Genomic DNA, 61,563 nt, shown 5'->3' with positions numbered 1-61,563 from the left:
GAGGCTCACCGCAAAACCGGCCCTTTTGGTTTGCCTCAAACGGTGTCATTCTTAAGTCTGAATTCCAGTTTTGTTTCTACCCTTAAGATGAAACAATGCTCCGATTTAGGAAGGCTGTTCGGACCCCCTGCGCCTCAGGGGTGGCTTCTGGAGCGCGGGACTGCAGGTGCAGCAGCGAGGGCTTGTTCCCGAGGGCGAGGTGAGGTGTCCTGGCCTCAGTGGTACCTGCCAGTCACCTGCCTGCAAGCTCGGGGACCCGCCACAGCTCCAGGCCGAAAGTCAGGTGCTTAGAGAAGCGCCTTGTTGATCTGTACTAAGAGCTTTAGCAAAGCATCAAAACAGCATTTAAACCGAGCTGCCTGGCCCACATCATCCAGCTGGGAGCGTGGGTGGAGTGAGCTGTATTCATGTCTTCCGAGTGGGAGGATTGTGTCATGCCAGCCTGCAATACGAAAAGGCATGGCACTGGCTGAGCTCCTATCTATAACAAGGTTGTACCTTTTGAAACAGGATTTGCAGCTTTGAGTGTGTCTGGAGGTGCACCATACCGTTTAGGATCGCGGTGAGAATCTTCTGAGTTAATAACCTAATAAACTGTGCTAAGGAAGTAATAAAATGATAATGCTAAACAATGATCTGACAGCAGTAAATTGTACCACTTCTTCCTAAGATACAGACTGAGTTTGCAGAATGTATGTTTTGTCTTTTTTCAGTAGTCACATTTTACTTCTTTTTAATTTTGTAGTGACATACTTTTTCACATTCTAGCAGGTGTTCATGGCCATATTGGCCAGAAGAAAGCTCTAGAAAAAAATTTCAGGAAGGGAGAGTTAAAAGTGACGGCATTCTTTGAGACGTGATCAGAGATCCGGTCTAAAGGCTGCAGGAGTTTCTCCCCTTCAGGAGAGCAAATGTTTGATTTCATCCCTCACCAGGACTATAGGTAAGCATATTCTTAGCCTTAGATATTAATTTCATGACTCTTGAAATAGGATGTGTGCTCCTGTGGTCTTTCAAAAAGTGTTTCCACGCTCTTGGGGTCTCACACGTGTATTTTTAGGTTGCATATAAAATTAACCTTTTTAGTGCAATTTCTTTTCCCTTAAAACTTGTTGGCGAGATTTAGAAGGAGACTGGTTAGTTCTGGCATATTTATATTTAAATAAACTTCCTTAAGTATTATCTAAAATACATGTGAATGGTGCCAATATTTAGAAGAGGAAAATTGTTGTGATTCTTACCTGTTGTCACAGTGGAGAGAGGGACCAGCTAAGACTTCTATTTCTCAACACACTCATAAATGATCTAGGTCTCTGAATAAGGGGGTGATGAGTCTCCAGATGATACAGAATGATTGACAAGATTAATGGGAAAGAGCTAGTATGCATTTCTTGCAATGCAGGCCATGTGGTATTAAACGAATGGGCAATAAGTACAACACAACTGAAGTCATACATTGCAACAAATGGCTTCATTATGGACCATGTCGCCATGGTGGAGGCAACAAGAACAGATAGATCTGAACAGCTGCCGTAGCTGTTTGTGGAGAAAATGATGAAAGCAGGCATGAATGCTGACATCTTTCAGAAATTGCCCTAAAGGACCCTGTGCTGTGATTGCAGTCACTCCTAAGCCAGAGCTGTGAGAAGACTTTATGCATTTAATCAATGCAATAAATGTTGGGCATTGACAAATTATTCTATTGCATTCAGCATCAATGATACACAAACCAAATACAAGATGTATATTGACCATATATGAGATACGTGTTGACAGTCATGTAATGCCTACCCATCTGACGTGTATAGATATACATTGCTGAGGCAAACAAATGTAGTCAGAACATGTAGTGGACTTGCCGCTTTTGTGATACAAAGACACAAGCCTGTTGTAAGCTACAGGATATGATAAATAAGGTTCTGTAATTGTTGCATTTATCTTGTGTGGAAACAATAATGCTTGTGTGGTCAGAGCTAAATGTGTTAGTCATCCTAATGAGTGATACAATACTTAAACATACTTCTTCAATGTTTTCATAATTCAACTGTTAATGGCCAAAGATAAACCATAAATAGCACAGCCTTACTGCGGTCAGATATAAACACAGATCTATTTAGTGGCGTAGATGGGATCCATGCAGACCTAAAGAACAGCAGACATAGATCAGTTAGAGTATGAATGCAGAGGAGTGGATATCTGCATTTTAGTGCATGAAGACAGTGTGGGTTCCATAAACAAATACTGCATCTGACATTGCTTACCATGCCATAGGTGATCTTTAAGGTTATTCTGACCTTTTGGAGGATTTTTCACAAGTGAAACCTCAGTCTTGATAAAAATCAGAACAAAACTACCAGACATTATTTCACCCTTGAGTAGCAATCAGGTGAAGAGTTTGCTGAATGTGATGTTGAAACATTGAGAAGATATAAGCAAAAACCAAAAGAGCACTTTTTTTGTTTTAGCTGGTGAAAGTTTAATCGAAAAAGAGGTATTCTTAGTAGTTGTCATGTGTGAGTACACACATCAGGATTACTGGAGTGCAGATTGCTCTGGTCAGTCCTGTTTGAAAGACTTTCTTACCCTGCAAAACATAATCCTGGTACCCCTGGATGTTAAGAAATCCTGGGAAATCAGCCCTGGTTTGCTCTCTTGACTTTGTGTCATTGACTTACAGGGCTTTTCTAAGTAGATCAGTCTGCTTTACTGTCTTTGTAGCATGGCAAAACTTGCATAGAAATACCAGGGAGCCCTACAACTGGAGTCAGAGGAATAATTTTAGCAATAGTAACACCTTCATGTGCCTAATGACAATGCTAGGGTGTACTTCTAGATGTAAGCAGCTTTTGATCAAAACAGGTAAACGATATACCCTGCATATTTACTGTAAAAAAGATGATCAACTGATAGAAGATTGGCCATGGTTGGTAGTCATGGAGCCTATTGTCATTTGCCTCAAGTAGAAATATCTCTTTGTTAACCTGTAGGGAATGTATTACTTCAACACCTGAAGCACCACCTGGCTGAAGTTGATATGTCAGTGTTCTTTTGGAACAGCATCTGCTAGGGACATACGATGTTTTGGTAGTCTGATAAGAAAGGCATTACAAGAAAGGCAGGCCAGTATCAGCTGCAAACTCTCCTCTATGACATCCCGCCAGGCATCTGTTCAAGTCACTGGAATAGTTAGTATTGGACAGGAAGGAAGCATACCTGAAAACCGTGGTTCCCAAAATTTCTGTGACTATGATTCCCTCTCTTTACAGGCCACACTGATTGTTCTTTCTAGTCCGTGTCCACAGTAGGTAATGTATCAGAGGCAAGACAGAACCACAGTGGCACTCCTTGAAAGCTGTTATGGCCTGTTGCAGTTTTTATCTGTTCACAGTGTATACACACCTGCCTGAAAGATGACTGCTGTATAGCCACACCTGTGCAGGAAGAGGCTGTTTATACCTGATTTAACCCTTCCATATAAGCCGCTACAGATAGGCAGAGGTCAGTGCTGTGTTTGCTTGTCCTTGCAGTGAAAAAATAAATGGGTCATAATTCCAGTTCTCTCAGACAATTGCAAAACATTGCCTAAGAAATTAGTAGAATGACCTCAAGGATCGAGAGCCCAGGTAGACACACACTTCATCTTCTCATTTCCCTAGGAGACCAGGAGTATCTTCATTGTTTCAAGTGAATGTCTTATGCTTGCAGGTGTCAATTTGAGATTCATTAAATTAAAGGGACCTTTGCTCTTGAGTTTCTCCTGTGTCACCAGCATCCCTTTCTTCTCAGTTGGATTTCATTCTTCCAAATGAACAGAGAGTTTTGTACATTAAGTGTCCTGCAACTTTTCCTGACGTATAGGGTATTTCATCATAAAGAAGTGCTTGTAGTTATTTGGTATAAATTAATCAGCTGTTATTTACTGGACCTTACAAATGAGTGAAACTACCTTCTGTTTCTGCATGTTTATTTGAATTATTTGCAATACCTTCACACTTCTGGATAAGTATCTCTTCTGGCTTCAAAATGGACATGACTGCAGCAGGCTGGCTATTGGTAAGAGGGATAAAAGTGAGAAGGGCAGAGGAATGACACACAGAAGCTCTGTTTAGTCAGTGGGTGACAGAGCTAATTCTTAAAGGAATTATTGTGCCGAGGAATTTTGTGTAGTCCCATCACAAAATAGTTATTCAGCTCATAGTGTTGGATGCATGGCTATTCATACTGGAATTTGACAAACATGTACATTTCAGACAAACCACATTTCAGTGGTTCTTCTGAAATAATAAAAGAAAATCAATGATTGTGAAGGGGGTGTAATAAGCTTTGCCAACTTTCTGACTGGAAAATAGGAAGCTGTATTATGAATTGCCTGGAGAAATAAAGAATTTCCTTTCTTCTTCACATCATGATTAAGTGCATCACCTTCATACAGGGCAGAGACACAATACAGAGATACAGATTTACTTTTATACCAATCCTGAGTGCTTTGGAGTGAAGAAGTAGATCTGCTTTGACCACCATATCTCAGTTGTTTCCATGCTCATGATCCCAAGAGCAGAAAGATGCAGAAGCTTTGCCAGCCGATTCTGGCAGAAAATTAACCAAAACTGAACTCCTTGGTCATGATTGGACCAATTCCAGTACTCAAGCTCATTCTTCAGTGCTTTTGGGGACAATTTTTCATTGCATTAGAATTTTTATTCCATACTGTTAATAGGTAGACATAGTGGCTCTTCTTGATTTTGGTGTTGTCCCCAGTTTGGTTTTTTTTTTGTGTTTGGGTTTTTTTTGTTGTTGTTGTTGTTGTTGGGTTTTTTTTAACCCTCCAAACCATGTGACATTAAAGGTTTGCAATAGAACAGTAAGAACACTGAAATGTTTTGCATGATTTCAGGAGGTACAAAGCAGATAAAGCAAAGAGTGAAGATAAGAAGAGAGTTGGCCATACACATCTTGTAGTGCCTTTAGGCTAGATAGTTTGACCACCTCAGCAGAGAGGCTACTAGCACCTCTTCATCTTCTTTCACTTCATGTGGGAATGCCATCCCTATGGCCTCCTCTTTCATAGCCCTGCAAGGGGTTGGGACTCCCAGGTTGACCCATGAATTCCAGGTGATGCTTTCACTGCAGTGGGTTGTTGAAGTGTTGCGTGTCCAGGAGCAAACTGAGTGGAATGGGTTGCTGTGTGGCACATGTGACGTGTTGGGTGAAAAGAAATAGACTGCCAAAGCCTCTCTGTTTTATTTGTTCCCCCTCCAAACCTGTTCTGCTTTTTTTTTTTTTTTTTTAATATGTCTGTGATAGCTGTCTCAGTAGCCCTCAGAAAGCCTTCTATGTGTTGGACTGAGTGGTTTGCCAGGGAAAATTATAGCTAACAAAGGGCTGCAGTCCCATCATTCAGCATGATGGAGGGGTGAGCATGGGAGGGGTTTGCTTGCTCTCTGGTTTTTTTTAAAGGTGGCAGGGAAAAATTACAGTGTCTGTGCTTCTGGTGTGGCGGGGAATATGACTTTGTAAGGGTTAGACAGGCAGTGCAAATGATAAGGTCTCACAGGATGGAAAACAATTCTCCCCCATTCCAGAGAGGAAACCTCTTCTTCCTCCCCCCAGGGTAGGGAAGTCTGTCTTTGCCTCTCTCCTTTTAAGAAATAATCCTTCTTTTGTTTGCCTAGGCTTATTGCTGAGGCATCCCATGAAAAGTCACCACACCTTCCTGTTACTTCCTGGTGTGCTATCAATACTTCATTTCGTCCACCTTTCCTGCCTCAAATCAGGTCCCAGAAACTACCTCCACCTTCCCGCCCACAAAGTTTTTAGCACCCAGACGACACACGTGCCAATCCACTGTGCCGAGGCTGAAGGTAGCTATTCAGAGATGCGCTGCATTGTGCCAGAGGATCAACGCCTGCTCATCCAGCTCTCTACTGTATGCCACCCTAGGGAATGTGTATTAGCAGGGAAAGCCACTCAAGGGAGAGACCAGAAATGAGAACATAAGGAATGGTAGCTATACAGAAGTGGGTGGGCAAAGCTGCTTTACAACCAATGAAACATTGTTCCCGGAGAAGCCTAGAACCAAGAGCATTTTGGTGAGGCAGGTGAGAAATAGTGGGTAATGGTGTGCCTCGCAGCAGCAGTGTAATGGGGGAGTGAGGGGCTTGAGGTTGCCATTGAGAGAAAGAAAATTGGGAAGGCAGAAACAATTAAAAAACAAACAAACAAGGTTTTGTAGAAGATACAGAAGGCTCAGAAAGAGGTCAACAAGGAGAGAGAAGGTAAAGCAGGTAAATAATGAAAAGATGCAAAAGAAAAGTTAGATTGCTGAAGAAGATGTGGTGTAGTTACAGAGACCTGAGGGATGGCATGCAGCAGCAAATCTGAAGATACAAAAGCTACTTGACTCATATAGCACAAGAAGCGTGTCATGGTATCGCATGAGCTTGTAATATGTCAAGAGCCTCCTTGTTGGTGGCCCGGTGTGTGGTATAAACTAGAGGACTTAGTGGTGGTGCAGTCCACTGATATCTGTGCTTCTGTTACTAACTGGAGAGTATTGGGTGCAGTTTCTACAGAGGATCTTTGGGTCTGCTTTCATTTCTAAGGAATCCAGTTTGCGTGTACTGAGGCTGCTCCACAACACAAACCAAACAACAGTACATGGGGATGGGGATATTTTAGAAGGACAGCCTCAGCTTTAGATGAACACACTAATGTAAGCATGTGCAAAGGAAAGATCTTTCATGACCAGCATATTACTGTCTTGGAAGTTATGCCCTAAGTGCTCATTCCACCAATGTTAGTTAATTTATTCTGTGATAAGGTTGTAAATGAGCAGCTGTTGGGCTCCTTTTAGGTTGTTTCTTCTGTGATGCATACAAAAAGGCAGGAGAAGGGTTGGTGCAAGGGGCCGAACTAGGTCTTTCCTAAAAAATACTGAATTAAATTATTGGCATTTGATAGGATAGAAGGAGAAACCTGCTTATCTATTGTATTTAAATTCTGTAGTTGAATAGATGCAAAGGTAGGTGACTTGTTATTTCATCACAGTGCATTTTGTAACCCTGTAATACAGTTTGGCTAATTTCTTGTAGAGCAGTGGAGGGAGCAGGTTTTATTGTATTGTCAATTCCTGCCTGCTGAAATTTGCATCTCCATTTCACAGGTGTTATTAAAAAATAAAATAAAATAAAATAAAAAAGTCTGACTTGCACCTCAAGCTTCACTTTGGTTCCCTTGGTCAAATACCAAAACAAGACAGTCATTTCACCATCCAGTAGAAACTCTAAGTCAGTCACTAATTTGAGGAAGTGTCAGTTGGAGAAGTGCTTCATGTGTATTAAATGAGTTTTAGAAGAGAAGATTTTAGGCAGTCTGAAAACCATACCTACTTGGTATTGTATTGTAGTTTATTGGTGGGATGCCTTGTGAAAACTAGTTGACATATTGACAAGTTTCCTTATTGGCAGCATCTTATTACCTAACATATTATTACTTATCACGTTTTTTCTTTCTTCCCCCATGTATTATATCTGGTGAGTAAATGCTCATCCATTAAAAGGAAGTGGGTGGAGTTAGGGTGGGACAAGGGGTAGAAATGACATTATCATTGAGAGCATCTATGGTATCAGGCTTCAGAGGGCAGCAGCCTTCTCCTGGAGACAGCTTTGGCTCTTAGAATGTATAATTTTTATTTGCCTCTGTCTCTTGAAGCTTGCTGGACTCTCCACTACAGATGAGCTTATATTCTCAGAAATACAGCAGGTTGCCATTTTGAAGGAGCAAGAATGGAAGAAGATAGAGAGGGCTACGGCCTTGCAGGGGGCAAGATTTTGTCTGTCTGGACGATTTTGTTTGTGGTATTAGTTTTGCTGCCTTCGATGATTAGAGTGCCATTGGGGATTTCTCATTTCTATGTGAGAATTGTAATAAAAATGTTAGAGGTAAGTTGAGAATTGAGTTAAAAAGGTATGTGTTTACTACAGGACAGGTTTAATAAAAAAATAAAAATCTGTACATTTGATATAGATATCATAAAAGTCAGCAGAAAGAATTCTATTAACTTGGATGTGTTGTCTGCAACTTTAATTTACATGACAGTTCTTTTGAATGGTGTCTTTAGTGATATCTAGTTATGTGCTGGGTTATGATCTGGTATTGGTTTGAGGTTTTCTTGTGTTAAAGTAGAGATTCCATGATATATTGCTTCTAGTTCAAGCTGGTTAAAATACTTCATAGTATACTCATGACAAGTCAAATAAAAAGATGTATTAGTTTATGGGAGTTGGTAGGTACATCTAAAATACCTGTTCTTGTTACTTAAGTTTCAATGGTTTTATTTGGATTATTTTAATTACATGGTATTAATAAGTACTGTTCTAGGTAAGAATACTGACTGTGTGTGTTTGCTTCTTCCAGTTATAAATCTGGGGGATCCAGCAGTCATAAGTTCTGCTGTACAAGACTTGAGGAATCTGTGCAACCTTCTAAAAGTGTAATTTTTCTAGAGATGAACAGGTCATGGCTAAGATCCTGATTCTGCTGATATCAGTAAAAGTTTTCTGGGGCTTTTAATAAGCCAGAATTGCATTTAATTTTTCAAGTCTGACTTTTCACATCTGTCAGTGGCCAAAAGTAGGTGCTGTGAATTCATCATATTGAACAGTGAAGCATTTCTGTTTTCCAGTAAACTAACTTTGTCTTTCTGGCATAAACCTGCTTTTCATGAATATACTTTCTACTTGTGGCAGAAAATTTATTACTAGTATTGTTTCTGTTATTAAGCTGTTAGAGCCATCTATTTGTGCAATAGAATGTGTCTGTAATAATGTGATACAGTTAATACCATGACCATCTTGCCTTGCCAATTCTTATTTTTGTCTTATAATTTTTATGTCTCTTGTAAATACTGATTAAGAGCTCTTGGACAGGGACTCTCTTCAGCTGTATGAACATTGTTTAGCATAGTGCATGTGACTGCAAACTTTAGGGGTTCCTTGTTTTTTCAGATACTGATGTCAATGGGAAGTGACTGCCTGCAGTGGCTATATGTAATATTGGCTTTCATATGTGATACTTTTTTCATCAGCCAGTTGTATGCTAATTAAATTCTTATTGGTACCCTAAGTAAGAGGCTTGTGGTACTTGGAATTGATTTCATCAGGCTCTCTCATATCAAACACAAACCCGAGGAGGTCTTTGGACAGCTTTGCTGCTGTAGTTGGCAGACATTAAAGTAATTTCTGTATTCCTCCCCCCCACCCTCCCCCCAAGTCATTTCACAACTCTGAAGGGCATTTGACTCACTCAGTGGGTGCTTTACATAGGAAGGCACTTCTCTTTGGAAAACCATGTTAAATGTTTTTCTTTCCACTGTTTTTGTAACAGGTTATGAGCATGATAACTTTGTGTTCACAATGAGGAGGATTAATTTATCAAAAAAGAAGTAATTAAGTTAATAGTTATGTGATCAGACATAGCTTTTTATGTCTAGTTCCCCATTGCCGCAGCAGCTAATAACAGGAAGAGCACAGCTCCATGTGCTGAAGCCCAGGCTGAGTTGTTTTGTTCTTTAGTTGAAAGTTGTTCCTTAATTGTCCTGTGGGCAAAACCGGAGTTTCCTCTGTCTTCATCTTACGATCAATTTCAGCTGTTTTCTTTGAAGTATTGTTCAAATGCTTCTCATCCTGCCAAAAGAGTAACTAAGAGCTATCTTGGTGGGAAATGGGAGGGAGGGAGGGTGGAGGGAATGTTAGGTCCTCTTTGCTTGTGCTGTGGCCCATTTGGCTCTTTGGAAGTAGGGGTAGGCCAGGAAATGCTCGGTTAAAGCTTGTACATACAATTGCTGGGCCCATTCTTGGACTACTGGGGCTCATTCACCAGAATATGGCTGAAACTGCTGCTTGGGATACGGTTAGCTTTAAAACAGGCTTATATGCACCCTTTGTTCAAGAAATGAACAACTTGGCGCTTCACTAGGCTGTCAGTGTCAACTTTTTTCTAGCTGTGCCATTATCTACCTGAGATCTTGGTAACGGGGTAATGCACAAAGGCTATCCTTTGTTCCAGTTGTTAGCCTGAATGGTGAAATAGGATGCCTTACGAGATAGCTATGCTGAAAATGCGAAGAGCAGGTTCTTAGTCCTGTGTTAGCACACCACTGACTATTTTGCAGGAATATCAGTGCTCTAGGAAGTACCAACCAACTGGTTGATGTTTCACCAAAAATCCAACATCGAGCACTATGACTGGATTCTCCACTGTGTTATATTTGATTTAGTCTGTTATGTAGACCAGCAAAATTAATAGAAAACTTACCACCTAAGAACACTTCATATTTGCTTCTTACAGGTGTAAATGACTACGCAAATTGGGAGGCAGAGGGAAAATGCTTTATTTTTTGCCATGTTTTGTCAATTTGAGAAAAATAAGAGTAGAGACTGAAATCAAGGACTTTAAGGTCAAAAGATACTTTTTCAAAGTTGTGTTTTCAAAGAAAGCATATCTGTAGCCCTTACTGAATTACTGGGAGCTCTAGGTGTTTTAGGATAAAGCCCAAGCTCGCAGATCTATTACTAAGCAATGAGTAATGGTGGCATATGATGAGATAAGTGACTTTGATTTCCTGACTTTACTGAAGTGTTTTAGCAGTGTGAACAGTGACTGGTACAAACGGGCTAGATGTAATATATGTATGGAAAGAATTCATACCCTTTGCTGCTTCTCCATCACAGAATCTAGGTACTTGGTTTTTAGAAACAAAAGAAACCTTTTTACAAAAGCAAGATTCAAGGTTTGAAAATTTGGGGGGGCGTGATTGTGTGTGGGTTTGGGCTTTTTGGTGGTGTGTTTCCTTTTGTTTTGTCTTTTTTGGGGACATACAGAGAGTATAATAGTTAAAGATCTCCAAGACAGTAATTTCTCAATTGCATACTACGTAATTACTATTATTACCATTCATTTAGCCTTAAAATATTTCTGGAAATAATAAAGATTAACTTGGTTTGGTTTCCAATAGGGTTATTCTTTCCCGTATGCTTGTAAGCTTTTATTTGTGAAATAATGTGTTTTCTCTAAGCTTTGTATTTGCCTGTCTGTAATGGGGTTTGGTGGTTATGACGATACTAGCAAAGTTGTGCTAGGGTCAGTATTCCAGCTCTTTAGTGCTGCAGCTGCAAAAGAAAATGCATTTGCTAGAAAGAAATCTACACCATACTCTCGCAGTCCTGTGGAGAGTCAAAAAACCCATGATAAACAGCTGTAGCTCCATTTGCCAAGAATCTTCTGGAATTTTATGAGATCTGAACTTCTGTATGAAATTGGAGTATCATTGTTTCTTGAGAAATACTGACGTGTAGGAAAGACATCAGCCAGGTAATAATTGTGGATATTGTTTGAACTGATAGCTCACTTGTACATTGAGGTAGCTAATATGCTGTAAACTCTCACTGGATTATGGGCAGATGTTGCAGATGCTTAAACTAGTGGAAGCAGCTCACTGCTGTGCTTTCAAATACATGGTTATCCTGACTAGCCACTGCATCAAAAACCAAAGAAATGATACTTGTGCTTTTATCTCAAACATTTGTTTTGGACCCTTCTCAACCTATTTCATCTGCCCTCACTAGAGCAGCCAGGAGATTTGTGAGTGCTTTTCACTGTCTGATTGTGGACAGTTACTGCTTACACATTCTCTCAGACCTGCTATGTAATATGCAGATAATTTGATCTGGGTTCTTGTTTGGGATGTGAAAGGGGAAATGAGGTCAGAGAGAAAGGACAATTGGATGAAAAGGTCATAAGTGCTTGATCTTAGATGGTGATTTTTAGCTTGCACTAAAAACCTACTGACATTCTCTTTGTAATTATATTGGAAGACTTTACATGGAGTAATTGCCCCAAGGCCTTTGTCACACATGAGAACAAAGCCAAGAAGAGGACTGAAAAAAGCCAGTGTAATGAGTGATTAGAAAAAGCTTCTGTGAGTACATGGAAGAGGTAGTAAAATATGGGAAGAGGGAGAGAGGCCAAAACCAAATTCTTACACAGTACAAAAAAATGGAATACTGAACAACACACTGAACTGTACTTAAAAGGAAAAAGGGAGGGGAAAAAAACACAAGAAGTGAGATTTTTAAAAATGAACATTCCATATTGTATAGCTTTTCATGTCATGTACTATGAAGAAAGTAATTAATGTAATTAAGTATTAGGCACTCTTATTTTGTTCAGAATGTAATTATAGGAAGCCTCAAACAAATGGGCTGTTGGAATTAAACTGTCAAGTCTTCAGTATTCCAGCTGGGATCACCTGCTGGATGTTTGGCTTCCTTGTGTCCTCATCACTTCAGAAATGGGAGGGAGGAAAGCACAGCACCTGAGTTCTCATTCAGTCAGCAAACTTGGGAATGAAGTTGCTCCATTTAACACTTAAATTCTGTGTTAGTTGCAACATCTGCATTTTTGTAAGGCATTTAAAACATCCTTTCATTAGTGTTTTGCAACAAAGACCGGCATGACAGCTCTGTCTCAATACTGTGCAAAACAAAGGCAATCACAAAGCCTTATTTCATATTTTAAAAACAAATTAAATGTACAGATGCCACCGAATGCAGAACAACATAGAAACTACTCTGCTGGGTCAGTCCAGAGTCTGACCCAGACAGATCGCCTGGCTTTGACAGGCATCAACTCAATTGCTTGATGGAAAGCCTAAGAGCTGGGTGATTGTTTGGCCGTATTGCCAGGAATACCCTCCCAGCTACTTGTTGCTTCAGCCTCCTGTGCCGATTCATTAATTCGAATTAGGAGAGTTTTGTGTCCCATGATGATTTTCATCCATGTTTTTATGTAACTGCTCCCATTTCAGATGATCTCTGGCAATATGTGCTGGACAATGAACTCAACAACTTAACTGTGTTTTGTGGAAATATATTACCTTTTTATTGCTCACACACTCTGCCCGACACTTTCATATGATGCTCCCTAGTTCTTGTACTAGGAAAGAACAGATAACTGTTCCTTATGCACCTGCTCTGTGCCAGTCCAGACTTTGTAAACCTCTGTCATATGCCGTCTCAGCCAGCTCTTTTTCCAAGCTAACAAGCCCTGGGTAACCGTTCACCTATTGAAAACTCTTCCTTATCTGCCTTGTTCTCTGCCTTTGTAGCCTTGACTGACTATTAATTGCAGGCTACCACTTTTGTTCCACTGTTTCTCTGTGCTATGAGGCAGACTTTATACTTTACTAGTAAACTTGATAATTTTTTGTTGGTTTTGACTTGTCTTGCTCATTTGAATTAACATGTTTTTGTGAGTCAGCTTGGTCAGTGATTATCACCCTTTTTCCGCCTGGGGTTCAAAAGCCAGCCTCCTTGAGGTATTCCAAATCCTTCAGGACAGTATGAGCAAGCTCATTTCTGGCAGTGCTTGCCAACTGGCAGGTGCCTGTTCACATAGGAGGACTGTGATGGGCAAGATAAGGGAGGAGACAGGAGATAAGATAGGAGACAGGAAAGCAGAGAGTAAGGCAAAGAGATTTATTTGCCAAGCTAGGCAATTTTTATTTTTTGCCTCCCTCATGCCATACAGCTATCCTGAAGAATATTGGGGGAGGGATGAGGACCAGCAGTACGTTATAAAGAGGTTAAGTTTGCAACACGTCTGCCTTTACTCTCTTTTGCAACATTCTTGTTCCTGTGCCATGTATTCATTCACTTCTCAGTGCATAGGCTGCTGTTTTCATGACAGCCCCTGGCTCCCCAACTCTGAATGACTCTCCATGTGTTGCAAAAGATTGAGACAGGTGATGTACCAGTTGACCTTTCCTATGGAATAATTGGAAAGTATAGATAAGGTGAAGGTTTTTGTTGTGTTTGTGGGGTTTTTTTTTTCTTAAATGGTGTTATAATCGATGGTTTGCATGGAGTTTAAAAATAGCACATCACTGCATATTCTACTTTCTCTTTTTTCTTTTCTTAAGATGGCTGGTAAAAAAAAAGTCAACTAAGGGTAACTAAAGTATCCTAATTATGCCATGATAAAGTGTCCCGTTTTTGTTATTGACTTAAACTTCAATAGCTACAGAAGGAGCTGGTAGAGAGCACACAGAACTTAAGGATGGCAAAAAACTAGTAATTGTTGGCACATGCAACATGTTGTAACGTGGTGAAGACTATTTGAGATCAAGCTTTGTGGTGATTTAAATGGCTGCACATGTCAGTAAGAGGGAAATAAACTGCTTAGCAAGAGTTTATCCTGAAGCAGAAAGATATATCCTTATCTGTTGTAGGTGGAAAGCCTTAATAGCAGTGAGAACGTAAGCTGAGTGGGTCATTGGTTCCTTAATAATGAGCAGAGCCTACATGCAAGCATCCTGTGTCCTTTATTAGGGCAGATATCTTGACGTAAACACGGGAAGATCTAATACTCACAAGAGCTACTGTTTATATGTCTACATATGTATGATGAAAACATTCAAAGCTATGAAAACTTCAAAAAGTAGGCATATTAGTATATTTGATTTTTGCTCATGGAGGAGTATTATGCCGCTCTGTGTGGGGAGGAGAAACTCAAAAAGGTAAAGAGAGGAAAGGGTGAAAGCTCATTACCAAACCTACTACTCCAGAAATACTCATGGATACAAAATAGTCCCTCTTGTTTTCTGTTAACAGAAATTGCATGAATGCCCTAAAACTGAGGTAATCTCTTTTATTCTTTAAAACCTATTTTTAGATCTATTTTTCCAGCACGTCTCTAATGCCAGTGATAGTATTTTGCAACATTCTATTGCCTGAAGCTAAATGGGGAAGAGTGAGTTTTGGACCCGTGGACCTCACACAGTCTCTTAGGTAGCTCAGTAATTTGTGGGGCCCCAGGAAAAAAACAGCTGCCTGTGTCCTGAAAAGAAGTATGAGCCAAACAATTTTTCCTGAAAATGGCAAAAGGTAGTCTATGTAACAAATGAAACAGGAGGCATGCAGGACAGCCTTCAGGCTGAATTTGAAAAATGAAAATCTAAGACCTGGCTTCAATAAAAGAGGCTCAGGCAATTCACCTAAGGTAATTGCAGAATGCCTGGAAATGATGAAATGAAACCCATCAACATCTACTTTTCTTGTTTTGGGAACAGTGGGCCACCCTGCAGATTGAGGAGGGAGTAAAAAAGCAGAAGGCGCTGGCACTTGAAAATTTAATCTCCACTGGTAAGATCTCTGAATGAAGGTGACACAGCACTATTTGTCTTGTAAAAAAGCAAGTATTTTAATATCTTACCTAGAAAAGAGTAAATGGAAACATAAATTGTATCTGATATTAAGTAAGGAAACTGGAATGGCCAAAATGGAGGTTGATGGGCAAATAACTGTTGAAGTTACAAACCTACAAAAGAGATCTTAAGCATGTTATAAGCAAGATAATCTGTGAATGATTGAGTCTTCTGAATAAAAGGTGTTGAGAGACTAGTGTGAGTATAGAAGGACATTGCTCATAAGCATTTGGGAAGCTGTCCCCATTTTCGTGAGTATTTTGTACTTTCTGATTCAGTCAGCTCTCTCTTCACAAGTTTAAGAGGAATGAGTATTCTTTGCCCTTGATACTGCTCTGTATGGATTCTCTCACTTCTTCTAACTCCTAGCACGCAAAAAGCCAGGGTCTCTCAAGCAAAGGAGCTACACCATCCCACAGATTACAGTTACAACTTGCACTCTTCTCTGGGCATGGGGATAAAATCTGAGAGAGTAATTTTTTATTTTTTTTCTCTTCCCAGCTATTTTTCCTTTCTTCTTTGACTGAAGGGGACTGGGTTAAGTTCTCATAATAATCCTTTTACTTGTAGTGCCATTTTCAGTCATCAGTCATGTAGACTGCTTGGTTTGTCAGTTAATGAATTTCAGGTCTGATTTCCTGGGTGTTGAAGATTTGACTGAAGTGCAGATGAAGGAGAGTTTTGTGATTCTGATCTTCTGATCAGGGGGTAGTATGTTGATTAAGATAAATGAAATGTATTTTGTATAATGCATATTTAATGTCATCCAATACCACGCCACCCCCACCCCAGGAAAAAAAAGGGGGGGGGACGACACACGACAAAAAAGCCATGTGTTAGCTGGTATGAATCAATACCATCTTAGTCACTGTAACGAGCCAGATAAGAATCTGGTCTCAGAGTGACCTCAGCAAACATCACAGACTTGCTGTGTGGCCGTTCTATGAGGCCTAATTACAGATATGGAGCATGAATGTGTTGTCATTCTTCCTGCACAATGCTTCTGTGTTACACTATGTATATCTTGGGGGGAAAAATCTAGACAGTTTGAAGTCTCTTGGTAACGAAGTGACTCTTAAAGGAGAAAGGATGGGGGAAGAGAGAAGACTTGGGGGGGGGGGGGGAGGAAAGTGTTTGTTACAGCTGGGAAAAGGTAAAACTAATCAACAGCAGGAAGAACAATAACTATACAAACACTGCCTGAATTTGAGTCAAGGCACTAGGATGGGTCTGCAGTCTTGGTAGTGCACTGTTGACATTTGTAGGTGTGTGTCATGTGGTGTTTGGTAAATGACAATGGAGTAGGTGTTGTGCTCAAGGTTTTATTTGCAGCTTGCTCTGAATGCTTTTCTCCTTTCCTAAAAAATTTAGTGGTGTTATATGGCATAGGATTAGAGAAGTAACTTGTGGAACTAAATGCCAGTATGTAAATGAGGCATAACAATGCAATTATGGTGCTTGGAGTAGGAGGAGAGCTATTTCTAAAAAGCATGTGTATTTTACTTTTTTTGTAATCCATATTGTCCATTCCTCTGTGTGGAAAGCATACTCATTTCCTCATGTAGGGATTATCCAGAGAGAGGAAACCTCCATGGAACAGGAGATTGCTGTCCAGCGCCGAGGATGCTTTGACCTTGCTGATGTTATGTACTTCTCCAAGAAGGGGTGTGAGGCAGTTGCAGAAGACGAAGTCACCCAACGGTTCTCCTCTGAGGAGCTGGTGTCCTGGAATCTCCTCAGCAGAACCGATGCCAACTTGCACCATGTCAGCTGGCAACTAACGGTTGTGTGGGTCATTGGGATCTTAATTCGGTATTGCCTCCTGCTGCCTTTTCGGTGAGCCAGATGTAATTTGCTGGGATCTGTTTTTCTTGTTACTTTTTACAAAAGATGTGAAATAATATGCTATTGACTAGTGCAGAAAGGAGAACCTGGCATGACTTTGTTCTCTAAGATGCCATCGAAACTTAAATATCCCTAAAAGAAAAAAAAAAAGAAAAGGTGCTGAAGATGTATGTTTCTCATGTTCTGCATGTTTTATTAGTAACTGATTAGTTCTTAAAATCCAGAGAAACTTTACAGAAATGATCTGGAGATCTTTTTGTTATGTAAAGTAACAACTGTTTCAACTGAAAGGATCAGGCTCTACCTGTCTAAGAGACAGGGAGACTGTATGCTGAACACCTGAGACTTGAAGCAAAGCCAATGTTCAGGGAGGACAGGGCATCATGGAAAAAAGAGACATCTACTTGGAATGCATTAAATTTTCAGACTTTTAAAATTTTCTTTTAAGCAAAACCAGCCTTTATCATATTGACCAGTTACAAATATTCATGCATTCTTGTAAAGAGCAAGAGCTTTTAAAATTTCTTATTCCTTTGATGGGGAGACAGTATATTTAAAAGATAGCTGCACTGCATAGAGGGATTTCATACCGCTCAGTCATATAGCAGAGTACATATGCCTGTGTGTAAACTTAGATATGCAGCTTAAGGAGACGACACTTATGTAGAAATGGCTTCAAGATTGGTTTTGCTCAGCCATTAATAACCAATGACATTTAATTTTCATGGTTATATAGTAGTTTACTACTGTACTGAAATTTCTGGATAGGTTTTTAAAAATGAAATTATGAGTCCCTTTTGGTACTGAGAAATCTTACCTGCATTAAAGAACGCTAGCCACTACTTGCTGTCCTCTTTGAACACACAGCTGCTTTACTGCGTGATAGCTTCAGATCAGGGTGTGGTGCTTTTTAGAAGCTAAGCTCCAGGCATCATGAGGCTTTGTACTCAGTGCAGGATTAATTGAGTGAAAACATGTGCTCCTGTTGGCCTTAACTGCTGTATTGCTAGTTTAGATGCTATTGATGGTGGAGGGAAGCATTGTGAAATGGATAAAGGGTTAAATAAAATATTTTCTTGCTTGCTTTTCCAGTTTTGCTTCTTAGCATTTAATTAAGAATTTTTACTTCATAGTGTCTGCTTGGCTGTTTTCAGCATCCTCTTGCTGCTCTTGGCCACTACGGTAGTAGGACAGTTTCCAAATGGCAGGTAGGTGTTTGCTGAGCACTCTTCCCATTTCTTTTTTATTTCTTTAATGATTTGAAGTAGTGTGTTGGAATATAAATCTGCTTGAGTCTGGAGGATTAATGTGGACTATCATGGGGTGACTTTTTCTCTGCTGTGAACTCATAGAGCACTATGAGAAAGAGTATGGCAATGGTATCTGAAAGTGGACATGCAGTCATGCAGTGTAAGCCAGATAGATACTGCTGGAAGCATGTTTTAGAGTGGAAAATAGAGTATGCTCTACTTGAGTCAGAATAGGGCAAGTTAATCATCTGTCCTGAGCAATTCCATATTAATACTGTGAGATTGTTATGTCCTGTCAGTGCAAAAAAACCCTCAAATGTGATTCACCAGCTAAATATTTTTATATTAAATTAATGTTAATGCATGGGTTGATAACAGTTGCTTCCAGAGAAAATGTATAAAACAAAACCCTGACTATTACCTTCTCTGCTTTGAATCTAGGGGGTTTAGAATAGATTACAGTAGAAAAATGGAACAGGACTATCTTTGATACCTGATAAGCTCCTCCTGCATGGCATTGTTAGTGCAAAGAATCCTCTTAGTATGGTCTTTGTAATAACAGCTTTGGGGAATAATTTGGAGAGTTTACATTACATTGTTCTGTGAGTGACTACATAGAACTGGAAATGTATATATGGCTTCATTTCTTTTAGAGTTAAATGCTGGCTGAGCAACCAGGTTCAGATGATATGTGCCACATTAGGTCTCCGATGTCTGGGTGGTATTGTTCATTTCCACAACAGGTGAGTGGTGCCACCCTGCTCTTGCTGGTTTGGTATTGATTTCTTACAGTACTCAATGTCTCAAGTTTCAGAGTGGGATTCTTATTCCATTACTGCACAGATACTATGATGGTGCAATTTGATCCAAGAAGCTGTTTGGATCACCTAGACTCCATCATGATGTTTGCATGCCCTACTGTGTTTTCTGTTGTGTATTGGCAGGGTATGCAACAATGTAGTAGTACTGTATTCTTGGTTAAATATACAGGTAGACATTTTTCTCAATGTTTGCCATGAATGCGTTATAATCATGTGCAAGAACATCGCCATAAAATGTTCAGCTGTTCTATTAGCTGATTTGCTTGGTAACTAATTCTTCATGCTCTTTCCTAAAGCAAGTTATGGATGGTATTTCAGTAAGTTTTTGTAATATCTTGCTTGGTTAGTGGTGGAGTTTTATGTAATGGAGGCTTCTGAAATATTTTTTTGTTTGTCCTTTAGAAAACAAGCAAAATCATGCTCTAGTGTCTTTGCTTTTAGAATTTTAGTGTCCAAATGCTCTTTGATATATGCTTCTATGAATGGTAATGTATGCAGCTAAAATGCCTACTCCAATGAAGTCTCGTATTCTCAGCTAAAAAGAAACTGGTTTTGGTGAAATGCCAAAACTACTGAAATGTGAAGGGACTCTTGAAAGCATGAGGAAAGATGACTTATTTGCTGTAACGTACTGCCAGAAGTTTTAACGTATATTATAGTAATATTAGTATTTTAAAATGTTTTGTGTTCTTCCACTTCCTATGGATCTGTAGATAAGCTGTGTGCCTGAAATGCTTTTGTCACAGAGAGTCTCGATTGTGGATGTATGCTCACTGGGTGGGTCACCTGATCGGGCCCGTAGTCTGGAGAATAAGCATTAAGTAATTACTTTTATGGTTTTCATTGCAGGGAAAACAGACCGCGGGAAGGAGGCATCTGTGTAGCCAACCACACGTCTCCACTAGATGTTCTAATCCTGGCCAGTGATGGATGCTATTCCTTGGTATGTACAAGAGAGTTGGTAAATATTGGTAATGTTGAGATGCCCATAGATGTAGTGTTGGGTAAGAGGATAAACTTACTGGTAGAAAGAGTGGGATTTGATAGCATTCAAACTCACGTTCAGGACTGCAAAATAATAGGCACGGGCAGGTGTATGTGCACTTTTGACCAAGAGGATTGGTATAATTTGTGAACAAGCTTAGAAACTGATGCATCTGTGTTCAGAATTTTATCATTTAAGTGTGTGTGAGTTTGCATAGTAACCAGTTTCTTTTGGGCTTGCAGGTTGGCCAGGCACACAGAGGGATTCTGGGACTTATTCAAAAAACTTGCATGCAAACCACTCAGCATGTTTTTTTTGAACGCTCAGAAATGAAAGACCGTCATCTGGTGAGGAAAAAGTAAGGTAGTGAGGTGTTTGCTTTTGTCCCATCAGGTCTAGTAATTGTGAGGTCCAAGCGTGAGTTGAGACTGTCCTCACCCTGCATCTCTCTTTGGTGGGCAGCTCTAGGTTGTCATCAGTGTAAGGTTTGGAACTGCTCCATCAATGAAGGTGCAGGGTGGAGCAATCATCTGCTGAACTTTTGATCATTTTCCCTGTAACCTCTGGGAATTTCCACCTTGCCACAATCGCCCTGCCTGTCACAGGCGGGGACCCTGTTCATTCTGTTTTGAGGCTGATGATTTGGGATATCAGGCCAGAAATCAGAGTTCTGTCAGCACATCTGCTTCCCAGATCATGCCTTGCCCTGGTATGTTTTTCATCAGCTCTGAGCATCGAAGCTGGTTATGTCTGCTGTGACTACTGGATAAAGGGAGGCTGTTTGTAGAAAGAAAAAAAAAAAAAAAAAAAGTAATTAAAAAAAGACCAAGGTACCACCTAGCTGCTAGAAGCTGGACGAGCATACTGGAGAAGTGTCATAATATGTTTGCTTAATGCCTATACTGCTCTCCAGGCCTGCAGTATTGATTCCTGGCAGAGACAGCATGTTGGACTTTAAGGACATGAACAGGATTGACTGAGTATGGCAGCTCGTATATTCTCGGGTGTTTACAGTGACTGTTCTTAGTCATTCTGAACCTTCATGAAATGGGGTGTGATGAAGCTCATGTTAAGTAAGTGTCTATGACAGTTTGTCCTTAGAAAAATGGAGAAGGTTCTCCCATGCTGGATCATTCTCTCCTTTTTTGATATCTGATGTTTTGGTTTTGTTCTTTAATGTGGATGGGAGAGGAACTGCATGCTCTTGAGTCATAGGAAAGACAAGTGTCTCGGAAAACAACAGATTTTGTGTGTCAGTAATCTGCTTAGTGGTAATACATTTGTTTAAGTGATGCAGCAAATGTAGTAAAATAGTGGCCTATCTCTTAAGTAGATGCAGAGGATCATTAGATACATATAAAACTGATGTTATGAACCTAGAAAGCATGAAAACTTGAAATACAGACTATACTTCAGTCAAAAGAAAAGTTTGACTGTGTTCATAGCTGGAACCTGCCAAAGATAAATGAGAAGTGATTTTTACACGCTTCAGATACCACCATTCTCTGCCTTTGTGTTAATTGGGTTAAAATGGTGAAATAAAACTGCATACAGTTTTATAGAAAACCTACTTTTGCAATTAGTAAGAGATAACCTCTGAGATAAAGGCCTGAAACTAGCACACATCCCGGCTGAGGCTGCTGACTGGGAAAGGGCAATTGGGCAAGGGCTTTTCTTGTCCTATGTAAGAGGTAACGAATGTTTAGATTCTTGGCCAAATACAAATATGAAGTATACACTGAAATCTTATTTTCTCTCCACAGAATTAGAGAACACATTGCAGATAAGGCCAAATTACCCATTTTAATTTTCCCAGAAGGTAGGACACAACTATATTGATTTTATTGCTCTTCTCACTTGTTGCTGATGAGTACAGTTTATTATACACAGTCTTTCCAAGTGAGGTGTTTGTTTTCAGTCTGTAGAATTAATTAGCTCTTGTGAGATATCAAAAGTCAGATTCTAGTGTTTACAACAGTTTTATGACAGTCTATTTGCTTTGGTGTATAGCATAACAGAAGAGAGAACAGGTTCTGGGATTATGCTTCAGAATCAAAACTTACTTTCTCCTTTAGCAACTTAAGTCTCCTTAAGACAGTTTAGGATTCATTTACTTTTCTTAGAGTGGATTAAACTCTTCATCTGTATTAATTCTGGCCAGGTACCTGCATAAACAACACATCAGTAATGATGTTCAAGAAGGGTAGCTTTGAGGTAGGAGGGACCATCCATCCAGTAGCAATCAAGGTAATGTATCTGCAGTTTTCCAAACGTGGGAAGATTATTTGCAGAAGCTTCTCATGTCAGAGAAGCTGTTCATGTGTAAACCTTAAAAGGGGGTTTGTTCTGTGTGAATAAGGTACTGAATAAGCCCTGAGAAAACAGAATCTTTTCATGGTGTGAAATGTCTTGCAGTTCAGTGCAGTATGGGAAATGTTTCACCGAGTATCTTTACAGCTGGTTAGGAGCAACCTGAAAAGCACCGGTGCAATTGCTGTGCTGCGTGTTCAGTTCTGCCTGCCTTTTCAGGCTCTTTTCTTGGCACTTTCAAGGCTTTCTGAGTAGCTCTAGCCAAGTCATCCTAGCCCTAGATACATTAGTTAGTTTCAGAAAAAGTATAATGTTGCCTAATCTTATGGATTTTTAAAACTGGTGTGAGTGTTTTCAAGGAAACCTTTGTAGTCAGCATATCCATAGATGACAAGCCTTTACATTTTGGGTAGGTCTGTCTTGTTATAGTTGAGATGTGTTTCAATGGGTCTGTCACAGTTTGGATTCCTGCATTGCTGATGAAGGTTAACTGTTATAAATTTGTAATAAACATTGCAATGTGGAGCTTTACTCTGAATTTACTGCTGCTTTTAGGAGGTGTGATTAGATTTGCTCTGGATTTAACAGTTTGAACTGTGACTTTGTGGCCAAAAAAGAGCTGCTTATGTGATTTAAACTAAGGTAGCAGATCATGCCCTTTCACTTGTTCTTCTTGTCTTCTAGTATGACCCCCGCTTTGGGGATGCGTTCTGGAACAGCACAAAGTATTCCATCATGACACATGTTTTTAACGTGATGACCAGCTGGGCGATTGTCTGTAATGTGTGGTACCTGCCACCAATGGTCAAAGAGGTACTCACGCTTTCGTATGTTTTGAAAATGCTCATAAAATGTTGTCTGGGAGGAAGCCTGCGTTACTACGCACGGGGTGTTGGCATTATGTTTGTGAATCTTTATTGACAACTTAATGGACAAAGGCCAGAAAGTAACACTGTAGTCTTAAAATTAAGTGAGCACAGATTTAAGTGGGTTCGTTACCTTCAGGTAAAAACAATTCTTGCAGATATTCAGACATTTCTGTGCCATGCTCCCTATTGCTCCCAAACAGCTGCTTTACTTGGGTGCAGCTGCCTTGCTTTCCTCTGCTGCCAGATACTAGAAGAGATGTTAAAATGTGGTTTTATGGTGCAGGAGTCCTGCCCCTCAGCCTGGCACAGACCTTCCTTTTTTACACAGAAGTCATTTGGGCTGTCTCTTCACTCCATGCACTTCTGCCTTCTGTGTCCCCCCGCTCTACCTCCAGCTGCACAGCTTCCTCCTACCTCTTTGTTTCTCAGCCCTGCAGAATATCCAGCTAATCCTTTGCCCAGCAGCTTTATCCCACAACCTGGCACAGCCTCTCACCCAGCTGCCCCTAGATATCGACCTAATGCTGACAAAGTGGTCAAGGCCTTTGCTCCAGCAATGCTCCGGTTTGGTACTGCCTGCCCTGGTTTTTGCTCAGCCCTAGTCTTGGCAGGGAAGCTGCTGTAATGCATGTATTTTCAGTCCTCTGCAGTTCAGGCAAACAGACTCCTGCAAACTTACAATAATTCACTGATCCTGAATGCGCCAGGCCCCAATGCTGTTTAAGGTGCCCCATCCCCTCCAAGGGTGATCCTTTCAGTGTGTTCCCAACTTCAGACTGGTACCGAAGTACTGGGAGCAGATGCATCCCTGCTCTGGCCAGACCTGTGACCTCACGCTATGTGTTGTTTGAGATTTGCCCCAAAAACCACAGAGCCTCCCACTCAGTTCTTTTCGGAACTGAATGGTGGGAAACCAGGCAGCATTCCCCAGGACCAGCTGGAACTGCCCTGCAGGTCGCATTTGGCTTGTGGACCTGGCATAAACCCAATTGCCTGCTGTCTGACAAAAAGTATCTCTTTAAGTGATACATGAAGAAAATATTTAAGTTGCAAAGCAAATCATTCATATATTTTTTTCAGGAAGGAGAAGATGCTGTTCACTTTGCCAACAGAGTCAAGGCTGTCATTGCTGCTCAGGGAGGAATGTCTGTGCTTCCTTGGTAAGAAGCAATGCCTTTGAGGTTGGATTTAAGGCATATCTAGGTGTTCTGTATTCTGAAACATTAGCCTGGAATCTTTTAAAACTTCTTCCAGATTTGCTTTGCTTGGTCTGTAGTCCATCACCCTTATTGATTCTGAGTCAGAAAATATTATTTTATTCCCTGAATAGTTCCACTAGAATAAATAGACTAATGTAGTATAAAAAAAGAAACAGCTGACAGGTGGATCTAGCCAGCAGGTAGTATCTGGTAAAAATAAATTATTCACCTGTGAAATGCTGCATTAAAGGAAAGGCATTGTTTGTGTTGTGTGGTAAGTCTTGGCAGTACAGATCATTTAGCATTGTATTGCAAAAGCCAACATTTAGGGTGAAAACTGCTTTGACTACATAGTCTAAACACTGTAACATTTTTCTGCCTTGACCCTGAAGTGAGCTCAAGGCTGTTTCTTCTCTGTATCTTTCAGGGATGGGGGACTGAAAAGGAAAAATGTCGAAGATTCTTTCAAGGAAGAGCAACAGAAAAAATATTGCCAGATAGTTATAGGAAGTGGATCTGTGGGAAACAGAAATGTTTGTTAAATGGTATTTATTTTATCTCATTTTTCCATGACTTATCTCCACCAGAAAATGGGCTATTTTTTATATTAAAACCAACGTATTTTCCTTCTGTCCCAGTAAGATGTTTTGCATATGACACAGCAGGTATTATTTTGTATTAAATAAGGATATAATTTTATAAATAGAAAGATTTACAATATACTAGTAAAATTCTCTCCAACGTTGAGAGAACTTAAGTTCATTAAAACACTATTTTTTTTTTTTTTAAATCTTTGTGTTACCCTGAAGACTTAAATGGTAATTTCCTAACTTGTAACATCTCTGTACTCCTAGCCTCTATCAAAGACTTGGACTAGCAGTTTCCCTGTGAGCCACAGTTACTGTGTGGCTGTAGAGATATATCTCCTGATGTCAGAAGACATTAAGCAGTTCACCAAAATACATTTTCTGAATTGCAAGTTGGAGAGGAGGTGTTGGATGTCAGAGGGAAAGAGGCAGTCTCTGACTTTCCCCTCCATGTCACAAGGCCAGGGATGGCAACATAGGAAGTTTTCCAGGGTCCCACTGACAAACAGCAGAACAGTGTCCAGGGCAGTGCATCCCTGATGCTGGGATAAGTTAGTCACAGCCAAGGACAATATTGTAGAAAAATATATTTTTAAATTATATTGTGTCTTCTGATTTTGCAATATCCCTTTCTGTGTCTGTTTGTATGGATTACACAAATTAAAGAAAACCTATGATGTGACCTGCTTGTGTTACTGCTTGATGTGAAGGCTACTGATTTCCTCTCTGACAAGACCACCCTCCAGAAATAAATAGAGCAAGTGCACTTACAGAAACCGAGATGGGAATATTTTTGTCACCTAGAGCATTTCTTTGTATAAAATATTTGCTCTCCTGTTAAGTAGCTCCCACATGGAAGAATCTGGCTTCTTTAATGATCTGAATGTTACTAATGAAGCACACACGAATAGGTGTTATTTTGCCCAAGTTGCTTTAAGACAGATGAGTTGGTAAGGACAGTTTACATGACAGCAGCCCCTTGACTGAGGTATCAGCAGAGATGGAGGACCTGTCATGGTGAGCACAAATACACCCTGCAGAAAGACAGGTGCACAGATAGAACACTACCCAGTCCTGGAGAGTCTAGAAAACTAATATTCAGGGGAGGGGCTAACAGAGCTGATATGCAGGTGAGGCTGCATGGCACAGAACTGAGCTCTCCTCTTCCATGGCCAAGGCCTGGTGTATCATCCCTGGGTTAGAATCATAGAATTGTTTTGGTTGGAAAAGACCTTTAAGATCATCCAGTCCAACCATTAACCTAACACTACCAAGTCCACCACTAAACTAATTAGGGGTAGAGTAATAATTTCGTTTCCTGGCTTGGTGGCTGGATTATTTACAATGAAAGTAAAACTAGAATAGAATCATTAAGGTTGGAAAGGACCTCCAAGATCATCAGTCCAACCATCAACCCAACACCACCATGCCTACTAAACCATGTCCCAAAGTGCCACGTCTACACGTTTTTTGAACACCTCCAAGGATGGTGACTCCACAATCTCTCTGGGCAGCCTGTTCCAATGCTTGACCACTCTTTCTGTGAAGAAATTTTCCTAATAGCCAATCTAAACCTCCCCTGATGCAGCTTGAGGCCATTTCCTCTCATCCTATCGCAAGTTTCTTGGGAGAAGAGACTGACACCCACCTCACTACAACCTCCTTTCAGGTAGTTGTAGAGAGCAATAAGGTCTCCCCTCAGCCTCCTCTTCTCCAGGCTGAACAACCCCAGTTCCCTCAGCTGCTCCTCATAAGGCCTGTGCTCCAGACCCTTCACCAGCTTTGTTGCCCTTCTCTGGACATGCTCCAGCACCTCGATGTCCTTCTTGTACTGAGGGGCCCAAAACTGGACACAGTATTCGAGGTGCGGCCTCATCAGTGCTAAGTACAGGGGGACAATCACCTCCCTGCTCCTGCTGGCCACACTATTCCAGATACAAGCCAGGATACTGTTGGCCTTCTTGGCTACAGTGCTGGCTCGTGTTCAGCCGGCTGTCAACCAACACCCCAGGTCCTTTTTGGCCAGGCAGTGTTCCAGCACTCTTCCCCAAGGCTGTAGCATTGCATGGGGTTGTTGTGACTGAAGTGCAGGACCTGGCACTTGGTCTTGTTAAACCTCTACAGTTGGCCTCAGCCCATCGATCCAGCCTGTCCTGATCCCTCTGCAGGGCCATCCTACCCTTGAGCAGATCGACACTCCCACGCAGTTTGGTGTCATCTACAAACTTACTGAGGACGCACTCAATGCCCTCATCCAGATTGTTGATAAAGATATTAAACAAGACTGGCCCCGAAACTGAGCCCTGGGGAACACCGCTTGTGACCGGTCGCCAACTGGATTTAACTCCATTCACCACAACTCTCCGGGCTCAGCCACCCAGCCAGTTTTTTACCCAGCGAAGAGTACGGTTCAGTTTCTACAGGTATGTGAATTCTCTTGGTGGATCAGTCAGTCCAAATTTTGGTGTCATAGGTAAGCAGTGGGAGAATCTACCCTTTTAAAAAGCTCTTAGCCACCCAGGCAGGGAGAGTGCTCACAGTGTCTACAGAGGAAAATTGTTTCAGGCTCTCCTATTGTGAAAGAGGTCTGCTTGCTCCTGACTGTGGTTAGCTGTGCCTTCATGTCTGTTGAAGCTCTTGATTTAGTTTAAAGTTTAAGTATAGTTAAGTATAAGTATTAAGTTTTAGTTTAAGTATAAAAATCTAAAGAAATGTCACAGACTATCCTGATAACTGTTAAATCTCTTCAGTGTGCCAGAGTTTAAAATTGGGAGCTTTCCTTCTGTGTGACTGATGTCTGAGAGTCACTAATAGAGACTGCACTTGTATGCAAGGGGTTAAGACAAGTGTGGGAGCATCCTTCCCACACTACTGTGTGCCTTCTTCCTGCTCAGAGGTAAAAGAGGAGACAGAACAGGCATTTAACAGAAATTGTACACTGCCCTTAGAGTGCTGAGGTTGTGGAGGAACTGATTGTTTTCCAAAAGGACACCACAGATAAGTGTGTCTTCCTCCTCCAGCAGGAGGGCATGGTAACAGTGAAAAGAATACTTTCTCATGATAACACGAGTGGGAAGCTGATAAACTGCAGCTTATTTTTCACAATCAAAGAACTCACACTTGTGTTACTCCTCCTCTTTGCTTACCTTCCACTGGTCTTGCAGGAACCAGGCTTCTAAACTGTTTGAGCTCCTTTTTTACTCTGTACCTTTGCGGGATGAAATGTAGCAGTCTTGTGCTAATTTGTGCCAAGTGATAGAATTAGATGGAAAAGAATGAATATTTCAGTGGATCAGGCACTCACAACCCTCTGCCCCCCAAACCAACCAGCCCCACCCCCCTAAACCTCCCCAACTTTCCTCCCCCCCAAAAAACCCCCAAATTTAAAAAAAAATCTGTCAGTGTAAGTAGGGGTTTTTTTATTTATTTGCTAGCTGTACAAGCTACATAGGCAAGATGTATTATCATCTTGGAGAAGCCTGTGGCTCTGTCTTCCTCAAGAGCACAAACTTCCTTTGTTTACCATTTAGTATATTTGCCCTTCAGCTCCTTACCCAATGAGCCTTGCACTTTTAATTGACTGGATGGCCTCTTCTGGAAATAAAATATGAGGGCCTTCCGATACAGCTAATTGGTGTAGGGAAGACCTACACTGTAAAACATAGCCTTGCTTTGTAATTTGGCACTGCTGGCTAATACGTATGAAGCATCTAAGTGATGCTAACTGTTGTTGTGGCACTAATGCATCAGGTTGATGAAACTGAAACAAACCAAAGCAGTCCTAGGTGCATGCATCCCAAACTTCTGAGATGCCTAAGACAGTGGGCCATGGGTTGAAAATAAAGGTATGTTGGAATGAGTGAATAAAATCAGGCCTTTTTGCTATGTGGGTGAGTCAGAGAGAGGGAGTCAAAATAGCTGCTTTCTGCTAACTTTTGAAGACATCACTGTTTGATCAGCTGTATGGATGGAAAACCAGGTATATTTAATAAACTCCCCCTTTAGGTCCTTAATAAAACTCACACAGCATGCCCAAGGTGCAGTGCAGAATCTTTGTATTCAGCAGGGTCCTGGGCAGTCCAGCATCTTAAGTCACTTGGGTGTTATCTTGCTTCTGCACTGGGCTGAAGGCTGGAGCCAATGCTCCCTCTATTTAGCGTCCTGAAGCCTTGAATAAGTAATGGCAACTCAGAATCCCATAAAGGCTGGGTTACTGTGTCTAATGTGCCTCTCCTTCCTCAGGCAGGCTTCCAAAACTGGAGCTTGAGAAGTCCTCTGAAAGCATCTTTTTGGATGTTTGTGTTACTGTTACCTAAGTTGGGAGCAGAACTTGTAAAGATGATTTATGCTTTGATCCCTTTAAACTAAATGTGTAGACTGGAAGAGCTTCAACATCTGGCTCATATTTCTGGGGTTTCATGCCTGGACTAAGAAAAGGTTATTTGGACATCGCCATTATTCATGTTTAAAGTATATTGTGCTGTCCTGCTACAAGGGTAAAGTAACCTGAAACAGGTTGTAACTATGCAGCTTTAAAGCACTGTAAGGTGAGTTTCTGTGTAAATGACCATCATTGCCCTGATGTATTTGAGCCAGTTTTTTAGACAGGTTCTTTAAATTTCCTGGGTCTCCAAGAAAGTATGTGACTCAAATATTACATAGGACCAGAAGTTCTGAGGTCACTTTTTATATATATAAATATACACTTTTTTTTTCTGTGTGGGTGTGTATATATATATGCGTTTTGTATGTATATAAAGGGACGCCCAAATGCCTACTAGGACCATAGTGCGGACATGAGAAACATGAGTTAATTATAACAATACAAGATGTAGTGATAAGCAACTATTGACCTCTTGTACCCTGTGAGAACTGAATCAGTGTGCTAAAACATCTAATAATCTTTCACTGTGATGCACCTGCATATTAGGACTGATTGAGGTAGCTGGAGTCCTTTATTTTCTTGACTCCCAATGTCTTTTTCTACAGCTGCGTCTTATCTTTGGGAATGTCTGAAATGCTCTCTCTCCGACTTCTGCTGACCTACTCTGCGTAATTGGGAGACACCTCTTTTTCCTGACTCGCTGTTTCAAGATGCGTTTCAGTAATTGTTCCTCCATGTAGTATCAGAAATGTGCAAAGGTTGCCACCTAGTGGCAACTAGTTAGTGGTAGCTAACTCTCCCTTGCACAACTTTCTCAACGTTTCATTCAAGGCAGAGTTGCCCTAAATTCCGATGAATGAGCTGTTATTTCTCCTACATTTCCAGGAAACCATGAAAACGGAGAAGTAACTCTGCATACCCCAAACACCGGATCTTTGATTATCAGTCATGGTGTACTACCAGCAACGTTTGCGCTTGTTCTAAATTTCAGCAGCCTGTGTTGTGTGGGGTTTCCCCAGGCTGTCTCTTCCCTGTGACAAACCAAAATCAGAAATACTTCCGTCCTTTAGTTGCTTCAAAATCAGGTATGGCTCTAACCCCTGAGCTTCTACCTGTATTTTAAAATTCACTAGAGGCAGCAAGCCTGGGATGTTCCTGGAGGCAGTACAACACTTGCATTTGCTGTGATGAGTACCTTGATGCTGTTTTGCTCCCAGTCTGGGACTGGGGACACTTTCAGAAAAAAAACATGTTTTCAGGGTAATAAGGGAGATGTTCTGAACTTATTTTCTAACAGCAGATGTTTTCTTGAGCTGTAGTGAGAACAGCAAACAGTGCCAAATTTGACATCCCAGCGTTTTACTCAAACTCTTCCTTGTGCAGCCTGCCCTGAATGAAAGCGAGGAAAGCAGCCTGGGCAGCTCTTCACCTGGTGTTTGGTTTTAGCCTCAAGGCACTCCAAGGAACATATTTTGGTAATGTGTGCAGTCTGAGGCCTGATTTCAAGTAGGCCAATGGAGATAGGTCACAGATGCATTACGGATGGGACGTCTGGGTTTTCCAGCCTCTCTGTGGGATTTGCTTTTGGAAATGTTTGTGCTGAGGTGAAATACCCATTGCTCAGGCTCTTTTGAGCATGTTTCCCAGCTGTGGTGCAGATTGTGGAGATGACCTGCGAAGGGTTCACACGTTCATTTGGTTTTGGAAAAGTAGGCTTAGAAGTTAGTGGACATACAGTAGAGACAGAGGCTTTCCTGGCTCTTTGCTTTTTTATTGTTGTTGTTGTTGTACAGACAGGAAGGACCTTAGCTTTGCAGCCATTTCTCCTCTCCCCTCCTCCTCCTCCTCTATTTATTATTCTGTTTAATGATAGCTCCTCAATTAGTATACCAGACTCCTTTGTGAGCAGAGTTCATCGTGATCAATTGTCATCAAGGCTAGCATTTAGTACATCCAATCAATGATGTTCTACATAATGGCCGTGGTATTGACTGATTTCTAATTTTACAGTATGTTGAGCCCTGTTGAACTCTTTTAATATGATAATTGCTTTACTAATCAGTAGTCATGATTTGTGTGCAATTGCGGATTATTGACATCAGTTGATATCCCTTGGTATTTGTATTTGACTATACAGAAGATGCATGTGGTGAAAGACATTTAATATCTACATGGTGGATATTAAATAGAGTAATATTGGGGAGAATACTATATCCTAGCATATCAGACTTTTAAGAAATAGGTTACTAGATAATCTAGAAAGGTATATTTCTTCTTTTTATACGGAATAGCTATTAAATACTACCTTTTAAGTTTATATGGACATCTATTAAACAGCTTATTTTGTAACTATGTCATATGCATTAGTTTTTTTGTACATTAAATGCTGTGTTTATCAATTATATAATAGATTTTTCAAAAAAAATGCTCATCATATATGACTATGGGCAGTCTCCTTTACTCATATAATTTATAACTTTACATAAGATGTAAGTATGTACACACATTCAATGAAATAGCCGTACATTATACTTCAAATAAGTGCTCCATTTGTCTTGTGTTTTATTAATACCATTTTATTAATACCATTTTATAAAATACACCTACAAGGGCTTATAAGGAGAGATATTCATATAAAAAATACATTTATGTTAGATCTGAGCTGAGGCTGATTTCTATCCAGACGCTGCCTTACACATTTGGGCTTTTAAGCTATTCTTTGCATGTTGCACCCTCACCCTTTGCATTGTACATGTGACACGGGGCTCTGGTGGGTGCATCAAGCGCATACATGGCGTTGCACAGCCTGCTTCACGTGTCAAACGGGCACGGGTTGCTCTTGCTGTGGGACCAGGAGGTGGCAGCGCTGTATGCGTGTCTAACACCGCCATGACGACTAGAACCTTATTAATGCTCTTTTGAGAGGTACAAGCCTTAATATCACTTAAGGAAAAAAAAAAAAAAGATGAAAAGGTAAGCTAATTTACTGGACATCAGCATGTTTTGTCCTTCCTTAGAATACTGGCATGAACGGAAAAGTACAGTATCGTTTTAAGTGGTAATTTTGTTATATTGGCAGCTTAAGTCATGAGAGAGATCATGAAGTTCTGGAGTAATACGTATATATGTTTTCTTCACCGTTTCTCCTCTCCAAGTGCAGTAGAAAGCCAGGCTGCCAGGCCTCAGGTCATGGTGGACAGTAAAAGGAGGTGCCATCCTTGTGGCGTGCTCCTTGTGTTGATGCTGCAAATTCTCGCATGTCTGCTGGGTTGTCTGTTTGTAGCATTTTTGCTCTGAAGATGGTGTCTGCCTCTCCTCCTGTGCTTGATGCACAGAACTGCTGAGATATTCACAACCCCCTTCCACGTTAACACAGTGGTGAAGGTTTCTAGGTGGTCAGTTGAGTGCAGATGCTTTTAAGGTCATGAGGGGAAGCCCATTGCTGAATTGCCTTCTGATGCTCCTCTACTGCTACAGAACCAAGCTTTAAGTATGCACTTAAATATTTTGTTGTATAAAGGCCAGCATATTTAGCAACTTGCAGGAACAAGCACCGAGACATCTCACTGAAACATGTGCAAGTGTATTGCTTGCTAGAAAGGTCTCAAGGTCCTGTTTTCAAGACTAACAAGGAGTCTCAGCTGTTATGCTCCAAGTGATAAAATCCTGCTGTAGATGAGAGGCCGAATGACCACAAAGCCTGTGCTTAGGGTATCCAAATGAAAAGTGCTGGATGCTGAACACCTGGGAACATTTACCTCTGGGATTTATCCCTCTCCTCCTTCTTCCCCCTCCAGCATTAAAGACTCAGTTTCCAACCAAGTCACCTCAGCATAGGCACCTCTGAGACACTCAAGGCTCTGTGGGATGCGTGTGCAGTTTCTGTGGCCTGCAGTTGTCTCCACCGCAGTTTCCTGTTAGCTGTTCTAGCTAGAATCCCCTCTGTTTCTGCTTTCTTCTATTCATGTCCTTCTTGTGTGTTCACACTTTCCCACTCGCTGTAAGGAGAAAGCAAGCTTGGGGCTTTTAATGGCGTTTTATTGCAGCTGGATTGCTGAACTCCTAGAAACTTAAATTTCTAAACTATGGAAGTTAAATTTTTTGAGGTGGGGCACGCCTGGGCGCTATGTTTATGAAGCACACAGTGCTTATGAGCCCTCATCCTTGCTGGAGACAACACCCAAGGCTGCAACTCCGTCAATACACGCTGCTAGGCTTACAGGGTACGTAGAAGCCAGGCTAGTTGTATTTATTTTCAGTGTAATAAGAATTGGAGGTCCATGACAGCAGAAGGTAAAATTCCACTTAGGTTCCCGGATACAAAGTGAAGCTGAAAACATCTGACTCCCTGTATAAAAGGTATCAATTTTTACAGTGAATTATAGCAAATACAGTGGTGGAGAGAAAGCATGACCTGTCTGCAAGCCAGAAGACAGACGAGAGAGTGCAGAATTCCCCCGAGTGGTTTGCTGGCTACCTGCCATTCCTCAACAGCAGAAGATAAAAAGGAGTACTAGGATAACTACCCTGACCCTATTTATTTCCAATAAAATACAGGTATTTACATGAGATGAAACTGTTTGATATTCTGAAGCTGCCTGGCTCCAGTGACAGGAGACAAATGGAAAGCTACTTTTTATTAGATCTGACCTACCAGAAGCCAATAATGTGTGCAATAACTTAGAAAGGGGAGAGTGTGACTGCCACGAGGTGACACAGTCCAGGCTCCAGGCTCTCTTCCTGAGCCGGTTCAACGTGATTTCCCTCATCCTGGAAACAAAGTTTGCAGCCATGCTCCACATGGCCAAAACTTGATAGGCTCTAATAATTAAGTGGGATAAAATAAGTACAGCCAAAGGAATGTAAAAATAAATCATTCAGAAAAGCAGTGTGGTAAGACTGATGAGAATTTTACACATGCTTTTTTTCAGTGTTTGATTCAGTCCAACCCCCTGTTAAAATCATGCATTACATTACATAGCCATGCATATTAAGGCAATAAATGTGAATGTATTCTTACTACAGACATAAAAATACAGTATTGCTAGTGTTTATAGAACAAATATTAAGAATCTTGGTAACTTCTCACAAAGTTAAAAAACAACCCAAAACTTTCTGGATCCATTTGGAGCACCTGGTTTAGATAAACTTGAAGCATATAATTTCAACTTAAGCTTTTTTTGTATGTACTGTACTTTGTGAAATAAATTGAAAAACAGGGATATATGAAAACGTTTTCTTCCAAATTTATCAACTCTGATATATTATCATGGGATGTTTCTTTCTCATGGTTTGCACTTTTTACTGGAAAATACTCTACTAGAAAGCATGACTACATGTAGCCTTTGTACATAAAACAGGCCTTAAAAAAATGAAAACATGGAAAATTGTTAAAACTAGCACTCTTTCTGTGTCTTCAGTGGAATCGTGCTGTCTTAACTGTGCTGAAAGTATGGTCCTAGTGCTTGAAAGAAAAAAGTCCTCCTCTCTTAGGAAAACAGGCTCACTGGTAAAAGCGATGCATAGAAATTGTATATTGTCACAGGCTACAGCGCAAACAAATAAAATGTAATGATGGAATTAATTTGAAACTAATTTATCAGTAGATAAGTCATCAGTGGTTTATAACAGCTATATCTTTTTAAAAGACAAAGGCCACTTGGCAAAGAGAGAAAGCTGTTTGGTTTTTTTTTAATAAGTCAACAGTTTTTGCAGTTAACAGCCAGCTATTCTTTGATGGGAGTGCAAGATATGTGCAAAGTATGAACTTCAGCACATTCATGATAGGACTTTGCCAGCAGCTCTGTCACCAGGAGGCGGCTGTCAGGTTATCAGGCATGTTTCCTCCCTGCTGTCCCAGGCAGAGAAGGTGGTTCTTCAAGCAACTCAAGAACACAAATGATTTTTTTCCAATTTAACATTAATGGCTTTGTGAATTATTCATGCAAGCGTGGAGGGGAAACCTGGATGCAATAAAATGAGTTTCTGTTTACATTCTATGTGAGTCTTGCCTCTGTCCTCCTTCTGTTCGGCTTCGGGAATGGCTGTCCGTGCCTATAACTGCTTCCTGTCAAAATACCTTTTTGCCAGCATTTTTCCCCCACCGGTGTGTAATGACAGCCGGGATCAAACCAGTCACCTTCTCCTGCTCTGAAGCACAAATGTTGGTAGAGACTGCTCATTTCCTACTATTTGGTTATGAAGCCTGCAGACAGTGGCAGTAGGTCCAATAGGCAAGCTGTTGCAGCAGAAAAACGATGCCTTAATTCCACATGGTGAATGCCACACGTAGAGGTCTCCAGAATTTTCTTTTGATGCTTCAGGGACACTGATGGATTTCAGCCCTCTGAGACTCAGGAATTTGCCATATGCCACCAAATTTGCCATACACTGTGCTGAGTCAAGACTTTTTTGCATTTTACTGAAACAGAGGTTTAACAAGCAGGTGGACTAAGTCAAACAAATTCTTTATTTTCAGTTTTCAAGGTTTTGTCAACAAACACAAAAAGCTTTGCCTTGTACAGGATTATCTGTATTGTAATTCTTGCTTCAGATGGCAATTTTAGATGTTACGATCTAAATGAAGATATTGAAATGTATTGGAGATGAAATCTGTACAACACGTTACTGTGAACACCATATTGTTTTCCTCAGGAGCTAGACGGTGTCCACTGTTGCTACCTGGGCTACATCTGTCCTTTGGATGGAGACTTCTGCTCCTTTAATGCCAGGTAAAAACAAACAAATGAACCAAGCCTCTGGCCTCTACCATTTGCACCCCGGATGAAAATTCATGAACAAGTACTAAATGCCCTGTATCACTTTCTGCCTGTGAAGCAATGGACAAAATCTGAATTTAAAATAAGCTACCCACGGGTGTATGTGTTGTGAATATCACCCAGTTTGGAATGTAATGTTATTTTGATTTCTTTCTGTTCCAGACTTTGGGCACTCTTAATTGACTTGGATCCACACACTGCTGTAACGTTTGAAAACCACTTGTAGTACAGGTCTTTGGAGTAGGGACTCTTGCATTAATGTGTGTATGGCACCAACGGGTTACTGCCTTCAGTCCGAACTGGGCCTTTCAGGCATGATCACAACTAAACACTTCGAAGGATGAAAACACTGAAGTGCTGGTTGACAATCTCAGACCTAGCTGGACGATTGTTTCTGCGGTGGTTGTGCACAGAGGCTTCATCAGGGATCATCCTGTCTCTGCCTCAGAACTTATCTAACTAGATGAGTCAAAGAATGGGAGGAGAGGTGAGATGCTGAGAGCAGAGGAGACTTGTCCAAGATGGTGCAGTGCCAGAGCCAAAAATAGGAGCCAGAATCCAACGCCCTCGCCCACATGACTCTTCTGGAAATAGTTCTTAAGGCATTGGAGTCTAATTCAGGTTTTTTCCTTGGATCCTAAGCACTTGGCTCTTAGATACATTTCTGACCTCTTGAATATGGAGGGGGAAATCAGATGTCCCTTTTCTAGGAAACGCCTATGAAAGATGCATGCGGACTTTAGGTTGAAAGCCTTTATCCTAGAGGAAAGTGTTCTTCCCTACCCTCAGGATGCTTTGGCAAGGCTGCCATCCCTGTTCTACTTCAGCCTCTTTCTGCTAACATCGCTTTCTTGGCATAGATTTTGTCAGGCCACGTGCTATATGATTGCCATGCACAGGCCAGGGCAGGCAAACCCTCCTCTAGCCATTTTCCACAAAGTTTTGTTTCTCTTGGCATGTGCCTAGTGCCTGGTCGGGTACCCTCGAGACTGGTCCCTCAGTGAATCCCTCTTCCCAGCTCAAGGCGTGAGACACAACATGGACCAGGTGTTCTGCTGGCTGAAGCACAGACCTTGTCCCTTTTCACTTTTTTAGCTGTCTTTATCTACTTTAGTCTTCATAGATCCAGGAGCTTTCCCCAATTTTCCTTTTCTCTTTTCCTTCCCAAGCTGCTGTTTTCACTCTTCCCATGGCTTTCCTGGCGATGCACCTGCCATGAAGCAACGCGGTACGCTGTGGCAGTACTGCCGCCCTCCCGTCCAGCTGCGTAGGAGCCGTTTTTCCTACACGAGTTTTTAGTGAGGATGTTGCCTGTTTTTAGCCGATTCCCATTCCCCAAACATCACCTCCCAAGGCGAAGCCCCGTCTCCCTAGCCCTGTGCTTCCCGAAGGATGTGTGCGGTAAGGAGCACCCTCTGCTCCCCTTCACAAGAAGACACTCGCTGTAGAAACATCTACTTAAATAAAATGCCTACAGCCCCCTTCAACTTCACGCAGCAGCTGGGGCGGTGCGGCCACCCTCGCCGCTGCCCTTGCCTGGCCCCGGGCGGGCGGAGCGGGGCGGGCCGAGGGCGGGCCGGGGGCGGCCGAGGGACTTTAGGGCGGCGGGTGGCAGGGCCCGCCCTCCCACTGGCGGCGGCGGCGGCGGCGGCGGCGGCGCGCTGGCCGCGATGGAGGACCTGGGGTCGGTGGCGGCGCGGGTGGGCGCGGTGTGGCTGGCGCTGGTGCTCGCCCTCATCGTGGTGCCCTCGGCGCTGGGCGTCTCGCTGGGCATCTCCGAGGCCTACATGTGGGTCCTGGTGAAGACGCTGGAGGTAGGCGGGGGACGCCGTCCCCTCAGCCCCGCGCCCTTCCTCAGGCGCCGGGCCGCACCGCGCGGGCGACTCCAAAATGGCGCCCCGGTGAGGTGTCCCCCGGGGCCGGCGTGAGGCGGCGGGCACCCCGGGGAGGGCTAGGCCCGTTCCCCCGGGCTGCGCCTCTCCGGCAGCGCCCAGAGGCGCCGGCGCATTTGTGCCCCGTCCTGAGGAGCGCTGGCGCCCTGCCGGCCGGGCATGGCTCCCTCCGGCTGGAGAAAGCGTAGCTGCTCCGCCGCCTCCAGCCGCGCCCTGGGCGCCGGCGGCCCCGCGGGTGGGTGTGAGGGGAGGGGGACGGCTTTTCCTGTCCCTGAGGCCGTGCCCGGGACTGGGAAGCTAAGGCTGTACCGTGTCCTGGGCGCGGTTGTGTCTGCTTGGTGACAGCTGTTCGCCACCTGAGAGAAGTGGTGCGGGGTCATGTTCTTGGCGGGTGTAAATGTCTGGCAGCGTGCCCAGCGCCTGCGACGGCAAGTGCCAGGAGTGCTGATGCTGAGAGATGCACACTCCCATCTGAGTCGAGCGTGTCCGGCATCTCAGTCGCCATCTGCCTGGAAAGTCTCTGGGAAAGTGAGCTTCTCGCAAAGGAACTGCTTTCTGGATGGAACATAGTTGCTATGCGTGTGAAAACGCTTCCTCTGAAGCTCATGGTGGTGGTGAGGAAGAGTGTTTTAAAATGGCTGATGGAAATGATCTGGTTTAAATCTTTATTATGCTTTTTCCAAGGAGGAGGGGAACCCAAAGCAACAAAACAGTTGTAAGGAGGAAAAGTAAACTGATGCAAGGCACAGCCTGTGGCAATGCAGTATACATCAGCATGTGACTGTGGAAAGTAGGTCTTGTATAATTTTATCTTGTTCTATGAGGTTTTCAGTCAAACCTTGTTCATGTACTTCAGTGCCTTCAGGATCCTTGGTGCTCAGCTAATAAAAATGGCATCTGTTAAATGCATCTGAAGCTAAAATGTGCTAAGGCTTTTGGTGAGAATGAACCTGCTTGAAGTACTTTATGGGGCCCTGAATGGTATGAGGTTAATGTTAAGGGTAGAAGATGTGGTTGTTACTGGAAAAAAATTTCTGGATAGCAGAAGTGGAGGAGGTGAAGGTCACGCTGGCCTGAGGGAGCAACCCAGATGGCCTAGTGAGATAGTCTTGTTTGGATGACTTGCCTTCACCTGTGATTAACCACAATTTACATTCCTATTCTTAGATCATGAATGATTATTTTTTTAGTGTCATCAAATGTTGCAACAAGAGGTGACTCAAAATGCCTTGGGCAGAAGTATGGAGAAACAGCTGATGGCATATCAAAGATGGTGACTTCTTAGGCTAAGAGTAAGAGCTCTTCTAATGCCTAAGGGAGAAAATAATGACTTGAGAGTTGCCATTACTTTTGCATTAAATACTTTCTGGAATTACATGCCATTCATTATATTAAAAATATATGGTATTAATAAATAATTACATTGTATATAAATATTATATATATTAAAAAAAGTAAAACCAATGACAAATTGGGAAGTGTTCTGGAAGAGTCTGGTAAGTTGGACTTGCTGCAGGAGAGTGAAGAAGCTCAATCCACCTAGGTAATCCACTTATCTCAACTTGGCCTTGCTTTGCCTGTGAATTCTTTATGCTGTCAGAATACCTGCATGGGGAGAATCCCTGAAAAAAGTGTTTTGTTGTGAAATGTCTACTGTTCCTTGGCTCACAAGTCTGTCTTGGTCAGCAGCCTGACAGAGACAGGCTGATAGTCTGCCAGCCAGTTCCATGCAGTGCCTACAAGACCCCCTGAAGATATGTGTTGTCACAACTGACTTTTCCCTGCCAAAAATCATGTTAACAATGGGGAGTGTTAAATACATAGCTGGTAGCCTTCTGCAGTTGTCCTGGTACCTGAAACTTCCTGGGCTGTTGACTTGACTATGCAGGCTTTCTGCTGAGAAGCAGTAGTCTGTGTTGTGCCTATGTTGAGTCATAGGATGTTGCAGTTTCTGATGGCTGAGACCTTTATGAGCACAGTGTTTAACTTAATGGCTTCCTTAAGCTTCCTCTTTGTCTTCCAGCCCTGGATCTCACCGGTGGTCTCCTCTGTCATGTTGCAGGAGGGTGGGCTCTTGGGCCATCTCAGTCAAGATAGGACTGCTGCTGATGTCGTTGTTGCCTCTTTGATGGGCTAGATCACAGGAACTGTCTGCACAGTGGTGGCTGTGCACCCCAGCTGAATACCAAGTTGCTTTCTGGCTTTGCCTGTTTATATCCCACATGCTCACATAGCGGGAGGATACAGCGACTATGTGGTTTGTTTCCTATGCAGCATATATTGTCAGGTAACAATTGTCAGGTGTTTTATTAAAGCTAATCTGTTGTGAGGAACCAGGTCTGTCAACATGGGCATCATTGTCCAGGACTGAGTAGATAGGGAGTCTCCAGTTAGCTGTGGCTTGTCTGCTGGTCCACTGTCTTGTCAGATGAAACAAAGCATATAAAAATGAGTCTGTGGTGTTAAGTTGGTATCTAGGCTGTGGTATGGAGTGAGTTGTGGATGATGCTGGACCTGTGCTTGAATATTTTCCTGCCAATAAAAATAAACCTGTTCCTTTTTGTTTCAGGGGGGTGAAAGCTTGTTCCCAGCTCTGCGAGCATGGGTCAAGAAAAGGGAGGGGAAAAGCTCCTTTTAAGAACAGTGTGTTCTTGTACTTTGACACTACTGACAATGGAGATCAGTTGGTGCACAATAGCTTTTTCTCTGTGCTGGGCTGCCTCAGCAAGGCATGTGCTTCTAAGCAAGGTGCAGCATGTACAGACAGCAGTGTTGAGGATGTGCTTCTGTTTGGTTGCATTGTGGGTTGCATTTGACCCTTAAGTACTGCACTAGGGATGACCAGCTTCATGTGGAGTATATAAGTATATTTTTTCCAATGTGATTATATTTTTTTTTTCCTATGTGATAAGGGGAAAAAGAGCAGAAAAGCATGACAAACTGTGCTAATACTGGAGGAATGCAGTACAGCAGGCAGACTACTTGCTGTTAGAAAACCTGCTTTTCTCCATCACATAAGTATTCCTTAAAAGTACATTAACTTGCTTCTGAATTGTCTTCCCAAACTAAGCAAACTTTTAGGAAACTGCTCACTTTCTTCTGTCTGTGGCTTCCCTTTCAGTGTTAATAGAAGGATCTCTGGCACCACATTAGCATGTTTTTTTTTTTAAATGTTGGATTACTGCTACAAAAGCATCTCTGGCAGCTGTTTGCTCTATGAGGAGCTAGTCTGGGCTAGTCACCTGCCATGCTGATGCTTGTGAAATCACTTGCCTCCGAAATATTTCCTATTGCTGAAATGCTGGGGATGGCCTTTTGCAATCATCACAGCATGCTGCATTTCTCCCTGTTTGTTTTTAAACATAGTCAGATAGCTTCCAGTTTTAAATTTAGTGAGTCTTTACCTTTTGGTCTCATTTTTCATCTGTCTTAGTCTGTTGCCTCTTTTATAAGCTCAACTATGTGTTGGGGTTGATAAGGCACCTGAAAGCATGCCATTTGAGCGCTCTTGCCAAGCAGTGGAGAAAGCCAGCCTTTCAGAAAGTGATTTATCTTTCATTAAGGCCCATGGAGCAGCCAGTACCACAGAGCAATCTGTAGAAAATCTGGAGGACTGGTTTAGACTGTATGCTTATATATTTAGCAGTAGCGATGAGCCCGTGAGTGATGATCTTTGCTTGACCGATTGCTTCCCCCCCCCCCCCCCCCCCCCCCCCCCCCAGTCTGTTGTTTTCTTTGGGGTATGCCTAGCTCCCTGAGACAGTAGGGTTGACTTGTCAGCAGCTCTTTGTACAGACTGCCCTGCTTGCTCTTTCTAATGGGAAAACATTTCTTGTATTTTTAAACTGTGTGGTGTGTGTTACTTGTGAAATACTAAGAAATGAGCTAGCCTGGGGGAAGTTACTAGGTTATATTTGTGTACCCCTGCCTCCCCTCCCGGATCTCTCAAGGCACTTTGATGCTGGGGCTTGCAGTTAGCAGAGAAACAGAGAAAGCATTTCTTCCGTGGTTGGTTTTGCTGGTTGTGCTGTGCCGGTTGCACAACAGATACTTGAAGTCATAGGTGTTTTTCAGGTCCTATAACTGATCCATCTGGGTTTAACACCAGCCCCTTGTAAAAGGAGGAATTTCTAATAGCTTATTATGCTGCCCCACGGGGAATGTCCTTTTGCTAGACAAGGGTGTTATTCAGTAGTTAGGAGGTGAAGCCAAAGGTACTTGTGTTGCAGATGACTCTGATGATGTTAATGGACCTAAACTTGAGAATCATATACCCGTGGGGGGAAACAGGATTTTTTGGTGCCTGTGGTCAAACTGTAGGTCGTGGCTGTGCAGGGTGGCTGGGATGGGCTGTTATATCCTGTCCCAAGTATGCCAGGCTGCAGTTTCTTCCCATGAACCAACATCAGGATTGCATGTGGTGCTGGGTATAAGGGTGAGGAAGGGAAAAGGAGAATGTGTAAGCTAATAAATAGGTGAATCATTGTGGGTTTTTGACTGTTTCCTCTTTGACTCACTGGCCTCTGAAGCAAGCTTTGCTGACTAATGTCGTTGTGCAGTGTCAACGAAGGCCTCTGTGTAATTGGTATCCTTCAAGAACTGCTGGGCAGAGAAATGGAGATCTCTGGAGTGAGAGAGTAACTCTGAAGGCTGCCAGCTCAGATGTTAACAAGAAGCATGTCTTGGAGATGTGCCTGATGTGGATGACGCACCCTTGTTTACAGGGCTTGGACTTGCTTTTGGAATAGTATTTTAGCAAATCTGCTGCGTAATCTTGAAGTAAATCCATAGGCTGTATTAACCTAGACCCCAGTCCTATGAAGGCTATTATGTATGTTTTCCACAGATTTAATAATCAAGGCTTCTTGCATATAAGTAAGGTTGGCAGAGCGTCGCTAATTAACGCAGCATCTCTCTGTCAACAGCCCTGATCTGAAACTGCTCTCAATTTCACAGCATGTGAACACTGATTTCTGATACTATTGATAAGCAAATGCCATTAAAAAAGTAACAGCAACTGTATTCAGAGCTTACCTTAAAGTAACAGTTTGGGAAGCTGGTGTAGAAGCAGCTGCTTGGCACTTCTGCTGCTGATGCCCTTGGTGTTTTCCTGTAAAGCTGGACTCCTTGTTCTTTGGATACCTGTCCACCAGGAAGGACTTGCTGTACAACTCGTGTGCAGAAGAAATTGGAAAACTGCTTGGTGGCAGTGGCAAGGATGTCCCATCCGAATGAGGAAAGATGGCGTGGGAGACCACAGAGGACCTTTTGCCCTCATTCAGAAATGATTGCTCCTCTTGGTGGTGGTGTTTTCCTCTCCTCCTCACACAAAAGCACCCAATAATTGGCATGCAGATTTTGCTGTGTTAAACAATGTAGCATGGCGTGGGTAGTGCTATGAAATCTTTGTTTGTTACTGAGGTTTGGAGAGCCTCCGAGGAGGAGCACTTGCCTATAAACTTTTGCTCTGAATGTGACCTGTCAGTGCTTTTAAATAGGGGAGCACAGTGATCTAACTCCATATGACTGCACGTTTAAGTTATCAGTAATTATCTCCTCTTCTGAACAATTGTCAAGCATTGCTATTAAGTCAGAGGTGATGTAAAGGTGATAAATGGGGTGAAAGGCAAAGCTCTGTCTGTTAGGAAAATGAGAAGTCCCTGAAGTGTTCCTAATAACTTGGCTTGTGACTGATCCTAACAAAGTATCTCTAGATGTGCTGTCATGAAACAACATGTCAAGCTTGGCTTTGGAGCCCCTCTCCAGATAGGCAACTATCTTATCTGGAGATAACAGGGTTTTTTGACATCTCTTGTAAATGATGTGTGATTCTTTTTTTTTTTTTTTTTCTTCCTCCCTCTGAAGTCTAACTGGATCTTTCTGAAGTACTGTGTAGGTCCTATATATGTGGGAATTGTTTAGTGATGCATAAGCAAAATTAATTTTTTGGCCATTTTGTATATGCTGTTGACTTGCCATGTGTGTTGGGTTTTTTTAAGGTGCTGATAAACTAGAAGCCTTTCCTATGAGGATGACGAGGGAAACCTTCTCAGGGAAAGGTTGATATGTCTTCCTTGCCTAGTGAAGTGTGGTATCTTCAGACGGTGCCTTGTGTGATTAAAGCATCCAAGCTACTTTGTCCTGAGTAGTTGGAATATCAAAATTTCAAAATCAGACCTGTGGTGGTGTTTGTGTAGCTTCTGTGATCATGCTGTTTTCTAACATCATGTGTTAGTTCAGTGGGTAGCCACAGCTGCAGAACTATTTTTAATCTGTTCAGGACCCTGGTGTTTTGTACTCATTCCCCAAAACTGCTTCAGGAATCCCTGCTAAAGACTTAGGTCTGTGCCAAGGTACTCAAGACTGCTTGCTCAGCACCAGCTTGCAAGAAGCCACTTAGATTTTTTGTTAATGTTACTGGTAAGTCATAAATCCAAAAGACCTGCCAGTGTGCTTTTTGCTCATCTCCTGAGTGGAATGGAGGCTATGGCTTGTAACTTGTTTCATGCTTTTTGATCTCTAATACACAGACACATTATTTTCCCTTCTGTGAGATGGATCAGCTTACATTGTGATAGCTCTTTGTAGCATAAAGCTCTTCTTTAGCACAGGAACCAGCTGAAATGACAATGGATGGTGCAAATCCCTAGCTAGCAGGAAGGAAGGGAAATCACTCACATTGCTGCATGTGGTGTCTCTTTTGTTTTCCAAACTGGATGTAAACAAACCTTTCACTTGATCAGAGTTCAGACTTTGGCTTTGATGATCGTGCCTTTATTTCAGGTGCCTGAGAACAGGTGGAAGGATTAGATTAAGTAAAGTTAAGTAAAAATGTCTTGCTGCTTGGTTGCTGGAACATACATAATTTTTGGAAATATGGATTGAGGGAGGGAGAAAGCTGACAGAGAGGACTTAAAACTGTTTTGCTGTAGTATCTGGTAGATGTGGGCCCTTATGAATGCCCAAAGGCTCCTGGCCAAGAGGGGAGCAAGAGAGAGAGCTGGTCTTGTCCTTGCTGGTTTTTTGAAGCATGCTTAAATCCCCTGGGAGATTAGCACCAAAAGTAAAACTGCCTCAACTATTGACTCGTGGAGCACTAGTCAGCTGTCCCCTGGAACGCTCTGTGCAACCTTGGCACAAGATGCCACGCTGATGTCACGCTTGTGGCAGTGCTCCCATCTCCTGGGAAGGCATGGGTAGAGGGCAAAGGGAACTGTCTTCTCCAGTCTTTCTCTTTGGTTCTGTCCCCCTCATCTCCCAGGTGGGGTACTGCAGCTTTCTGGAGTTAGATGAACCTGTGGACCAAAAGTTAGACTGCTTTGGAAGCAGGAATGTACTTTTCTGAATAGCGTAGATAAATGCACCTAAGCAGTAGAAACTTACTTGGGTTACATGACCCTGTAATTTCTGTCTGCTTTGGGAAGAGTCCACTGCTTCCTTTGCACAGCAAAGTGTCAAAAGATACTGCAGTACAATAGGGTGTTGCAAGCTTTTGAGCATTACAAAAGCGTGTCTCAGTAGCCTGTGTTGTCATGGCTTGTGCTGAGGTTCAAATTTTTTGACACTGTCTAGCTGGAACTTGTAACTGCAGGATTTCTGTAGCAAGAGCATTGTGAAGGGAGTGTTGCATGCTCTTTCTGAGCACCAAACGGAAACTGTTCTCCCAGGTTTTGCAAAGCAAAACGTGGCAGTGTTAGGCTTTGATTACCCATTTGAGAGGATTTGGAAGATGAAAACTTTTCTCAGCTAGTGTATATGGCTGAGACCATTAGCCAAGTATGTTCTTTCTAGTCTATGTAGTAAGTGACTTACCTGCTTACAGAGCTTTTCATTCACTGAATACCATGCTTCAAGTCTGGTCAGAGAATGGTTGTGTCAATGTATTTGCTGGTTTACCTGTACCCTAAATCCATTTAGTACAAGATATCTAGAAATGAAGGTATTGTGAGTAGTTTCTTCCTTGAACAATGTTTTGTTTTGGTATTTCCCAGAACTTTTATAGCCATAGCACTGCCAAGGATGATGTGTTGCCGGAAAGTACTGAGTTACCTCCTACAGGTAAAACTTAGCTCCTGGAACAGCTATTGCCTTAGCAGCAGCAGAACTGAGAAAACAAGTAAATATATTGGCAGGGTAGGTTGTGATTCAGTGAGACCTGATATAGTAAGCAGTCCTGGCTGTGTCTGGGAAGCTGTGTGGTGGAGATAATGCCATGAGTCAGGGTACTGACCCTTCAAAAGAGAACTGCATCCCCAAATGCCCCATAGGTCTTTTGGAGGAGAGGGTGGAAATTGCATGGTTTAGCATTGGTCTGGGTCCTTTCTGTGCAGACCAGCGAGGACCATCTGTATGCTATTAAACAAAGTATGCCTTTGATACTGCTTAAGGACTGGAGAGTAAATTGTTAAGGTTTGAACAGGATAATACCCTGATCTTTTGATATGAGCTCACTTCTGCCAGGTCACCTGTCTGTCATGGAAATGCCTATTATGACAGTATTCCTAAAAATAGCATTAAATCTTATGGGGGAGGAATTAATGTGCGTAATGGGGAGCTACAAAGTCAGTCCTCTGGCTGAGCTTTCCATCCCTTTGCAAAGCTGCCGCATAGAGAAAGGAACAATCCAGGCCAGAAGGGCTACTCTGTCATCATGGGCAGGCTTTGGGGTGGTGAAGGGGGTGTAATCGGTAACCCAGTAAAAATAAAGCCTGACGTAGGAGGTAGAAGGGGTGTTTAAAAGGACTGTGTGGAACTGAGTCAGCTGAAGGTCAAGAAAGCCTTTTGGCCCGAGAACAGGTTAAACTGGCTCCAGCCCCATCAGGGCTGGAAATTTGAGGAAGTCTCCTGATGCTGTACGTTCTGTCACAAGGGTTTGCAGGGAGCAGAGCTGCTCAGAAGCTTTGACACTTCTTGGGGAGCGGAACTTACTTTATCACCTATTTCAGTCTCATTCTCCTAGCACACCCACTAGAAAAGAGCAGGTTAACCCCAGTGAGCTGGGAGCCCTTCCCAAGGGCAGGGGAAGGGGCTCTTTGCAGCTGTACACTAGAGCTGGTGATTTGACCTGTTTCTCTGCTGCTTAGAACTCTAAAATGCCAAGAAATGAGCAGAGTCAAGGGAAATTTCAGTTTTGTTCAGCTTGGAAAAAATCTTGTGTGCAGTCCTTTTTGGACTGAGACTGAACTTAAATGAGACTTCCCATGACTGCAAATACTGTTTTGGTATTTAGCAGAGTTAGCTGTGTGCAGGCCTCAGTTTAGCTTAACCCAGTTAGGACTCTTTTTTGCTTCAGTATGGTAAAGCTACTCTGAAAAGACAAGCTGAGTGGCGATGTCTGTCAGCTCTGTGAACCTGTGTTGTCTGCTGAGGGGCTGTTGCCTAGCTCAGCTCCTGGCGCTTCCCATGTGGCCATGACTTGGTGGCTGGTGTGCAAGTAGCAAGTCTGACGGAGGCCTGTGGGGCTCTTGGTGGCTGTGTATGTGAACTGTAACTGAAACATCTGTGGAGCACCAAGTTGGCTCTCTGAAGACTGGCAAGCAGAGTTGGGAAGTACTGACTAGCACAGAGGGTTTTTTTGATTATTAAATACACTGAGGCAGTGTTTCTTCAGAGGAACTGTGTATGGGTTTGTGGATGCATCTGAGGAAGATGGATGATGATTACCTGGTGAAGATACTCTTTGAAAATCATAACCTGTCTTGACTGTTGCATAACCTGTTGCTTTTTTCAGTGACTTTTTTCTGAAGTGAATACTACATTTGTGAAATTAATGTTTTCTTTCTCTTCAACAGTGGGCCACTAGACGGATAGAAAAAGGTGTCAAAAAGCCACAGCCACAGATGCTGAAGACTCCTGCTGCTAATGGTGAGAGCTTGGGGTCAAATTGAGAAGACTAATCTTCTAAAGTAGAACTCAGTCATTTTCAAATGGAGAAGTTAGATGTGTGCGTGAGAGAACTGGAGAAGAGGTGGGATGGTTACAAGCTTGCTGTTGCATCTGATTGTTTTGCAATACTACTGGCACAAGAGCTGCTCCTGCAGAATGAAATGCAGCTTTTACTGGCTTGTGCTGAATGGCTGAAAAATCAGGGTATGAGGAAGTGAAGGGTATGAAACAACATTAAATTTAACAAAACAAAGTAGAGCTTAAGATGGAGACTCTCCTCAGCTGAGGGAAACTTTTGAGTTGTAACATAAGCTTGATTTTTTTTGTCTTGAAATCTGTCTTTAGGTCACTGCTTGCAAGGCTGCTGGCCAACTATCTCAGTCCTAACACCATCAGAGTACATGTAATAATCTCTGAGGAGGTCTGAATGTTTAGTGGGCAGCACTTTTCTTTCCCAAGCTCAGTGCTTTTTCTGTTGTAGGACTGCTGGATGGAAGTGTGTGGTGTTATACTTGTTGCCTTTTTTCAGTCTGCTGCTATTCACCCTTTGCCCCCTGGAGTTACCTCAGTGTTTGCCAAATGAACTTATACTCCTTATCTGTAGAAAGACAGCTGAAGAGTTGCTTCATATTTCTTCCTTTAGCCTAATTTTGAAATTAGTTCTTTTACTGTATCTTAACCCATACTGTGTGTGTCATGGTAGGCTGTACTAGGTCAGGGTTGGCTGTCGGACTTTGGAGCTGTAAGCACAATGAGAGCAGTCTGAGTTTGCCCAGGAAATGGGAGAAGGCTGAACAAGGTGTTGCAGCCAGTGCCTGGTTTTCTTCTGGTTCCTGACTGCCTTGGTATTGCTGTTGACTTGCTTGTTTTTGACAGCATTTGACAGCAGTGTCAGCATCTTCTGTGTGCTCCCTCATTAGACAGCACAGCTGGAAACGACCAGCTTGCCAGTTAGTAGACAAGTCAATTGTTACCTGATTCTATGAATGAGCTCATGCAAACATGATACAGTAAGGGGGACTGAACTGCTGAACTGGTTGTGTGTGTGTTTCATCTCCAGAGGAGTATCCTTATCAATTCTGTAAACACTGATATTGTATTATCTGCAGTCCAGGCATGAAACAGGCTCTGATGGTAGCAGGTCCAACTGTCAGTTAGCACGTGTAATAATAAACTGCAGGTACTGCACAGGAGCTCTTAAAAGAGGTTAAAATTTGTCTTATTTAATTGCTGACTTTAAAGTGGCTGAGGAAAAGTATGTCCCATATCACTCACCAGTGTCCTGAAAGTTGTGGGGCTTTTTTTTGGGGTGGGGGGAAGGCAAGGTGAGTCGTCCTTCCAAATAATGTCAGTGCCCTGCTATCTATGCTTCACAGGTTGTCAGTGATGCAGGAAGATATCCTTTTTGTTCCTGTAAGGGTGATAGTGTCCCATCCACATCATAGGTCAGTGAGAAGGCAAGAGATCTAACTGTGCTGCTTTAGCCACACAGTAGGAGCTCTTGTCTTCCTAGACATCTGATCATTCTGGCATGTAGTTTTTTTTTTCTCTAGAAAAGAAAGGTAAAAGGAGAGAGGACCTGGCTGGTAGATCATGTCCTATGAGCTATCTTTCCATAAAACTACAAGTACCTATTCCCCCTGGGTGTGTGACTGAGGGGTGTATAGTGCTAATATGTGCTGTAGTTCAGAACCTGGACTAACCTGGGTGCACTCCACTGTCTGGAGCATTAGTGGCAGCTGATAAAAATGGCCTGAGGTTATTCATATAGATGATTGCATGCAGGCTATGTTGAGGTGGTCTTATGGATGGGGATACACAATTGCAATGGTGGCCTGAAGCACACTTTTTAATGTCCTTTTATATTTGAAATTAAAATTAAAACCTTTCCCCACTGTAGGTGGCTCTTAATGCAGTAAGCTAGAGTCTTGAGAAGGTATGGGGAGCAGGGGAGATGTGGAGTCTGCAGAGCCAAACTGTGCTCTGTATATTGCTCTTGGGAGCTTTTTGAAGCATAGGACTAGCTGACTTGTGATTAGGAGTCTGGGTGCCTGTATGTGGATAAAGTACTTGAGGGCCAGGGCAGGTGTAGGTCTAACAGTGCAGTATGTAAGTTGTCATCCCCTGAGGTGACGGAACATGAGCAGATGGAGAGGCCCAATTGCATAACACAATATTTACTGAGGGAGGAGAAATTCCCAAAGATAATAAATTATAGTAGCTGATTAAAACAGGGTAAAGGTAAATGTCTGTATGCATGTATGTATATGCATGTTAAGTGCTGAAGGGGAATGTGTAGCACCTCTTCCATCTTTCCTGACTATCCAGTCCTTGCTAGGAGGTGGGTCAGGATGGGAGGGAGCATTGCATGTGCAAGGACAAGTTTTCCTGTTCCCAGGAAGAGCAAAAATGGTCCTCCCTGAAGGCCTTAAAATGCAGTGTGCCTCAGTATGAAAGACAAGAGTGTGACTGAGAAGATACCACCTTTCTCTGCAGTACCAAATACAGTGTATTTCACATCTGTTGGCAGAAATGGCAGCCAGTGCCCCTGCATTGGTGGTGTGATAAGGAGTAGTCCCAAGAAGAATGGTGGCTGGTGTAGTTGCTGTGTGGGGGATTACCTGCTGCTCCTTGATTACCTCAAGGTCCCTCTGTGTTAGAGGGCAGCGTGTTTGTGCCGGGCCCAATGATAGGTCTTGGCTGAGCAGATACTCAGAGGGTAGATGTGTATCTTGTGGCAGCTGAATAACCAGCTCTCAGCTGTCAAGGTGGGTGTTGGCTGTGTTGAAAGGCAGTCCTCTTCAAGTTGGTGGGTTTAAAAACACAAAAATACTGTTAAGTCAGTTTTGAAAGTGACATCCCCTAAAAGAAAAACTTACGCAAATAATGTGACTGTTAAGTTGATAGTGTCAAATTTGAGCCTGGTATAATTAGCTGACTAGAGTATGTGAGCTTCAAGGCTTGGGGCTTGTTCTGTGACACAGAGAAAAGCAGCAGCTACAGCTTTTTTTGGTTGAGTGTGGTGTTTGCTGTACTCCTGCATAATGCTGCCTTTCAGCTGTCTTTGGCAAACTCACTCTACCCATGGCCAAGGGGTTAAAGGCCATTAAATGTTACTTCTGATTACAAGAAAGCTAAGTACATCACCTGAGCAGCATGTGTTTAATTCTGTTCATGATACCTTCAGGTGCTAGTGAGGTCTTGGCTCAGAGTAGCTTGTCCCAAGGCTGCAAGGCAGCTTGTGCATGGGGGTGTCGTGTGACAATGACAGCACAGGCTGGTGAGGCGAGACATTACAGCTGTGCTATCTCTGCTGTGCCAGCAGCATGTTAAACTTGAACCCTGGGCTGGTTTCAGCCAACAGGTAGGAGCCAGGGGAGCCAACTGCTTGGCTTATGCTGAACTGGGGGCTGGATGAGGAGGAAGCATTCCCAGTTCTTCTGGGAACTGGAGAGAAGAGTGGTACTTGTGTGATGGGTGCTGGAGAGTTGCCCTGGGCAGTTTCTTGGCTATGACCTGTCTCCCACCCTAGCAGCAGCATGGAGCAGCCAGGTTGGGCTGACCCGCCTACAGTCCTGGTTGTTTCACAGCTTAGGGGATGACTGAGGGAAAAATTGAACCACAAACTAGAGATCTGGTTTGGGTTTAAAATACGATGCTAGTGTAGTCCATCCTGCTAAATGTTTGATGTGGTGCATGTTTGTATAATTTAGATCCCGAAGGGCACGTGGGTGTTTGGGTGTGCCATATTAACGATTTATATTTATAGGCTAGCGATAGGACAATGCACTGAGATGGTATGCTGGTGGAATTGTAAGTTGTGGCTGCCAAGTTCAGAGCTGAAGGTGCCAATAGGTTTTATTGCAGTGTGACATCTCTCTTGAATGTTGTCTTTTAGTGTTCACCTCAGTGATTTGTGGGACTTCTGTCTTGAAGCTTCTTGTGTTATCCCATATGTATGCTACAGTGCAATACAAAGCTTTTCCATGTCATTTGTAATTTAAATGTTGTGTGTGATTTGCACAGCAAATATATTCACAGAGTTTTTCTGCTGGCAGGACTTCCTTGGGATACAGATTTCCACACTGTGGGATGTGTATTTGTGGGAAAGTGCCTAGTAGCTTGAAACAGTTGGGTGCTTCCTCCTTTCCCATTTTTTTATCTCAACATGGAAGCACAGAGATTATGCAATTTGTCAGAGGGTGTGTGACAGAGTGGCAACCTGAACTTGGACCTCTCTAATCCTAGTTGAGTGTCTCAGGGGATGGTTGTTCTGGTTAAATGTTATTGTAGATTTCTTCAGTCATCAATTTCTGGAGCCAGACTTGCTTACCAGAAAGCAGTTACTTGATCTTTATATTTAGCTTACACAATTTGTCCTTGCCTTTGAAAGCTCTAGTGAGAAGTTGGTGTTTATCAGACCATAAGTATAAAAAATGAAGAGGGGGGAGGAGAGTGAATACTTGCAATTTGTACTGGAATTCTGAACTCTCCAAGTTTCTTTTCTATTGTCAGGCATTATGTGGGCAGAGTTCAACTGAAACACAACTATTAGTGCTGAACTAAATTATGTCAAAGCACCTCTAGGCACAACTTTCTTTGACTTTCATTTTTTGGAGGGTTTTTCTTTGATTTAAACTAAAATAAAAAATAGCGTGGTCCTTTCTGTGCTTATAGAAGAGACTTGTGCTGTGAAGGGAGGGAGATGCATTTGGTTCAAAGCTTGTCCATGCATAGATGTCAGGTAGCTGTTGCAGTCTGGGGCTTTGGCAGGTAGCAGTAGAGCATGTCTCAGCTGAATGTGGCTGTGGGACACCAGAATGTCTGGCAAGATGGGTCTAGGGAGCAGGGAAGCCTCCAGGGAGGAGACTGAATGCCCTTAAATACACAGAGCACCAGGAGAAGGGGATGGAAAAGCCAAGGTCTCACTTGGTTTCCTCTGGAAGCATAGGATGGTCTTGGATAAAGTTGCTGAGTTGAGGGCTGGTTGGATGGTTGGAAAGGGTTTGCCTTCTTGCTTCACCTTCAGTAGGCAACAGAACTTGAGATATTTGCTGCTCAAGGAGTTTATGTGAGGAAGGGGAGCTAGAACTGGCCTACTGAAGAGTATGCTGTCTTCAACTACCCATCTGATCTTGCTATCATAGGAGGGGCTCTGACAGTAAATTTGTCTCCTTGAGTAATGCAGAGCGGCAAGCGATTTGGAGGAAGACTGTTACTGTAGAGAATTATTTCCTCATATGGTTACCCTTTCCTTCCGAAGGTATCATTGAAAGAGATGAAACGCCTATGGAGAAAGAAATTGCGCGTCTGCATCGAGTGGACTTTGAATTCTCTGACATATTCTACTTCTGCAGAAAAGGGTTTGAGGCCATTGTGGAAGATGAAGTCACCCAAAGGTTTTCCTCTGAAGAGCTGGTGTCCTGGAATCTCCTTACAAGGACTAATGTCAACTTCCACTACATCAGTCTGAGGCTGACTGTTGTGTGGGTCATTGGGGTTATAGTGCGGTACTGCTTCCTGCTGCCCCTACGGTAAGCTCCTGGGTGCTGAGGGATTTCGTCAGTCTGGGAACATGTAAATGTGTGTTTTCTTGGGAAATGTCATCTCAGCTTTTTTAACCCAAAAGCAGCATTAGCAGATATAGATGATGAACTGGCTTAAACTCTCCTTTGAATGGTTAAGAAGCCATTCTGAACATTTTTATCTTGCCATTTACTGTGGAGAGTAGATTAGGGCTAGCAATCATCTTTTCTGTGAATTCTTCCCCTAAGTCATGTGTATTGGCAGTGTAAGTGTAAGTTGGGTGAACTCTAAACTCCCTGACACTATACGCGTTGGGGTGTCTGAATCTGCTGCCTTTGCTAGACCATGATTTTGAGCAATGTGTCAGGAATTACTGAGTTAGAGAACTGGATGTGTCAAGTATCTAAGGAATAATTGAATTCCTGCAATCCCTTTCCATTTTGAAGTGGAAAGTGATATTAAAATGAGCAAAATTACTTTTTTGATTTAGTATCCATTTTGTCCTTAGGTTTACCCTTGCTGCCATTGGGATTTCCTCAATGATTGTGGGGACAACAATGGTAGGACAGCTGCCAAACAGCAGGTAGGTACGGTGTGTGGCACGTGAGGGACAAACTTGCCAATTTGCATCAGTGTAAACAGCTCAAGATTAGGACTGGACAGATTTTACAAGTGATAGACTACTGATAGTCCACTCCACCCACAGACTTGCGGCCTTGCTTTTAGTAGCATTTTGAACTTGGGCTGAGGTTGACTTCTTGCCAGACTTGGCACTGAGGTTGGTGGCTTCTGATGGGCTCCTATTACTCTCATGAGAGACTTAAAGGGAGTATTGTAGGGAAGATAATAGTGCTGGGATAAAAAAATACCCAGTGAGGAGATGACAGCCTTGCTGTGGTAAGTGAGACCAAGGGTATGACATGTCTTGGCTGAGCTGCTGTAGCAAGTGAGTAGTAGAGCTGGGAATGTCGCTCTGTGCTCCAGACTACCAGGAAAATTTCAGCCCTGAGTTGTGTTGAGTAGACTGAAGAATATTGTGCGTGTGTCTAGCTGCTTTCCAGGATCCTCCAGATGTCTGTGATTTCTTTCAGTGTGAAAAACTATCTGAGTGAAGTGGTCCACCTCACGTGCTCCCGCATCCTTGTCAGAGCTCTGTCTGGTACTATCCGTTACCATAACAAGTGAGTGAGCTGCTGTTATGATAGCAAAAGTGTGTGTATACTTCTGTGTGTGCGAGTATCCCATTTGAGATGGGGCAGCTCTTTCCTGATCTGCAGGTTAATGTCATGCTAGATGCTGGCTCACCTGACAGCTTTATGGATCTGTTGTATGTGTAATGTGGTGCTTAGTGCACTGGTAGTCTAACAAAAAATTATGTAATTGCAGGGAAAACAAACCTCAGAAAGGAGGAATTTGTGTTGCCAACCACACATCACCGATAGATGCGATCATTTTGACAAATGATGGATGCTATGCAATGGTATGGGGAGATCCATGATGACCACAGCAGAGGGAGAGAGGCCAGGAAAGGGAAAGATTGTGGGGTATTGGTTGTGGAGTTCATTACTTAACAGCAGAGATGTTAACTTGAGCACTAGTCAGTGGGGAAAAGTGTAAATTGTGTTGAAGTTGGTCTACAAGTTACGTGCTGGTTAAGTTGTCCTTGCAGCGTCAATGCTAGGCTCTTCATCTGGTGAAATACTTGAGATATGCTTCCATGCCTGTGTCTAGATCCTTTCAGGTGAATGCATTTTAATATTTTTTGTGGGCACTGCCCAATCCTGGTTTGCAGTCTCCAGTGTGTTTGGGGTTTGTTTTTTTTTTTTTTGAGGGGGATGCAGAAGAGGAAGTTCTGCTTTTCGGGTGTCTCATAAGCTGATGTGCCTTACTGGGCTTGCAGGTTGGCCAGGTTCACGGTGGACTAATGGGAGTTATTCAGAGAGCCGCAGTCAAGGCCTGTCCTCACGTCTGGTTTGAACGCTCGGAAGTCAAAGACCGCCATCTAGTGACAAAAAGGTGAGGCGTGGGTTGGAGCCGGGGATTGCCGTGCACCCGAGGGGCCACGCCCGGGTATGCAATCCCTGACGAGTCGTTGAACGATCAAAGACCCAGATGAGGAATTAAAACTTTGGAAAGACAGAAGCCCAAGAAGCTGATGATAAGGTTGTAGTGGGAAATGGGGAACTTGGAGCCTTGGGGTCTTAAGAGGGCAAAAGGCCTACTTGCGAAAGCATCTTCTTTTAGCAGGAGCCATATCTAGTCTTATTCCAAATGATGATTGCTGCTCATAAATGCTAATCACAGGGATACAAGTTATCTGTAATGCCACATTACTGTAGGCTGGAATAATGCAGGGTATTGCAAATTGGTAGGTGTAGGTAGGAGTGGAAGCAATCAGTATAGTAGTGGCTCAGCAGAAGTTCTTGGAGTGAGTTGGAGGGGTGGTATGCAGCAAACTGCATCATTCAGGATGGCCTGAATGTGCTTGCTTGTGTGGGCTTTGGTACAGTAGAATGTGGTCAGAAAGTCAGGTTCCCAGGTCACCAAGGAAGGCTTGAAAAGTTTTTACAGGTTGAACCAGTTCAGACCAAAGGTTCTGGTAAGGTCTGGATTGCAGCAGGCTGTCACAAAACATCTCATTTGGGTAGCCATCAGCATAATAACTAATGGCTGATGAATTCAGATATACATTTTGAAAGGATGTGAAGATACTTCAAATTCTGGGATTTTCCATTGAAGAGAAGTATTGATGGAAAAAATGGGCTTTCTGTGACATGAACTGTCTCGACTTCATTCGGAATTGTGAGCCACTAGAAATAACAAGCTTTGCTTGTTTGGGTGAGGGGCAAAAATGTGTCTAGTTAAACTGAGCTGCTTACAAAGGCAGTTTTCTGCAGAATGTCACTAAAGGCATACCCATGAACACTGTAGTACAGTGATAGAAATTCTTCCTAATTTTTAAAGAACTTGTAGGTTAATTTTGGCAGGTTAACATCTTTACCACCTCACTGGCCTCTGTGCAGCAGGAGAGCTTTGCCAGGTCATCCAAGTGCTCAAGTAGTGTGAGCTTGTAGGCATTTAGGAGTCCTCTATTTAAGAACTCTGCTGTTAAGTAAGCAGAGCCTGGATAGACCACTGCACAAACTTTCTTATGCAGGCAATTTCTTGCAGGTTGAGTTGATCAGAGTTAATTGGGCTGACTTAATGGCATACATTTGTTGGCTTCCCTGACAGTCATTAATAAAATAACACGGAGGAAGGAAAACAGGATATTGCCTCAGTGTAGTGCACCAGGGGCCTAAGGGATGGCTTGCACAAAGTTTCAGACTTTTCAGAAACAGAAAGGCAAATACAAATTAGTGTCCAGTAAAAGGGTTTTCTTTCAAATGTGTTAATGTAAAGATATTTCTAATGTACCTGCCTGGGTAAAGGAGAGTGGAAAGAAGCTATTTTCTTTTTAAGCTTTCCTTCTGCTTCCACAGACTCAGGGAACATGTGGCGGATAAGAGCAAGCTCCCGATCTTAATTTTTCCAGAAGGTAAGAAGCTGAACTGCTCCTTATCTCCATTCAGTGTAGATATCATCCCTGTTTACTTTTCATGGCTTCTGGTGCTCAAATGTGTCTTCTCTGGCTTAGATTTTATTAGGGCATTCCTATTTTTTGTCTTTAATATGAAATTACATGAAGACAACACAATACTGTCCCTGGCTGTTGGGTCTCCTGGCAGAAGCTGTAGGCAGAAGAATGGGAAGATTGTTTCTTTTGCCCTGTGAATGTCAGTTTGCTGTCCTACAGATCTAACTTCAGCCTTGTGCTTTTTGTCTCACACGTGTTCTGGCTTCATTCAGGGAGACAGTCACAAGACAAAGAATGAAAGCAAGCAGGGGAGAGATGCTTAACGTACCCGTAAAGGGCCTTCATTTGGTCCTCAGTGAGTGTAAGATCTGTACATTGAAGTAGTGTTGCTACTGAAATGTGGTAGGCTGTGTGAAGTAATGACTTCAGTTTCTCTTCTGTACAGGGACCTGCATAAACAATACATCTGTGATGATGTTCAAGAAGGGGAGCTTTGAAATAGGAGGGACAATCTATCCTGTTGCAATCAAAGTAAGTGGAAATAGCTGGCTGCTGAATATCAAAGTTTGGGTTCTGTTTTTGTCAGGGTGGTATGAAGCTGTCTTGGTACAGCTGTTAATGAAAGCACAGTAGCTCTGGCAATTGGCTGTATGCTGTGGATGACTCCTAGAGTGTAAGTGGCTAAAATGAAAGTGAAGTCCTTCAGTCTATGGGGCCTGGGTGGTAGGACCTGGTAGGGTCAGCTTCTTCCTTCAGAAAGCTGGAAGGAAGGGAGATCCAGCTAGTCCTTCCTAGTGCTGAAGGGAAGAGAAGCATGGAGCTTGGAGCAAACTTAGCTCTTTTGGCTGTTTGGGTGAATGGGTGACATCTGCTGTTGGTTCTGTCATGTAATCACCAGCAGCACTAATAAGCACAGGCTAATTTTTCTAAAGCCTCATTCTAAGCAAACATATCAGTTGTGAATTTTCTTTTACTCTGGCATGTGACTGAAAGCATCCACCTCAGATCTGAGACAGGCCATGATGGTCTGTGGGGAAACGGTTTTATAATTTGGTTTTTTTTTTGTGGTCCCTTACAGTATGATCCTCAGTTTGGAGACGCATTCTGGAACAGCAGCAAATATAACATCGTGAGCTATTTGCTGCGAATAATGACCAGCTGGGCCATTGTTTGCAATGTGTGGTACATGCCACCGATGGTTAGAAAGGTAATCAAGCATCTGGTTGAGTGACCACTATTTAAGAACCTGACTGTGTCTGCAAGTGCCACCCTTTACTCTTCCTACACCCCACCCCCACCCCTACCCCCCCACCCCCCCCCCCCCAAACCCCTACCTGTCCCATGTCTCCAAATCAGAGTTTTATACTGGACTTTTGTTAGTCCTGACTTTGTTTAATTGGACTTAGCTTTTCCTGATGCAGCTTGGTACCATCAGCAGTGCATCAAATATGCAAAGGATAACAGTAAATATACTGCTATTCACAGTAGCAATGCTGTTAATGTTCCGTCCTGTTGGAGCAAAATTTTTCCCTAATTTCAACACTTTAGGGGAATATTGAGCTAAATTATTATCACATTGGAATATCAGATTGTGTTGGCATGATACGGGTCAGATTGTTTGGCAGTAAGCTAATTTGATGAGGCAGCAGATGAAAATTGTTATGGAAGTCTGTTTCAATTTGCTTCTCTCTGCTTTGATTATGTTGAATTCATGACCCTTGAAGGAAGGTGAAGATGCTGTTCAGTTTGCCAACAGAGTGAGGTCAGCCATTGCTCACCAAGGAGGACTGACTGAACTTCCCTGGTGAGTGATGCCATCCTTGTTAGACTTCATGGACTATCTGTTGTTAGGTTGATTGAGAGGTGCTTCCTCCCTTAGCTTTGTGACAGATAACTTTATTTCACTTGGGAGAAAATGAGGGAGTAATTTCACTTGGGAGAAAATGAGGGAGTAACTTCACATGCACATATATGTATGTGAAAGTAAAAATAAAAAAGATGCATGAAGTCTTTGGACCATGTAGCTCTCATGCAGTGAATTTCACCTAAAGGCTTGATGCTTTTTAAGAGGGCCCCTTTGCAGTTGTTTCTCATGTTAAGACTCATGCTGAGGTTAAGGAGTGGAAGTTAAGTTACTTGGCAAAACTGACAAACAACAAAAGATAAAACACAGGGCTTGAGGCTTTCTGCTCAGTCTTTCTCATGTCCTACCTTAGTAAGTAGCAGCATAATGCCTAGGTTTCATAGGACTGTATGAAACAAACTTGAGAACAAGATCCTGATGAAGAGAACGGGCAAATGGATTCAACTATGAGGCCCAGCTGGCCCTCTGAATGATGTAAGGAAAGAGACAAATATGGTGTTGCACAAAGATTGACTGCCTCTACAGTCTAGGAAAATGGCATCCCTGGTTGGCAAAGATTTCTGTGGTAGGTGCAACTTGTTACCAACATGAGTAGGCTGCTTTAATGGGCTAAACTAAAAATGTGGACTGCATAAGCATTATGGCTTAAGGTAAACATGCTTAAACTTGGATGTTCTAGAAGTTCTGAAGAAACGCCTTCTTAACCTTTTAGGTTAAGACTCTAGAGTTGACTTAAGATAGTTAATATAATACATAGTTTGGTAACAATAGTGGTAACAATCATGGTGGGTTACTTTTCTCTCTTGCTCTGTTCCAGGGATGGAGGTCTGAAGCGTGCAAAAGTCAAAGATACTTTCAGAGAAGAACAGCAGAAAAACTACAGCAAGATGCTAGTGAGAAATGGATCAATAGGAAGTCTGTCTACAGGAACAGAGTCAGACTGAATGGTGGTTCTTGAAAACTACTTTTGCACAACCCGCCTTAGCAGGAATAATGTTTTTTACTTAATTAAAAATACCCCAACACCACAAAAACTGGAGCAACAAAATCCCTCATCACATGTGTGCATATTCTCTGTATGGCTGGTGCAGAGCCTGCCAAGGGCAGTGTTTGTGTCTCTCCCCCTCCCTTTTCACTCTTCCCCCATCTTCGTGTATGATGCACTGCAGCTCCTGGTATTCTCTAGCTGGATGTGTGGAGAGTTAAGAGACAAAAGGTAAAAAGCACCAGAGTTTTTCCTGAGTTTGTAAGGATGAAACTGCAAGTACACTGCAAAGATGCTGTCAGGAGCTGGTTGTGAAGATAGCTCTTGTTGGTTGTACTTTGAAGCTTTAAATATAACAAAATTTTGTCTTTTTTCCTGTTGCTTACAGACTTTTAGTTGTAAATGACTTATATGACATGTTTTAGGATGTTGTCAGAACTGTAAGATTGACTCTTGGTTAGCTTGCACCTGGATGTGCAAGGAGGGAAAGGAAGCAAGGGCTGCAGACCCTAAAGAATGGGAAAGAAGCTGCTTTGCCAGAAGCACAGTTCATGGACCATGAGGAATTTGGTGGCCTTATAACATGGTATTGCCTTTATTGAGAACTGCTAGCTGAGAGGAGATAAGGGGCAAGTCCTCAGTCTCCCTGTCCACTGCTACTGTCAAAACTGCTTTACTGAGCTCTGGAGCCATAAAGGTAAGATACGGTAAGCAGCTGGATAACATAGGCTATGACAGATGAATTTTTATGAAGTGGGTTTTCAAGACTACCCTTCTGCAAAAATTGCTGCTAATGGCTTAAAGATCTGAAGAGAGCCACTCCAGAAACACGTTTTGTGTTGTGATGGCTATTGCTAGCCCAGATCAACCATAAACATAGGATTCGTAAGTCACCTATGATACAAGGTGTGGCATGTTCAAATCTGCAATATATTGCTGTCTGAATGTAAAGAGAAATAAATTTTATATTTCTAATGTGTCTTGTGTGGCATTTATACTCTTCTCTAAATGTGTGTAAATAAACCAGTTGCTTCCTGAAAACTTAGAAGTAGGGTCATGGCAATTTCAGTCACAGTGACATAGAAGTCCAATTGTAGTTTTGAGCTCTTACCTGATTTGTAACCTGACTTTTTTCCTTCCTTCCCCCCACCCTGACTCTAAGGAGCATATATGGCTTGGTGTTTGCCCTTTCTAGAGTGGGAGTGACTAATCACGCAGACTGAACTTGAAATTAGAACATGGAGTCACATCAGGGAGACTCAACTAATGAACCTATAGTTAACTGGAAAACAACTATGTGCTTCTAAATTTGTAAGCCACTCAGTTCATTTGTAAGTAGTCTTTTCCTATAGCAAAAAGATTTTCAATTTAATGCTAGGCAAAAAAAAAAAAAAAAAGATTACTGTTCCACAGCTGATAATCAAGTCTAAAAATCTGTTAGACCATAGTCTCCCAAAAAAGGGTTCTGATCTGTTTTCCATTATCCCTCAGTCCATGCACTTACACAAGGCCAAATATATTTATTCATTGAATACTATATAGC

The 61,563-nt window shown here is 42.4% G+C and overlaps 2 protein-coding genes across 3 annotated transcripts; both read left to right on the top strand.

Annotated features, from left to right (window-relative positions):
- The first annotated feature begins 7,784 nt into the window (after nt 1–7,784).
- On the top strand, nt 7,785–25,793 carry LOC104034864 (glycerol-3-phosphate acyltransferase 3). 2 transcript variants are annotated; one of them, XM_009487981.2, is made up of 12 exons: nt 7,785–7,940; nt 15,128–15,200; nt 16,828–17,098; nt 18,241–18,315; nt 19,011–19,100; nt 20,028–20,121; nt 20,406–20,521; nt 21,927–21,982; nt 22,325–22,410; nt 23,158–23,286; nt 24,423–24,502; nt 24,969–25,793. In XM_009487981.2, the coding sequence occupies exons 1-12, from the start codon at nt 7,785–7,787 to the stop codon at nt 25,081–25,083; spliced, it is 1,341 nt and encodes a 446-aa protein (XP_009486256.1). In that variant the 3' UTR covers nt 25,084–25,793. The 2 variants fall into 2 exon arrangements, with proteins under 2 accessions (XP_009486256.1, XP_075566067.1); XM_075709952.1 differs by having other exon boundaries at nt 16,807–17,098.
- Nucleotides 25,794–37,961: 12,168 nt separating this feature from the next.
- Nucleotides 37,962–60,074, top strand: LOC104037030 (glycerol-3-phosphate acyltransferase 3). The gene is made up of 12 exons (XM_075708820.1): nt 37,962–38,105; nt 47,975–48,047; nt 53,332–53,602; nt 54,103–54,177; nt 54,686–54,775; nt 54,981–55,074; nt 55,495–55,610; nt 57,077–57,132; nt 57,617–57,702; nt 58,250–58,378; nt 58,896–58,975; nt 59,853–60,074. The coding sequence occupies exons 1-12, from the start codon at nt 37,962–37,964 to the stop codon at nt 59,977–59,979; spliced, it is 1,341 nt and encodes a 446-aa protein (XP_075564935.1). The 3' UTR covers nt 59,980–60,074.
- Nucleotides 60,075–61,563: the final 1,489 nt, after the last annotated feature.

Source organism: Pelecanus crispus, chromosome 4 (assembly GCF_030463565.1).
Source record: "Pelecanus crispus isolate bPelCri1 chromosome 4, bPelCri1.pri, whole genome shotgun sequence".
Lineage (NCBI taxonomy): Eukaryota > Metazoa > Chordata > Aves > Pelecaniformes > Pelecanidae > Pelecanus > Pelecanus crispus.
This window is presented reverse-complemented; position numbering and strand designations above follow the sequence as displayed.

What these genes read in the sequence shown, in the direction of transcription:
- LOC104034864 (XM_075709952.1), top strand. Translation starts at nt 7,785, where the DNA reads ATGGAAGAAGATAGAGAGGGCTACGGCCTTGCAGGGGGCAAGATTTTG. An exon ending in ATTGTTCATTTCCACAACAG is followed by an intron (nt 19,101 to 20,027) that starts GTGAGTGGTGCC and finishes TTTTCATTGCAG; the next exon opens with GGAAAACAGACCGCGGGAAG. An exon ending in TCCATCCAGTAGCAATCAAG is followed by an intron (nt 22,411 to 23,157) that starts GTAATGTATCTG and finishes CTTGTCTTCTAG; the next exon opens with TATGACCCCCGCTTTGGGGA.
- LOC104037030 (XM_075708820.1), top strand. Translation starts at nt 37,962, where the DNA reads ATGGAGGACCTGGGGTCGGTGGCGGCGCGGGTGGGCGCGGTGTGGCTG. An exon ending in TCCTGGTGAAGACGCTGGAG is followed by an intron (nt 38,106 to 47,974) that starts GTAGGCGGGGGA and finishes TCTCTTCAACAG; the next exon opens with TGGGCCACTAGACGGATAGA. An exon ending in TGCCACCGATGGTTAGAAAG is followed by an intron (nt 58,379 to 58,895) that starts GTAATCAAGCAT and finishes TGACCCTTGAAG; the next exon opens with GAAGGTGAAGATGCTGTTCA.